Source organism: Anabrus simplex, chromosome 8, assembly GCF_040414725.1.
Source record: "Anabrus simplex isolate iqAnaSimp1 chromosome 8, ASM4041472v1, whole genome shotgun sequence".
In the NCBI taxonomy this organism is placed as follows: Eukaryota; Metazoa; Arthropoda; class Insecta; order Orthoptera; family Tettigoniidae; genus Anabrus; species Anabrus simplex.
This window is the reverse complement of record NC_090272.1, coordinates 87,774,209-87,835,156: the sequence shown is the minus strand read 5'-3', so window position 1 is coordinate 87,835,156 and position 60,948 is coordinate 87,774,209. Positions and strand designations below refer to the sequence as shown.

Below are 60,948 nucleotides of genomic sequence, written 5' to 3'. Positions count from 1 at the left end.
ATTTGCAAAGTTTGAGAAGTGTAGCTAGCTTATTTAAAAACATGCATTTGCATGGAAATCCAGGCTCTACATATAACATTAATGAATTGTGCGTGGTGGGACTAATGATTGAAGCTGTGGGACAATTCCAAGATCTGTTGTAGAATTTTTCAAATCCCTTGGAATCCAGTGGCAGATTTTCCGGAATCAATGCCACACACTATACACTTTGAAAGGGTCGATCCAGATACTGAGGAATCACCTGTACAACCTCAAGAATCAATATATAGTCTATAAGTCTCATGTAACTGTTCCAGCCGGGCTGAGTGACTCAGACGATTAAGGCACTGGCCTTCTGACCTCAACTTGGCAGGTTCGATCCTGGCTCAGTCCGGTGGTATTTGAAGGTGCTCAAATACGTCAGCCTCATGTCGGTAGATTTACTGGCATATAAAAGAACTCCTGCAGGACTAAATTCCCGCACCTCGGCGTCTCCAAAAACCGTAAAAGTAGTTAGTGGGACGTAAAGCCAATAACATTATTATTGTAACTGTTCCACTCTCGTTAAACTGTTGCTTCCAGTTTTCTCATCTTACTTAACTGCAGTTTCAGTGTTTAAATTCTAATGTATACAATATACTTTGTCCTAGTTGGTAACCCAAACTGTAAATAAAGTTGAGAGCCCCAGGGGTTACCCCTTTTAATAGAATCTCCTTATCTCTATTGCTTGATGATAATTATATGTCAACTATTATGAACATGCTCTCCTCCTTGTACAGGACAACTTTTATCTGAGAGGTTATCTGATAAGGGAGATATTGTGACAGATATAAAAGGAAGTGTGTGATCAAAAATCTACCTTAGGAATGGAAGAACCTGGTTGGGATTTGTCTTGTCTCTTTGAATCGCCATGGATTGTGGATTGCTCTGAAACACAATGGAATTCTGTACTGGTAAGCAGTATGCTGTTGTTATCATCACTTTAATCTATTTGTGTACCCAAACACTTAAGTTTGTTTTGCCTTTTGTAATCATATGACAGATCTAAAAGGAAGTGTATGCTCAAAAATCTACTTTAGGAATGGAAGAACTTTGTGGGAATTTATCTTGTCTCTTTGAATTGTCATGGATTGTGGATGATTTTTCTCTGAAGCACAATGGAATTTTGTACTTGTCCAAATAAGCAGGTATGCTGTTATCATCACTTTATCTATTTATATATCTGAACACTGAAAATTAGTTTGTTTTGCCCCTCAGAATCATGCTCAATCTATAATTTGATTACATTACCTTATTGCATGATTGATCCATGCTGCTTTACCTTCTTTAAAGTTGTTATCTGTTAAATTTGGGCATAAATTTTCTGACATGATTTTCATGATTTCATGTTAAAATTAATACTAGACATGTGTGTATTAAAAGGAAAAATAAGGTAGGCAAAATCAGTCATTTACTACTGTTGAATCAAAACAAAACCCCATGGCACAACAGCCCCAAAGGGCCTTGACCTACCAAGTGACCGTTGCTCAGCCCAAAGGCCTGCAGTTACGAGGTGTCATGTGGTCAGCACAATGAATCCTCTTGGCCATTATTCTTAGCTTTCTAGACTATGTTACTCCTATTGGCTTAGGAGAATTCCATACAATTATTATGAAGAATTTTAGACCCTAACCTTTCAGCTGACAGTTGTCTTCCTTGGGATAGAGCTATCCATTTCATGATCAGAGGGACCTATCCTGTTATTTTACATAGCTTTCCAAGACCAAATTTAACTTTTACACTGAGATATTGCAAGGGTCTTTTTTTTTTTCATTCATTGTGACATTCAGTTTAAGTCTGTCTAAAAGGAAAACTTTTCGTTGTCATGTAGTTCGCATTCACTCATGAAACAGTGAATGTATGTTCTTCAGCAGGGTTGAGTCATTATGTTGTGTACAGGTTGCCAATGTTTCAAATATGTTGCAACATTCATCAAGTACTGTATTACATTTTATCTAATTCTGATATGATTAGCTCACTTGTTAAGCATATTATGTGATTTAATAAATAATAATGTTATTGATTTTATGTCCCACTAACTACTTTTTGATGGTTTTCGGAGATGCTGAGGTGCCAGAATTTTGCCCTACAAGAGTTCTTTTACAACCGAGCTCGATAGCTGCACTCGCTTAAGTGCGGCCAGTATCCAGTATTACATAAAATCAGTTTCATGGTCCGTATCGCACTTCAATAGATTCACAATTAAGTATTTATTTATTTTCCACCTAGTCGATACAATGATTGCTTAAGGCAATTTTAAAGGTCAAAAGTGGTACATGTTTCGTATATTATCAACATCTTCAGCCACATAACACTGTTTAGATGAAAAATATATAAAATTGACAAAGTAATGCTTTAGAGGAAGTGTCCTTAAAATTAACATAAGATTGACAAGATTAAAACAAACAAATAACTCAAGAGAAAATATATAAATTATTTCTACAATAGAAAGCAGTCGTCAAGGAAACACTTGTACAATATTCCATAGAGAAATTGTCCTAATAAATATTCTTTTCTTAATAATTCATGAAAAAAGATCAATTTATAAATTAAAAATTATACAATTTATAAGTAATTATCGAAATGAAGAAATCCTGATATCACAGTGCGGCTCTTATTATTAATGTAGATGAAAATATAACTAATTCCTAGTTGTCAAATCTTATTAAGCCTGCTTTCCTTTGGAACAGTAACTCCTGTCATTCTTTCACAGTTTTGCGCCGGGTGTAATATTGATGATGCGTTCTTCCTTGCTCTTGCACCTGAGGAGGTGGAGGAGCGGGGGATAGAGGTGTGTCAAGAACTTCCTTGCTGTCACCTATAGCTTCAACTGAGGAGGAATAAGTTGTAGGGCTATCTGTAGGTGGAGAAATTCCAATTCTTCTTCCTTGATCCTTCTCAAGCATTTTCAAATATACTAGAATTTGATAATATAATGGATTCTTATATTCTACAGCCTCATTAAGGTTATCATTTTTCTTTACAAGTTGGTCTAGATGAATGTACAGGTCTTCATATGTGTTCATTAAGCTGCTCTTTTTTAACTTTTTTATGATGGTCAGGTCTTGTTCTATGTTGGTAAATTTATGACCTGTGGCAGTCATGTGTGATCCCATTGCTGAGAATCTTCTATGTTTTTCAGCATTCACATGTTCCAAATATCTAACTTTAAAATTGCGGCCAGATTGTCCTATGTATGTATTCTTACATTCAAAGCATGTGAGTTTATATATACCGGAATCAAAAAATTTATCTTTTTCCGAGAGATTTATTGTATCATGGTTGAAAATACTATGTTTCATGTTGTTATTGGTGGAAAATGCAATTTTGAAATTTTTTCTCTTAAATAAATTTGTTATTACATGAATGTTTGGATTATTATATGTGAACTTGATATATTTTTCAGTTTTACTAGGTTCGACTGCTAATTTAGATTGTTGCTTCTCTGAAAATTTATTAATTATTTTATCAATCATGTTATTGTTGAAACCATTCAAGAGGGCTTGTTGTCGGATAAACAACAGTTCTTTATTCCTTTCAGATTTGGATAAAGGAATACTAAACGCTCTGTTAACGTAACAAGCCCTCTTGAATGGTTTCAACAATAACATGATTGATAAAATAATTAATAAATTTTCAGAGAAGCAACAATCTAAATTAGCAGTCGAACCTAGTAAAACTGAAAAATATATCAAGTTCACATATAATAATCCAAACATTCATGTAATAACAAATTTATTTAAGAGAAAAAATTTCAAAATTGCATTTTCCACCAATAACAACATGAAACATAGTATTTTCAACCATGATACAATAAATCTCTCGGAAAAAGATAAATTTTTTGATTCCGGTATATATAAACTCACATGCTTTGAATGTAAGAATACATACATAGGACAATCTGGCCGCAATTTTAAAGTTAGATATTTGGAACATGTGAATGCTGAAAAACATAGAAGATTCTCAGCAATGGGATCACACATGACTGCCACAGGTCATAAATTTACCAACATAGAACAAGACCTGACCATCATAAAAAAGTTAAAAAAGAGCAGCTTAATGAACACATATGAAGACCTGTACATTCATCTAGACCAACTTGTAAAGAAAAATGATAACCTTAATGAGGCTGTAGAATATAAGAATCCATTATATTATCAAATTCTAGTATATTTGAAAATGCTTGAGAAGGATCAAGGAAGAAGAATTGGAATTTCTCCACCTACAGATAGCCCTACAACTTATTCCTCCTCAGTTGAAGCTATAGGTGACAGCAAGGAAGTTCTTGACACACCTCTATCCCCCGCTCCTCCACCTCCTCAGGTGCAAGAGCAAGGAAGAACGCATCATCAATATTACACCCGGCGCAAAACTGTGAAAGAATGACAGGAGTTACTGTTCCAAAGGAAAGCAGGCTTAATAAGATTTGACAACTAGGAATTAGTTATATTTTCATCTACATTAATAATAAGAGCCGCACTGTGATATCAGGATTTCTTCATTTCGATAATTACTTATAAATTGTATAATTTTTAATTTATAAATTGATCTTTTTTCATGAATTATTAAGAAAAGAATATTTATTAGGACAATTTCTCTATGGAATATTGTACAAGTGTTTCCTTGACGACTGCTTTCTATTGTAGAAATAATTTATATATTTTCTCTTGAGTTATTTGTTTGTTTTAATCTTGTCAATCTTATGTTAATTTTAAGGACACTTCCTCTAAAGCATTACTTTGTCAATTTTATATATTTTTCATCTAAACAGTGTTATGTGGCTGAAGATGTTGATAATAAACGAAACATGTACCACTTTTGACCTTTAAAATTGCCTTAAGCAATCATTGTATCGACTAGGTGGAAAATAAATAAATACTTAATTGTGAATCAGTATCCAGTATTCGGGAGATAGTAGGTTTGAACCCCACTGTCGGCAGCCCTGAAGATGGTTTTTCGTGGTTTCCCATTTTCACACCAGGCAAATGCTGGGGCTGTACCTTAATTAAGGCCACGGCCGCTTCCTTCCCACTCCTAGACCTTTCCTGTCCCATCGTCGCCATAAGACCTACCTGTGTCGGTGCGACGTAAAGCAACTAGCAAAAAAAGTTCTTTTACATGCCAGTAAATCTACTGACACAAGGCTGGTGTATTTGAGCACCTTCAAATACCACCGGACTGAGGCAGGTTCGAACCTGCCAAGTTGGGGTCAGAAGGCCAGCGCCTCAACCGCGTGAACCACTCAGCCCAGCATTATCTGATTTAAATGTCCACATGTTGTTATTTGTTATCACTTCATAAAATTTATAAGTACAATTACTTTTCTTACTGCATTTTGGCAGAAAAATTATCCAGTTCCTTTATATCAGAAGTCATGTATAGTTTGGGGATCAGAAGAATGCATATGCCCGGTGAGGCACAGGGCTAAGGGGTTTTTGCCAGCAGAACCAGTGACGTAATCATTATCACAGCAACCCCGCAACCGAGTTCAATGGCTGCAGTCGCTTAAGTGCGGCCAGTATCCAGTATTCGGGAGATAGTGGGTTCAGATCAAAAATTAGATGTATGGTTTTTCAGGCGTTTGCTCTATTAACCAGCATTTTGTCTTAGGTCTGACACTAGACTCTTCAGAGTGGGATGTGTCAGACCCTACCCACTGACCCTGGGGTGTATGCAGGTGAACTTACCAGAAGCCTATTTAACAGGCGCAGTCTGATAACTGCATACAGAAGATAAAACTCCACAGTGGAATTAATGCCCGCCTAGCAATTCCGAATAAAAATTCTAAGTTCCAATGAAGGGCATTAGATATTTTTCCACCAATAGAAGACGAAATGCTGGTTAATAGAGCAAACGCCTGAAAAACCATACATCTAATTTTTTATCTGAATTTTGATATGCTCTATTGGTGGAAAAATATCTAATTCCCTCCATGGGAACTTAGAATTTCTATTTAGATAGTGGGTTCGAAACCTACTGTCGGCAGCCCTGAAGATGGTTTTCTGTGCTTTCCCATTTTTACGCCAGGCAAATGCTGGGGCTGTACCTTAATTAAGAGCACAGCTGATTCCTTCCCACTCCTAGACCTTTTCTGTCCCATCATCGCTATAAGACCTATCTGTGTCGGTGCGACGTAATGCAATTTGTAGCAACCCCGCTATTACCCAGGCAACTTTATAGTTATCTTCTACTGGCAGCTCTTTGCTCTTGTCAGTTGTAATCCAGCTATTGTTATTGCATTGTTCTGCATTTGTTTGTGTTCCTTTCTCTACTGTTTGCCATTTATCCATTGTTATTGTTGTTGCTCTTCATTTCTGTTCTTATTTCTGTGTAACTGTTTTGTAAAGACAGTATAATGTCTAGATAAGAAATGTGTTTTTCCACCAATCAATACACAATTTATTTTAAATAGATTAAACTAGTACTGGTTTCAGCTCTTTAACGGCCATCATCAGCTAGTACATGATTTGTTTTCATCCATTAGACAATTCACAAGTTGTTATTGTATTAGACATCCGGATGTCTAATGGGGGATGGAAATGTATACAGTAGCATGTAATTAAAATATCAGTAGTCAAGGTAAAAAGTTACAATAAGTTAGAAGATGAGTATGTAGAACATATTAAAACATATGGGCCATAATATAAAACACTTAAAAAGTTTTAACACATTAAAATTTGGTATGTATAGGTAGACACTTGTTAAAAATTTTAGTTCATGTTAAATAGATTCCATTCTTCTATCTTCTGTGTAGTTCCTTTGCTTCTATGTTATGTTAATTTTAGCTGTGTGAGGTAATCTTGGAGAATGTTCTGAGGCTGGTATGCGTCATATTTTATGGACCTTTGTCATGAAGAAATTTTATTGTGTTATATATTCCAACTTGTGATGTACTCTGGTAAGTTTTAATATAGTAAAACAGCAGGTCTTGAATTTGAATTTAGAAGTTCATGAGTCATAAGAGTCATAAGAGACATCATAAACAACTTCTATGTAGTTCAGAGAATTGTTACCACAGCACCAAAGCTGCTGAAGGCAATTCTAGTGAAAATGAACTTTCTGTGGAAGGTGCACACTCTAAGAAAATTGTTACATGATATGGGGTTCAACTGGAAGAGATGCACCAGTAGCAGGAAAATATTGATTGAGCACCCAAATGTTGTTTATTGGCGAGTAACTATATAAGATGCATGAGAATTTACCATTCTCAGAACAGGGACATCATTTATATTGATGAATTTTGGGTAGACAATAACCTTACATTTAATAAATGTTGACTGAGTGACGGTGTTCAGGGCATAACAACCAACAGGAGCTCTTTAAATAGGCTTATACTTGTCCATGCTGGTTCTAAGAGAGGGTTTATTGATAGAGCAAAGTTGATTTTTAGAGCAGGAAAGGCCACAGGAGATTACCATGGCCAAGAGAATAGAATAAATTTTCATTAAGTGGGTGAGTGAAAAAAATCATTCCTAATCTTCCCTCTGAAAGTATTATAGTAATTGACAATGCGCCTGACCACAGCAGTGAAGCAAACAAAGTACCTTCTTGGTATGCTGTTAAAAGTGATATGGTGCAATGGTTAAAAGAGACCAGAGTGAAATTTTCAGAAAAAATTAACAAATTTTATATTTTTAAACTGATCTAGAAGTTTGATGCATTACTGAGATTGTATGGGCACACAGTTTTACGTTTGCCTCCTTACATGTGTGAACTCAGTACTATCGAGCTGGCCTGAGCCAAAATCAAAAGAACTGTACGAGAACAGAATATTTTGGGAGACATCTCGTTAACGAAGCTGCAGGAAGTGACAACGAATGCTATCGCATCAGTGACACCTGCTGACTAGGAGGAATTCGACCAACACGTCATCAACCTCAAAAACGAGTTCTGGGAGAAGGATGAGTTAATGGAAGATGCAGTAGACAGTTTTGTCTTACGCTTAGGTGATATAGAATCCAGTGATGGTGATGGGGAGAGTGGTGATTCAACATCTGATTCTGACCTAACTTAACAGTTAGCATTGAGCAATGATGTAAGTGATTAACCAGAATACTGTTACTCACTATCATTTTTAATTCTTTCATACCTGTTGGCCGTGCAGTCAAGGGCACACGGCTTTGAGCTTGCATCCAGGAGATAGTGGGTTCGAATCCCACTGTCAGCAGCCCTGAAGATGGTTTTCCATGGTTTCCCATTTTCACACCAGGCAAATGCTGGGGCTGTACCTTAATTAACGCCATGTCCGCTTCCTTCCTACTCCTAGGCCTTTCCTATCCCATCGTCATGAGTCCTGGCATTGCTTCCACTTACTTGTGCCAGGCTCCTCACTTTCATCTATCCTATCCGACCTCCCTTGGTCAACTGTTGTTCTTTTCCGACCCTGACGCTATTAGGTTTGCGAGGGCTAGGGAGTCTTTCATTTTCACGCCCTTCGTGGCCCTTGTCTTTCTTTGACCGATATCTTCATTTTTCGAAGTGTCGGATCCCTTCTTTTTTTTGTCTGATTAGTGTTATACTTGTTGTACTTCCTCTTAAAACAATAATCACCACCACCACCACCTATCCCATTGTCACCATAAGACCTATCTGTGTCGGCGCGATGTAAAGCAAGTAGCATTGCTGTTCAAAATTCTAAGATTACTGTGTCCCCATGTTCATTTGCCTGTAGCGTGTCCAGGATTCAGATCCATATAGTAAGCTGGGAGCTATAACTGAATTGTACACAAAGATCTTCATTGCAGCATTGACATCATGATTGTCAAATACTCAGGATCGTAGTTTGGCAAAGGATGCTCCTGCACGGTTGATTCTGAATTGAATTTCCGAATCTATATTTGTGCTTGATGAGAGGATGCTACCAAGGCAAGAGAAGGAGTTTACTACTTGAAGGCTCACTCCGTCGATGGAGACATTGATCCCTCTATGATTTTTTCCAGGGGCTGGTTGATAGAGAAACTGTGACTTACTGGTATTCAGTCTGAGACCAATCTTTCTGTATGCAGTTGAAAAGGCACTCAGGATTAACACTAGTTCTTTTCCAGACTGAGCTACAACTGCATTATCATCAGCATACTGTAACTCGACTAATGCTGTAGAAAGTGTACGAGTCTTCGCCCTTAGACAGCTCAAATTAAAGAGTTTCCCATCCAGTCTATAATATATCTGTATTCCTGGAGGAAGAATGTCCTTAACTAGCTGCTTAACAGTGGCTATATATAATGAGAAAAATATATATATAATGAGGGCCTGTGGTATCACCTCAAAGACTGACTTGTCTGCCCTACCTACAGTTTGTAGAAGACATACTCCCAGCACTACTGTAGGAATATTTATCTCAACACCGGATAGCACTTGTGGTTCCACATGATGGACCACCCCCGCACATTAACAATGCACTGTAACAATGTATCAGGTCTAGGCACCATCGGCTGCTCGACAGGAACCTCTGTCTAAATCCCTTAGATTTATTCTTATGGGGGCATTTGAAATCTAAGGTGTAATACAGAGACGTAGAAGTCCTGCAAGAGGAAATGGAATGTGTGTTTGCAGTTGCTCACATCATCAGTCAAAACCAGGAGGTATTGAGCTGAGTGCAAGAGAATTTTCTTCAAGGGTTCTGAACATGTGGACATTTCAAAAACCTCTTCCTTCATCCATTCCCTTTTCCAGATTCTCTCTGGGTAGGGTAGTGTACCAAAGCCCTCCACCTTACTCGATCTTTCCACCATTCCTCTTCTAGTACTTTATTGCTATTGACTCCTCTATTTGCAATACAGTCCACAACAGAGCTCCTCCATCTCATTCTAGGACGTCCCCTAGACCTCTTTCCAGTCTCTGTATCCATGAATGTTCTCCTTGATATTCTCTCTCCTGGCATTCTCATCAAGTGTCCAAACCATTTTAGCTTTGCTTTATCAATCTCTTCTTGAAGTTTATACACTCCCACGCTTCTCCTTATTTCCTCATTTCATATTCTATCTCATCTTGTCTTTCCCTGTATGCTCCTCAGGAACCTCATTTCAGCTGCTTGTATCTTACTTGGGTTCAGCTTAGTTAACGTCCAGGCTGCTGAAGCATAGGTCAGTATAGGTTTATAATGGGACGAGTATAAAATCTTCTTGCACTTCATTGGCACATCTTTGTTCCATACTATGTCTCTCACACACTGGTAGAAACTTGCAGACTGCTGTATTCTTAAATCAATTTCTCCATCCAAATTTCCATCTTGTGATATCACGCTGCCCAAATATTAAAAACTGATCACTACTTCAAGAGGTTCATTTCCTATTTTTATCACTCACCTGGATTTTCTGTTACCTCTTGTCGTGATCAAAGTCTTACTTTTCACAGTACTAATATTCATTCCAAAATTCCTTATCTCCTCATTCCATAAATTAACTTGTGTCGGTACTTCCTCTTCATTACCTCCCCAAACTACAATGTCATCAGCAAAAAGCATAGACTTTACTTGCTCACCCATCATTTTCTCCTTGATATTATGTAGAATTCTATCCATGATGATAATGAAGAGTAAGGGAGACAATACACTTCCCTGTCTTAAGCCTGTCCCAACTCTGAATCATTTAGTTTGACCCAATTTTGATGCAATGCTATTACCATCTTCATTGTTTCATTCCCAATCTGTGCCTCTGTCAATGTTTTCCATACCATTTCAAACACCTTTTTATCTCAGATAACTTTTCCCATGAATAATCTGTTCAAGTTTGTTACTCTCTAAAACATACCTAGGAATAATCCCACATATGTTCTCATTATGGTATTATTGTTTCGTGCTCATGCAACTATCAGCCCTGTTGTATCCCCCTTCGGTATTACCTGGAAGAGAGAAGCAAGTCAGACTGGCGAGTATCCAGCCAGCCTGAGGGCATGTGACGGCCTCTTGTTGTATTGTGCTTTTCGTCTGGAACCTCCATGGATTTTCTGGAAAGCAAACCTAGAATGTTCCTATTCTGGGCACTCCCTGAAGATACCAGATCTTCATCACCTGGCATATGAAAGCAGGCTCACTGCAAACATGTTGTTGTTGTTGTTGTTGTTGTTGTTGCTGTTGTTGTTGTTGTTGTTGTTGTTGTTGTTGTTGTTGTTGTTGTTGTTGTTGAGTAACAATCGAGTTGGTTCTGGGTTATTGTCTGGTTGAGTGATATGTGTTGAGTAGTTCAGTGAATGGAACACTCATGTGAAATGATTGTGCAAGTTACTGGCCTTGGTTGGAATGGAGCCAAGTGAACAGCAGTCATGCATTGTGATAAGCAACAGACCTGTGTGCACATGCAGTTCATTATACTGTGCCATCTTGTACTAAGTTACCTCCCATGTTGTATATGAATTTCAACTGAACATAATTAAGATAAATGATAATGAATAATGCTATAAATCAGTCAAATTAAATAATCTGAGATAAACTGTAATTTCCAGGAATCTCCTGCACCAGGATCTGCAGAAAGATCATCTTCATCAATGAATCGATCACTGAAGTAAGTTTGCCTTCAAATCTATTTTTAATTTGCCGTTCTTCTGCTTATTCTTCTTCTTCACTGATCTTGATACTCCCAAGAACGATAATTATAATCATTTTCTCTCATTCAGATGGAACCAGGCAAGGAAAGCAGAGTTCCTCTCCATTTTACTATCTCCATTACTTTCCACCCACCATCTTGTTCTATACCAGGTCTCCATTGCTTCATGCTATTCTTCATCATGTTCTCTCATCTTAATAAGGGTCCTCCAAGGTCCTTCATGTCTTTCATTTGGAATTTCTTAGTTTGTTTTGGCATACCATTTAATATTATTCCAAACATGTCAATCTATTTTTCTCTCAACATTTATAATTTTTTCTCTCGGTCATACATCTTCATTTATCAGTCTTTATTGTCTTCTCTAACATAGAGATTTCATTTTTTTCTTCTTGCATTGAATTTTCTCCTTTGAGAAGGGTCTCAACTGCATATCATGATAGATATGTAATACGTATTGTACACATGTTCTCATTATGGTATAATAATTGGAACCGGACAGGTTGCATTTAATAATGTTTTATTTCATTTTTCAATCAAATGGTTCATTGTACATTTATGTAGTGAAGACTGTGGTTCTACAGTATATGAATTTCAACTTAACATAATTAAATGATATAAACTGAATAAAAAATATAAATCAATTAAATTACATTATGAAGCGAATAACATGAAATAAGATGATGATGCTTTGTAAATGCAAAATGCAATGAAGAGCCAAGTGACTGTGGACTAAAACAATCTGCATTGGATCAGAATTACTGAAAGCAGTATATGGAAAAGTTTTCATGCCTAGGACAATACAAAATTCCACCGAAGCATAGGTTTTGTGCAGCATGACACTTCTGACAACCATCTTTGAAGGTTCATATGTCTGAGTGTCACCTGACAAAACTAAATTAACTCAGCCACAAGATCTGTCCAATAGAATTCTTAATTTTATTGCTAGATAATAGCACAATTGGAATGTTTATATATATCTTTAATAATAATGTTATTGTTTTACATCCCACTAATTACTCTTACGGTTTTCAGAGACGCCAAGGTGCCGGAATTTTGTCCTGCAAGAGTTATTTTATGTGCCCGTAAATCTACCAACATGAGGCTGACGTATTCGAGCACCTCCAAATACCACCGGACTAAGCCAGGATCAAACCTGCCAAGTTAGGCTCAGAAGGTCAGCGCTCTATCGTCCAAGCTACTCAGACTGGCAATGTTGAAATTGGTAGGCAGGTCAGCTAGGGTTGGCACTATTTCAGAAAGCCTGCAACTCGGTAGTTGAAGTCACATTTAAAAAGAATCTTCTTTGTTCCGTAGGAAATTTCATACTCCATGACAGAAAACATTTCCAAGTTGTATCATCCTGCTGATTTCCACTTCAAGTCTCCATAATTGAACAGCTGACAATATATCAATTACTTCTAACTTCTGCATTTCTGGGCTGAGTAGCTCAGATGGTACAGTGCTGCCCAACTCGGCAGGTTCGATCCTGGCTCAGTTTGGTGATATTTGAAGGTGCTCAAATATGCCAGCCTTGTGTCAGTAGATGTACTGGCACATAGAAGAACTCCTTTGGGACAAAATTCAGGCACCTTGGTGTCTCCAAAACCATTTTAAAAAAGTAGTTTGTTGACGTAAAACCAATAACTTAAAAAAATTATTGTTAACTTCTGCATGATTGTATCACAATTTATTTTAAATGTCAGATTCAAACATTCTTCACTTCTGGTATTTCCTAACTTCTGCAGAGCAATTTTAGAAGTGGTGTGTGTAGCTGTAGATTCATACTGCTTTTTAAGATCACAGTAACTGCTTAAATAATTCACCGTTTTAGTTGTCCACACATTAGGTTCGCTTGAGAGTAGGAGGCACAGCCTCCTTTACTCTTTTATAAAAAGAGAAGGAACACTGCACAGTTGTGTAAAAGCTTTATGTGTAGCGTATGGAGATAGTGCTATCGATGAATCAATGGTCTATACATGGTTTGAGAAATTTAAAGCTGGGAATTTCAGCTTAGAATAGACATATTGCTCTGGAAGACCCTCCTAAATTATCTCATAAAGGTATACATTGAGGCAAAGCAAAATTTAATTACTCTAGACTAAGAACAGACTCTGACATTTTCAAAAAGCACTGTTAAGGTTTGGGTTTCATACATTCTTCCATCTTTAATCTGCAGTGCATGGCAAAACTCTCCACAGTGAAGTAGATATGCTAGTACACTCCGTTGCATTGACAATGGATTCCACTAAACTTAGCGACATATACATTATTGAAAATGAAGATTTATTAAATTAAATTAAATTTTGCAAAATTACTGTTACAGGAGATACTGGTAATGTCATCATTGCTGTTGAAGACTGAGTTAGACTCTTTTGCACTTATTTTCAAACACTTTATTTAGAGTTTTCCATGTAATTGAGTTGACGTAATTGTTTTGTGGTTATTCTTAAATACCAAGGATTTTGAGGCACCCCAGAGGAAATAATAGGGGGCTGTAAGATCTGGGGACTAAGGTGATCATAACACTTATTATACAATATATACAATCAATACTGATCTGCATTTAGGGCAGTCGCCCAGGTGGCAGATTCCCTATCTGTTGCTTTCCTAGCCTTTTCCGAAATGATTTCAAAGAAATTGGAAATTTATTGAACATCTCCCTTGGTAAGTTATTCCAATCCCTAACTCCCCTTCCTATAAATGAATATTTGCCCCAGTTTGTCCTCTTGAATTCCAACTTTATCTTCATATTGTGATCTTTCCTACTTTTATAGACGCCATTCAAACCTATTCGTCTACTAATGTCATTCCACGCCATCTCTCCGCTGACAGCTCGGAATATACCACTTAGTCGAGCAGCTCTTCTTCTTTCTCTCAATTCTTCCCAACCCAAACATTGCAACATTTTTGTAACGCTACTCTTTTGTCGGAAATCACCCAGAACAAATCGAGCTGCTTTTCTTTGGATTTTTTCCAGTTCTTGAATCAAGTAATCCTGGTGAGGGTCCCATACACTGGAACCATACTCTAGTTGGGGTCTTACCAGAGACTTATATGCACTCTCCTTTACATCCTTACTACAACCCCTAAACACCCTCATAACCATGTGCAGAGATCGGTACCCTTTATTTACAATCCCATTTATGTGGTTTCCCCAGTGAAGATCTTTCCTTATATTAACACCTAGATACTTACAATGATCCCCAAAAAGAACCTTCACCCCATCAACGCAGTAATTAAAACTGAGAGGACTTTTCCTATTTGTGAAACTCACAACCTGACTTTTAGCCCCGTTTATCAACATACCATTGCCTGTTGTCCATCTCACAATATTTTCGAGGTCACGTTGCAGTTGCTCACAATCTTGTAACTTATTTATCACTCTATAGAGAATAACATCATCCGCAAAAAGCCTTACCTCCGATTCCACTCCTTTACTCATATCATTTATATATATAAGAAAACATAAAGGTCCGATAACACTGCCCTGAGGAACTCCCCTCTCAACTATCACAGGGTCAGACAAAGCTTCACCTACTCTAACTCTCTGAGATCTATTTTCTAGAAATATAGCAACCCACTCAGTCACTCTTTTGTCTAGTCCAATTGCACTCATTTTTGCCAGTAGTCTCCCATGATCCACCCTATCAAATGCTTTAGACATGTCAATCGCAATACAGTCCATTTGACCTCCAGAATCCAAGATATCTGCTATATCCTGCTGGAATCCTACAAGTTGAGCTTCAGTGGAATAACCTTTCCTAAAACCGAATTGCCTTCTATCGAACCAGTTATTAATTTCACAAACATGTCTAATATAATCAGAAAGAATGCCTTCCCAAAGCTTACATACAATGCATGTCAAACTTACTGGCCTGTAATTTTCAGCTTTATGTCTATCACCCTTTCCTTTATACACAGGGGCTACTATAGCAACTCTCCATTCATCTGGTATAGCTCCTTCGGCCAAACAATAATCAAATAAGTACTTCAGATATGGTACTATATCCCAACCCATTGTCTTTAGTATATCCCCAGAAATCTTATCAATTCCAGTCGCTTTTCTAGTTTTCAACTCTTGTATCTTATTATAAATGTCATTGTTATCATATGTAAATTTTATTACTTCTTTGGCCTTAGTCTCTTCCTCTATCTCGACATTATCCTTGTAACCAACAATCTTTACATACTGCTGACTGAATACTTCTGCCTTTTGAAGATCCTCACATACACACTCCCCTTGTTCATTAATTATTCCTGGGATGTCCTTCTTGGAACCTGTTTCTGCCTTAAAACACCTATACATACCCTTCCATTTTTCACTAAAATTTGTATGACTGCCAATTATGCTTGCCATCATGTTATCCTTAGCTGCCTTCTTTGCTAGATTCAATTTTCTAGTAAGTTCCTTCAATTTCTCCTTACTTCCACAGCCATTTCTAACTCTATTTCTTTCCAGTCTGCACCTCCTTCTTAGTCTCTTTATTTCTCTATTATAATAAGGTGGGTCTTTACCATTCCTTATCACCCTTAAAGGTACAAACCTGTTTTCGCATTCCTCAACAATTTCTTTAAACCCATCCCAGAGTCCGTTTACATTTTTATTTACCATTTTCCACCGATCATAGTTACTTTTTAGAAACTGCCTCATACCTGCTTTATCAGCCATATGGTACTGCCTAACAGTCCTACTTTTAAGACCTTCCTTTCTATCACATTTATTTTTAACTACCACAAAAACAGCTTCATGATCACTAATACCATCTATTACTTCAGTTTCCCTATAGAGCTCATCTGGTTTTATCAGCACCACATCCAAAATATTTTTCCCTCTGGTTGGTTCCATCACTTTCTGAATCAGCTGTCCTTCCCATATTAACTTATTTGCCATTTGTTGGTCATGCTTCCTGTCGTTCGCATTTCCTTCCCAATTTACATCTGGCAAATTTAGATCTCCCGCTACAATCACATTTCTTTCCATGTCGTTTCCCACATAGCTGACTATCCTATCAAATAATTCAGAATCCGCATCAGTGCTACCCTTTCCCGATCTGTACACTCCAAATATATCAAGTTGCCTATTATCTTTAGAAATGAGCCTTGCACCTAGAATTTCATGTGTCTCATCTTTAACTTTTTCGTAGCTACAAATTCTTCTTTCACCAGAATGAAAACTCCTCCTCCCACCTTTCCTATCCTATCTCGACGATACACACTCCAGTGCCGTGAGAAAATTTCTGCATCCATTATATCATTTCTCAGCCATGATTCAACTCCTATTACAATATCTGGTAAATATATATCTATTAAATTACTTAATTCTATTCCTTTCTTTACAATACTTCTACAGTTCAACACTAACAATTTTATGTCATCCCTACTTGATTTCCAGTTCCCTGTTCCCTTATCACCGCTCCCTAGGCCATCCCGTTTCCCTGAATGTACCTCCCTATTACCCTTCCAAACAAATTTCCTAACTTATACGTACCACTGCGGTTTAAATGAAGGCCATCCGAGCGCAGATCCCTATCTCCTACCCACCCATTAGGATCTAGAAATTTCACTCCCAGTTTCCCACAGACCCACTCCATAGTCTCATTTAAATCCCCAATCACCCTCCAGTCAGTATCCCTCCTACACAGTATTCCACTAATAACAATCTCCGCTTTCTTAAACTTCACCCGTGCTGCATTTACCAGATCCCACACATCTCCAACTATGTTGGTACTTATATCAGCTTGCCTTACGTTGTTGGTACCAACGTGAAACACTACCACATTCTCCTTCCCCTCCTCCCTCTCTTCTACTTTCCTCAACATCTGCCTCAACCTAATTCCTGGATAACATTCTACCCTGGTTCCCTTTCCTCCACACACTTTCCCCACGTGTCTAACGATGGAATCCCCCATTACCAGAGCCTCAACCCTACCCACCTCATTTGATCCCCTCCCCTCCTGGTCAGCCCTATCTTTCCTGATAGCTGCAGAAGCTAATTCCTCCTCCCTTTTCTCCTTCCCATGACCCTGTTCCACCTGTCTTTTCCTATCCTCTACTCTACATTTCCCTTTCCTACCTTTTCCCTTCCTCCTACTTCCACGCATCTCAGCAACAGTTCCCTGTCCCTCATCTTCCCTCTGTTGTTCTACCTGGAGTGACTCGTACCGATTTCGCACAGACACCTGTCCTGAATTCTGATCCTGAATAGAGCCCTTGGCCTGCAATCTCCTTCCCCTTAGAACATTAGACCACCTGTCTTCTACAACTCCTCCCTTTCCTTCCCCTCCCTCTTGTACACCTACTGTAACCTGTACATTGTTTGAGGGAGTCCTATCTTCCTTCCTGTCTTCTGTGAGAATCCTAATTATCTCCCTCAAACTTTCCAACTCCTCCCTCATACCCCTCAATGCCTCGACACACCCACAATAAGTACACTCGCGCTACTTAGCCATTCTTTACGGGGGGAAAATTTTAAATTAAAAAATAAAATAACTTATTTGCAAAAAAATAAATGAACGGAGGGATATATTGTCTGGGGTAGTACACAACAATAAGGTAATTAATATACGACTACACTACAATACTACTTAGTCGTGCTCTATTTTTTTTTTAATCCTACAACTCCTAACAGGATAAAAGCTGCTGTTAATTACTGAATATCGAAAGTAATACACAAGAACTACACAATTCCAAACTGCAATTAAGCCTATCCTAATTTCAACAATATTTTAGTAAGAGTTTCTACGGATACCTCTACTACACCAGTACCGGTACTACACAAATATTTTACAATAATAAAATAAGCACACTAAATTCTAATAGGATATTACTCGTATACTACTGTACAGTACACTACATTAATTTTTAAACTACTTTCAGACGTATCCTAATTACGATACCGGTACCGTACCGTATGTCACTACTAAGCACAACAGATATGAAATTTGCAAGAACTACTGTACTCAAAGATTACCAACGAAGCTAAATGCTTAGACAAATTATTATTAGTATTACGGTCTAATAGATATACACGAAAGATAACACACGAATATAGCAGGCAAGATACGGCACTATCTAAATGTAGGCTACTGTATCTATACTACAATGTATCTACACTACACTACACTGCGTTTGGTTAAATGCTTAAGTATCAAAAGGATTGCCGTACACAAAGAAAAACACGAATATAACTGGCAAGATACTATCTAATATATTATACCTCTTCTTCACTACAATTCTACTGAAATGTGGTTATGTGATTATTACAGCTGGTGGATTACTATTATTTTCCCTACTCCACGGGACGGAGAAAAAAAAAAGTGTCCTTAATTAGGCCTACTGAAAAATACGAGGTTGTCTATAATAATTTCTCAAATATTTCTATCAAAATTACTACTACTACTCCAGGGACTTGAACTGCAATTACTGGGATATATGAACTTTATTATTATTAGCTAACCGCTCATAAATACTGAAAGATCGAGGGAGCGAAATATAAATTACGGATACTAACTACCTACTCAGAAGTACAAATGAATGGAATACAAGGTCAGCTGATTTTTATTTATATTTACTTGACTACACTACACCCTTTGTTCACGACTGTAGCCAACAGTGCAATATTTGAATATGAGGAGCGACAATAATCAATAACAATACGACTGTTAACTATTACCGTGTAATCTCTTTAACTTCTTTTTAAATGGAAGTTTACAGGCGTGTCGTGTTTTTTAATGTAGTAAATTATTACCTTCGCGATAGTTTGAACGTATATCTATACGAAATACCGGAGAAGTTGCTGCAGAAGTTACGGTACTATTCCTTATGATAATCTGCCTTTGTAAGTACAAGCAACGAACCTACAGATATTTACAAATATTTTTAAAGTTAATATTGTTACCTAAAGTATTACCTAAACCTAAATTCGAAACAAGGTGCACCTAGCTAGCCTACTTAACCTAGAAAACGTAATTTACTGGAGACCAACTGAATTACTTGTTACAAAATTTAAATAATTATTACTACTCCCAATTTCTACCAACAAGCACTAAACACCACTATATAAACAGCACTAAATGAATCAGATATACACAAAATTAAGCTATTTCAATAGGTTTTCACTACTTTATCACTACAATAATGCAAGAGCTCTCTCAACAGCCAACCGTTCTCAAGCGCATTATCTGTTCCCCAACGACTTCATGTAATAGTCCCAATGATTGATTAAATATGTGGGAGGGTTTCATTGTCTTGCTGGAAGAAACATCTTTCAGTTTCATCTTCATTCAGAAAGGCAATGAATGGGTAAATATGTCTGAGCAGTAAACTTCTGAAGTAATGACTATGTTAAAAAAAAAAAAAAAGTTGCACTCTGGAAACAGCAGTTTTTGTGCATTTTGTGGCATTTCTTGTAGTTGACAACCAAATATGCATATTCTGGCTATTAATAAATCCAGAAAGGTTAAACCATGCTTCATCACTGAAGAAAATTCTGTCCAAGTCCTTGTCGATTGATAAACGATTGGAACTGCTGACAATATTGTACTCTCTTCTCATTGTCTGCTTCTTTAATGCATTGACAACTGTAAATTTGTAAGGATTTCATTTAAATTCTGAACGTGTGACTCTGTGCTGACCACACAGAAACATTTTGTCTCCTGTACTAATGTCTGCATTGATGTAGTGGAACTCCTCAGCATTACATCAGAATTTTAGTTCAGTTTTGCATCAGAACATCCATTTCACAAAATTTATTAGTTAAACCTCTCACTGTATCATGATTAGAAGAGACCAAATTTGCAAAAGCATTCTCAAAACGCAAGTTTTACATTTTCTGAAAACTTACCACCTTACCACCAAGAATGAGATAGCTGGAAAATTTATAATGTCCAATAACGGACCATTACATTGGTATTATAAATTTATTCATTCAGGACAAATATTTCATGTTTCCTGTGGGAATCAACATCTATATCAACTTACCACCTTTACAAAAGACTTAATCTTAATACGAACTCAGTTTCAATTGCTAACATCATCATGATGAATTCCTTCCAGTGAACCAGGTAGTATGTTTTAGAACGATGTGCCTCCATTTGTTACTGCCTTAGTATGCTTCTTCTCTCTCTTGGACATCTTATATTAGTTTTCTCAGATCTGGTCTCACCACCTTTCGTTAAGGTGTCCAATCGGTCTTCGTCCCAGAACAGTCTTCTCGAAATACTGTCTTGGAATTCAAGTCAGCTGCATCCGCTTAACGTGTCCTAGTCGCTTCAACCTTGCAGCACTCGGCCTTTCTTCTATGGTGAGGCTGACCTGCAGGTCTCTTCATATCTCATTCCTAATTCTGTCTTTCTTTGTTTTCTGTACAGCGGATCTAAGAAACTTCATTTCACAAGCTAGCAGTTGACTTTCTTGTCTTTTATGTATGACGCCACTCTCCAGACTACATGTCATGATAGACACAGATACGTTTCAAACATGGTCTGCTTAGCCCTCTAAGGAACTACCTTGTCCCAAACTATGTTCCATACTTGATGGTATTTAAAGGTATTCACACATTCAATCTTCTCTCCCTCAAGGGTGAGGTTATAAGATGTATTTGTCCTGCTAACGCTCATTCACCCCCTGAGAACAATGTGATCTTGCTGCGATGGGGAGGCTTGCATGTCCAAATGAAGCAGATAGCCCAGCCACAGATGCGACCATATCAGATGGCTATCTGTCAAGAGACCAGACTAACGAATGGTTCATTGAAAGAGGGGTAACAGCCTTTCAGAAGATACAAGGGCAGCAGTCTAGATGATTGACTGATATGGCCTTGTAATAATACTCAACATGGCTTAGCTGTGTTGATACTGCTACAGAGCTGAAAGTAATGGGAAACTACAACCGTAACTAAATCCCGAAGACATGCAACTCTCACTGTATGAATGATGTACTGATAATGGCTTCCTCCCGGGTAAAATATTTCGGAGGTAAAATAGTCCCCCATTCGGATCTCTGGGTAGGGACTTCACGAGAGGGGGCGATCATCAGGAATATGGATAATGACATTGTACAAGTCCGAGCGTGGAATGTTAGAAGTTTGAATCGTTGTGGTAGGTTAGAGAATCTGAAAAGGGAGATGGATAGAATAAAATTAGATGTAGTTGGTATAAGTGAAGTAAGTTGGCAGGAAGAACAGGAATTTGGTCAGGCGACCACAGAATTATCAACATAAAATTAAACAGGGTAATGCAGGAGTTGGTTTAATAATGAATAATGAAATAGGGCAGCGGGTAAGCTACTACGACCAGCATAGTGAAAGGATTATTGTTAACAAGATAGACACCAAACCAATGCCCACTACAATAGTGCAGGTCTATATGCCTACTAGTTCAGCGGATGGTGAGGAAATCGAAAGAATATATGAACAGATAGAAGAATAAATACAGTATGTAAAAGATGGTGAGAATCTAATTGTGATGGGAGACTGGAATGCAGTGGTAGGCCAAGGAAGAGAAGGTAGGTAATGCAGTAGGAGAATTTGGATTGGGACAAAGGAACGAAAGAGGAAGTCGGCTGGGTGAATATTGCATCAATCACAATCTAGTCCTTGCTAATACTTGGTTCAAAAACCACAAACGACAGCTGTACACATGGACGAGACCTGGAGTCACTGGAATGTATCAGACTTCATTATGATTAGGCAGAGATTCAGAAACCAGGTGTTGGATTGCAAAACTTTCCCAGGAGCAGACATGGACTCTGAACACAACTTGTTGGTCATTAAATGCCATCTGAAGTTGAAGAAATTGAAGAAGAGAAGGAATCCAGTGAGAAGGATTGTTTCAAGGAGCATCTTGCTCAAGGACTAAATGGAAAGACTGAAGGAAACACAGTAGAAGAAGAATGGACAGCCTTGAAGAATGTGGTCAGTAGGGGTGCTGAAGAGATGTTAGGAAGAAAGGAAAGATCAACTAAGAATCAGTGCATAACTCAAAAGATGAACAATGAAAATACAAGAATGCGAAAAGTGAAGAGGGCAGAAAAGAATATAGGCAATTAAAGAATGAAGTGGATAGGAAGTGCAGGGCAACTAAGGAAAAATGGCTGAAGGAAAAGTGCAAGGATGTTGAAAGTAGTATGGTCCTAGGAAAGGTAGATGCTGCATACAGGAAAATCAAGGAAACTTTTGGAGAAAGGAAAACTAGGAGTTTGAATATTAAAAGCTCAGATGGAAAACCACTTCTAGGAAAAGGAGACAAGGCAGAAAAATGATGCTTGTTGTTTTAATGGGCCTAACATCGAAGGTCATCGGCCCCATATGGTTCTGAAACAAGAAGAGGCTGATGATGCTGATGAAATGGGTGACCCAATTTTGAGGTCAGAATTTGACAGAGCTTTGAGAGACCTAAACAGGAACAAAGCACCTGGAATTGATGACATTCCCTCTGAATTACTGACTGCTTTAGGAGAAACCAGCATGACGAGGTTATTCCATTTAGTGTGCAAGACGTGTGAGACAGGAGAAGTGCCATCCAATTTTTGGCAGAATATTGCTATACCTATTCCCAAGAAAGCCGATGCTGACAAGCGTGAAAACTACTGCACCATTAGTTTAGTATCTCCGGCCTGCAAAATTCTAACATGTATTATTTACAGAAGAATGAAAGACAAGTTGAAACTGAGTTTGGAGAAGATCAATTTGGCTTCAGAAGAAATGTAGGAACACGTGAAGCAATCCTGATTTTACGTCTGATCTTAGAGGATCGATTTAAGAACGGCAAGCCCACATACATGGTGTTCATAGATCTAGAAAAGGCATTTGATAATGTTGATTGGACCAAGCTATTTGAGATTCTGAAGGTGATCATGATCAGATACCGAGAAAGGAGAATTATCTACAATTTATGTGAAAATCAATCTGCAGTGATAAGAATCAAGGGCTATGAAAAAGAAGCAGCAATCCAGAAAGGGGTGGGACAAAGCTGCAGTTTGTCCCTCCTCTTTTTCAATGTTTATATAGAATAGGCAGTGATGAAATCAAAGAAGAATTTGGAAAGAGAATCACAATCCAAGGAGAGGAAATCAAAACCCTGAGACATTTAATAACAATGATAAAAAGGAGAAAACATAAGTTTTTGGTCACATTCTCCGGCATAATGACTTCATAAAGAACTTGATCGAAGGCAAGGAGATGGGAAAGAAAGGCAGAGGGAAACAGCGGAAGAAGATCATTGAAGAGGTAGTTGAGATGATGGGATGCCAAGGTTATGGAGACATGAAAAGGATTGCTGAGAGAAGAGATCAATGGTTGCAGCAACAAGGCAAAGCCTTTAGATAATGTTGATGATGATTGTTATTTTATCTGAGACTACAGAAGATCTGGAGAACTTGCTGAATGGTATGAACAGAGTCTTGGGTGAGGAGTACAAGATGAAAATAAATAAGTCTAAAACAAAAGTAATGGAGTACTTGCTGAATGATATGGACAGAATCTTGGTTGAGGAGTACAAGATGAAAATAAATAAGTCCAAAATAAAAGTAATGGAGTGCAGTCATACGAAGTCAGGTGATGCAGGAAATATTAGATTGGGAAATGAAGTCTTAAAGGGAGTGGATGAATATTGTTATTTGGGTAGTAGAACATTAGAACATTTATTGAACATAACAGGTGACTTCACCCCTATACATGTTCACATACAGAGTAAAATAAATAATAGAGAATAATAAAGTGAAGCAATACAAATTTAGCTGTCTGCTGCTACCGTCCGACCGTGTCATCCCCCTGGTGAGAAGAAGGCTGCCTTCCCCATGATGACACGGCCGGCCCTAACTGTGGGGCTCTAAGGAGAACCCCAACCATCCTACCAGATGACAGTGTGTTTTCTTCTCACCCTTCCATTACGACGGTTCACATCTAACTGGATCCTCTCTCCTCCCCTATCCAACCTATCGTATTCTTCCCTTCTTTGACTTATTTGGAGTGGGCCTTACCCACCCCGTCTTTCTCACTTGCCCATCCTCCCTTACTCCCCCCTAATATGCATGAATGGTGAGAAAAAAGCACCTGCCCTAATATAATAATATTAATGGACAACTCATATTACAAAAAAAAGGGTAAGGAAAGAAATTGTCGTATCCCCTGGGCATGCCATGAGGTTCGTTGGATACTCCGTAAACGTAAAACCCCCAAATAGAGTCACCACAGTAGTCATTCTCAGAACCTCGTGCCATGCCCCTCATTCCGTTGAATTAAAACCCCAGAATCAAGAGAGAAATAATGATAAATATAATAATAATAATAAGAATAATATATATCTGATAGTATTATTCCTAGCAGTCATTAGCTGTAGCAGTCACTTACTCAATGTTCAAACATGCTCATCAAGTGTCCTTATTGCGCTCTGCACTTGCATCACATTATTGTTCCTGACCTACACCTAATCAATACTCCAAACAACAACACTCAGCATTTCAGCACTTGCATTCCAACCAACTCTAACACAAACAGAAAGATCTTGCCTTCATGCAATCCCATATCATTACCCAACTCCACATACTTAACTAAGTACTTGACTCCTATATTCTCTAACCCATTAGAATTTTATCATACTATCCCATTCCCTTATATATACACTCTTCCCATATACATACATAACTATTCCACCCTCCTACCCCCTTGTCCACCCTCTAACTCACCCTCCTTCATTTTACTCTTGCAGGCCTTTTTTGCCGCACATAAATACCTGTTCAATTCACCCCCTTTTTCCCACTGCTTGATAATCCATCTCAAGATTGCTTTCTCATCCCCTCTCCCCAATATTTTCCGATGCTCGGCACTCAATAATCTGTGTCTTATCTCCCTCGTTTCCTCACAATCTCTTAGCAAATGAAATTCACCATTCACAGCTCCACAAAGTATACACCTTGTCTTATCCCTCCCCTGCAGCCACCCTGTATTCCTTTGCAATCCTAACAGCCACCACATCATCCCATATCGTTTTGACCTATCAACGTATCTAATATTCAACCCTGCTATCTCCTCTATTTTCGTCAAAACATTCAGCGAGTTTCTCAGTCTGCTTTCCCCCAATAATTTCTGCCTATGGATATCTCTAATTCTCCTTTCAAGTATCTTCATCCCTCTCACTTCTGTCTTCGACCAGACCTCCACCCATAGGTGTCCTAATCCTATCCTCTCCAAATATATTTGGGTAGTAAAATAACTAATGATGGCAGAAGTAAGAAGGATATAAAATGCAGGCCAACACAGGGAAGGAAGGCCTTACTTAAGAAAAGAAATTTGCTCACTTCGAACATTGATATAGGAATTCGAAAAATGTTTTTGAAGTCTTTCATTTGAAATTTGGCATTGTATGGAATTGAAACATGGATGATAACTTGCTCAGAAAGAAAGAGAATAGAAGCTTTTGAAATGTGGTGTTATGGAAGAATGCTGAAAGTGAGATGGATAGATCGAATCACAAATTAAGAGATACTGAATCAAATTAGTGAGAGGAGATTGTTGTGGCTAAATTTGATAAGAAGAAGAGATAGAATAATAGGACACATCTTAAGACACCCAGGACTTGTGCAGTTGGTTTTTGAGGGAAGTGTAGGCGGTAAGAACGGTAGGGGTAGACCAAGGTATGAATATGTCAAGCAGATTAGAACAGATGTAGGATGCAGCAGTTATGTAGAAATGAAAAGGTTAGCACAGGATAGGGTGGAATGGACAGCTGCATCAAACTAGTCTGTGGACTGATGACTCAAACAACAACTCCATATCAGTAGCTTTAATGTCTTCCCTGTCTGTTTTTCTACTTTTTATGAACCTGTATAGCATTTTCTGATTGCCTTTACTCTCTTCCTCAATTTTTGGGGGGAACACTTCCAAGCTCTTCTCTTTTTCTTCTTTCACTCCTCCTTTTGCCTGGAGTTTCTTATTCCTGTTCTAGTCTTCCTATTTTTTTTGTCATCTTTTGATCAATCAGTCACTACTGATCTGCATTTAGGGCAGTTGCCCAGGTGGCAGATTCCCTATCTGTTGTTTACCTAGTCTTTTCTTAAATAATTGCAAGGAATTTTGAAATTTATTGAACATCTCCTTTGGTAAATTAATCCAATACCTAACTCCTCCTCCTATAAACAATTATTTGCCCCAGTTTGTCCTTATGAATTACTACTTTATCTTCATATTGTGATATTTCCTTTGATACAATTCCCTGAGCCTGATTATGTTTTTCAACATCTTTGTTTCTCTTTGCCATTGTTTGTATGCTTTACTCTAACATTCCACCAACTTGTTTCATTCTCCTCAACTCTATCTTTTGTTTTACCTTGTTGTTCTAAATATGTTCTTTTCTTCATCAACACTACCTGTCTCATTTCTCGGCAATTTTATTGCCATAAAATTTTGGAAATCCTTCTTGATTTTTCAGTTTCCATTCTTTAATCTTTGGCAATCTTTTTACTGCTGTTGTAGCTTTTAAGTATACAATTTAGATCCACCAATAGAAGTCTGTGGTCACTATCCAAGCTTTCACTTGGGAAAACTTTCCTATCCCTCACTTTTTCTCCAATTAATTTACCAGTTATTTCATAAGCAATAACTGTCTTTGATTTTCCATCATTAACATATTGACTTCAAAACCACTACCACTTGGTAAAAGCACAACTTTCACACTAAGCTGGAATGCTATTTGGTTGAAGGATAGGTACCTGCTCGAAGTACAAAGTCAATGCTACGTTACTTCATTGTTGCCAATTTAAGCATACCTGCCATGCGTCTGAGTTCACTGTAGAAATAGTTTTGCAATGCAGAGTATATCGCAGTAAAACTGAACCATTTGTCAAAATAAATGGTGACAGGCAATAAAAAATTTAAAAAAGGATTGTCCGACTCCTTGGCTGAATGGTCAGCATTAAGGCCTTCAGTTCGGAGGGGACCGGCTTCTATTCCTGGCCGGGTTGGAGATTTTAATTGCGGGTGATTAATTCTTATTGCTCGGAGGATGGTTGTTTAGGTTTGTTCCAACAATCTTCTCTTCGTACTCAGGCAACACACCACACTACCAACCACCACAGAAACACGCAATAGTGATTACATCCCTCCGCATAGGGTTGGCATCAGGAAAGGCATCCGGCCGTAAAAAATGTTCAACACAGTTCGCACCTGCGACCCTACAAGGTGTGGGAAAAGCAGTAGAAGAAGAATGAAAAAGGATAGTTTATGAGAAAAAAGATTGTGACAATAATGTATGAAAATGATCCATTGGTTAGATTTCCAAACCATGAAAATAAACAGAGGAGCAGAATATTCATGTAAAAAACCAAACCAAACCCCATGGCTCTACAGCCCTTGAAGGACCTTGGCCTACCAAGCGACCGCTGCTCAGCCCGTAGGCCTGCAGATTACGAGGTGTCGTGTGGTCAGCACGACGAATCCTCTCGGCCGTTATTCTTGGCTTTCTAAACCGAGGAATATTCATGTAAAAAGTGTTAATCTTTGTGATTCTTGAAATTCACTGTCATTTATTAATATAAACCAAAATCATACAATCCAATGGTGCAGCCAGTTGGAGAAGTTATGCCAAATGAGATTTGACCGAGCAAGCAGATTAGCTGATTATGTTCCCCTAAGACAAGGTGAGGGCTCAAGTGTCAATGGACACCTGCTCTTCCCCTTGCTTCAGTCTCTACAGAATTCTCTGAATTGAAAAGCATCAGGTAATTTCAGTACTGTCAAAATACAATTAGATTTATTTTTTTTACCTCCAGGTCAGTCCAGTTCTATGTTAATAACTTTGCAGAGAACCCAACCCAATATTAACACTTGAACCGCGGCTGGTCATTTGTGATCCAGCTGTTATTTCTTTCTTCCCTATCTTCTACAAAAAAAAATTGTAGCATGTGTACAACCACGAAATAGTATGTGTTCTCAACGTGTGTGCCGTGTGAAGTGCCATTCCTACAAATCTATATATATATAATAACTTTTCCTGACTGACTGACTGATTCATCATCGCCGAGCCAAAACTACTGGACGTAAAGAAATGAAATTTTGGGGATATATTCAAATTAAGATGTAAGTGCTCGCTAAGAGAGGATTTTTGGATATTCCGTCACTAAGGGTTTACAGGTGTAAAAATTGGTATTTTGAATCTTCTTTAAAAATAAGAAAACACATATTTTTTTGTTTTCAGAAAATCCCAATAGGAGGGGTGAAAAAGGGGGTGAATGCCTTTAATCAGGATACCGGTACTTATATCTCAGAAACTGAAGATATTACAGACCTGAACATTGGTACTTTAGATCTCTTTTAAAAATAAAGAAATACGTACTTTTGTTTTTTGAAAATCCAAGTAATGGGAGGGTGAAAAGGGGAGTGAATTTTTAAAATGAGTGCATCTATATCTCAAAACTTTGAAAGTTTACAGATGTAAAAATTGGTATTTAGAATCTTCATTAAAAATAAAGAAACACGTATCTTTTTGTTTTCGGAAAATCTCAATAAGAGGTGTGAAAAGGGGTGAAAAAGTGGTTGAATGCCTTTAATGAGGATACTTATATCTCAGAAACTGAAGACATTACAGGCGTGAAAATTAGTGTTTGGGATCTTCTTTAAAAATAAAGAAACACTTTTTTTTTTTTCTTTTTTGGAAAATCCAGTTAATGGGAGAAGGTGAAAAGGGGGTGAATATTTTAAATGAGTGTATCTATATCTCAAAACTTTTAAAGTTTATAGAAGTAAAAATTGGTATTTAGAATCTCCTTTAATAATAAAGAAACACATACTTTTTTGTTTTCGGGAAATCCCAATAGGAGGGGTGGAAAAGGGTGAAAAAGGGGTTGAATGCCTTTAATGAGACTACTTATATTTCAGAACCTGAAGATATTACAGACCTAAAAATTGGTATTTGGGATCTACTTTAAAAATAAGGAAACAGGTATTTTTTCGTTTTTGAAAAATCCAAATAATGGGGGTGAAAAGGGGGGGATGAATTTTTAAAATGAATGTGTCTACATCTTAAAACTTTAAAAGTTTACAGATATAAAAATTGGCATTTAGAATCTCCTTTAAAAATAAAGGAACATGTATTTTTTTGTTTTCTGTAAATCTCAATAGGAGGGGTGTAAAAGGATGAATAATGGGTTGAATGCCTTTCATGAGCATACATATATCTCAGAAACTGATGATATTACAGAAATGAAAATTTGTATATGGGATCTCCTTTAAAAATAAAGAAACACGTATTTTTTTGTTTTTGAAAAATCCAATTAATGGCGGTTAAAGAGGAGTGACAAATTGGGGTGAATTTTTTGAAAGACTATATCTACAGAATATCTGAGAAACGTAAAATGTTACAGACGTAAAAAGTGGGTATTTGGAATCTCCTGTAAATGTAAAGAAACATAGGTGATTTGTTTTTGGAAACTCCACTTAAGGAGAACTAAAAAGGGGTGAAATTTTAAAATGAGAATTTCTACAGCATATCTCAAAAAACTTAACATGTAGAAGTGAAAAATGGTAGGACACATAAATCAAAAACTGAAGAAGTTAGAGTCGTGATAATTGGCATTTAGAAGATCCTTTACTATTAAAGAAACAAGTATTTTTGCCGGAAAATTCACTTGTGAGCGGGGGGGGGGGGAGGAATGTGAAAGGAAGTGAAAAGAAAGTGAATTATTTTTATGGGGATACTTATATCTCAAAACTGAAGGTAATAGACATGAACATTGGTGTTTGGAATCTCCTTTAAACATAAAGAAACACACCTTCTTGTAATTCTTTTTTCTTTGGGGGTGTGTGTGTAAATAAACTTAACGGCGGTGGGATGTAAAAGGAGGTGAGACCAATTGATTGTACTGTTCATAATGTACTTACAAGGAGCCTCCGTTGCTCAGGCGGCAGCGCGCCGGCCTCTCACAGCTTGGTTCCACGTTTCAAATCCCGGTCACTCCATGTGACATTCGTGCTGGACAAAACGGAGGCGGGACAGGTTTTTCTCCGGATACTCCAGTTTTCCCTGTCATCATTCATTCCAGCAACACTGTCCAATATTTCATTTCATTTGTCAATCATCGATCATTGCCCAGAGGAGTGCTTCGGCAGCCGGCACAATTCCTATTTTGTTGCCGCTAGATGGGGCTTTATTCATTCCATTCCTGACCCTGTTGAATGACTGGAAACAGGCTTTAGATTTTTGATGTACTTATTCTGATCATAAACCGATCATTTTTAATCTTTCCTGGGTTCGTTTTTCAACAGCCATCTTTTTCTTCGGAGAACGTTCTTAGGTTACAGTAGATTCCCCTGGCATATAAATAAAAAATTTAAACACATTTGAAATAAATTATAGGAATGAGATTGACCGTCAAATTCTTCACCTCTATAATAAGGTCAATAATGCACGGAAGTATGTTATTCGTATCGCCACAAATCCCACACACTTGTCTACGTGCGACAATGGTGCTGGTCACATTGTCAACAATGGCAATGGCAGCAGATGTAATTTACCGCCAAGTAGCGGTCTTGCATCTTGCTGTGGGGTCCAGAACATCTATAATAATAATAATAATAATAATAATAATAATAATAATAATAATAATGTTCTGGACCATCGTCAGATGTGCGGACCGTGCTGGAAATGGGTACTGGATGGGTAATGACTAAGAATGCAGTCCGGCCGCGGGTTCAGTACCACCAAGGTACCCAAGACGACACCACGCCTGATCTCCTGAAGGAATGCATCCATATTAAAAATGCTTATAGGAAAAGATAGCAAAGATTTAGGGACCCAACTGACCAGGTGGAATACCTGGACCTAGCCCGGGAAGTATGAAATCGATTGCTGGAAAGAAAGATTGAAAAATGGGGAGAAACTTGCCGTAATCTATTAGAAAACGAGTCAGATCGTGAATTTTGGTGGATTCTAGCAGAAAACGAGTCAGATCGCAAATTTTGGCAGATTATATATCTAAAACAATAAGCATTCAATTATAAATTTCAGTATAATACCGTAGCGAAGCACGGGTATCTTGCTAGTAAGCTATATGCAGCATAATGTACATCTGTGTACTGATGTCAGATGATTGGTCTCTAAAAATGGACGAGATGGAAGCCTTTCTTGCTGTACTGTACATTTGTGGTGTCATAGGAGCAAGGGCTTAGAACTGGACTCATTGAGGGTCAGCAAAGTAGGACAATCCTATTATCCACATATTCATTATTTGTGTGGTTAATATTCTACATCAAAATACACTACTTGCATTAAATTTCAAAAAAGATATCCAGCACAGGTACTGGTATATTCATTGACTCTATACTTGCTACAAATAGTTCTTTTTCAAAGTATAGAGAAGAAAGAACCAACAGCTGGGTCACAAATGACCAGCTGCGGTTCTAGTGTTAAAAGGAATGTTCTTCACAAATGTATAACTTTTAGTTCTTTATATTGTTACAGTGTTTACCAGAAGAGGCCTGGATTTGCAGATGCAGCAGGTGTGCAGTATGAGCGTCTACTGTCTGCCCTGTTATTCCTACGAGCACTCAACAGAACAGACAATTTTGAGTTGGCTCAGAATATGCATGACATTGGGAGCTTTGATGATAATGTGCTTTTCTGTCATCAAGATGACTGCATTACAGGATATTTCATCCAGCAGAAGCATTTCCAGAAGGAGGAACGTTCAGATTGTGATATCACCCACAATCTTCTTACATATTTCATCTCATTTGAGCTTATTCTTGAGAAATATAATGTTGATGAATTGGAGGTTGTGTTTTACACAAACTCTCAGCTGTCTAAACTCAGGCTAGGTGAAGACTGTAGTGACCACATATTGAGTACGGGAGGTTACCGGTTCCAGTACACCCTTGAAGATGATAACATCCAATTATTCTTGTCTGAGCTGAAGAAATATAAAGACATTCTATGTCAACTCTGTGAATGTTCCAGTGAAATCATTAAAACTGATGTTGGTAAAATAAAGGCACAGTTTAAGTGTAAGGATTTTAAGAGTAAACTAAGTAGACTCGAAATGCAAGCTTCTTCTGAGATGGTGATGAAAATGATTGATGAAATCAAAGGACTAGATAATGAAACCAAGTTTGAAAGTTTTCTGAAGCACTTAAATGTTTTCCATTGTCAGACTGGAGAGAAATCGAAGATTATGAAATTAATAGAAACTGAGTTTCACACAGCATGTGGAACTAATGATGAGATGGTTGTGGATGATGCTATTAAGCTTTTCATGAACAATATTGATACTTGGTCCAACAAAAAAGGTGAATCCATTGCCCTAACGGCAGATGCACCTTTGTGGAAGAAAGTGCTTGAAACATTGATTAACAACTTAAACTCAGTTAAACTTAAGGAGTTGGAATCTCTGAGAGTGCAGTTTAATGAAATAGAACTGAAAACTTTCAGTGAAAAAGTACAAGGTTTAGATTCCTTGAAAATTTCAGTGAATAGTCATGACACGTCTCTAAGCTTACTTAAGGTATATCAGGTCCTGGAAGGCAGTGAACCCCATCTTGTTCTTTCTGCAAATGCTGTCGAGAGTCACTTACCTGCAATATTACAGCTATGTCAGAATAAGTGGTGTAGTGCTCTGCTTGTAGATGGCATGGTCAAGCCTCAGATAGAGCGTGAACTTAAACAGAAAGTTAAGAAATTGTTCATAATAGTTTCTACAAAAGGTTACAGCGAGAAAGTTTCTCTCTTTCATGACACATGTAATATACTACAGTTAGATGAAGCATCTCAAGAATCTTTGAAAATGAAACAGTTTACATTTCAAGGTTATAATGTATGTCTTAAAAATTTCCTTGAAAAAGATCCCAAGTTAATTGATGTAATCAGTGGAGACGTTCTAGCTTTACTTATATCTAGCAAGAATCCAATAGAAGTTGGAAGAAAATTACAACCAGTTGTAAACTACTACATCCCTCAAACTCTTGTGCAGAAACGAAATGTCAAGAAAGAGATACTTCGCTGCAGAGACCCTAATACTTTATTTGCAATCAAAGTGGATAAAAAAGTGTTCAGCGGATTAATTCATTGCTATACGAAATACGCAAAAAAAAAGTACAGACAGAGTAAGAAGTTGCTGAATGAGACACAGATTATTCATCTCAAGAATAAAAGTGAAGAGGAACAATTCAAAGAGCAAATGGTTGCTGAAGGACAAAATGTTCACTTACTTAAGAAAGATAAGAATGGATTATATTGGAAATGGTCAAAGGGAGTCGTGGATGTAATCAGACACTTCATTGATCCCATATATACAAAGACATATCCATTATCACTTGCTCCAAAAATTCCTGGTGAGTTAAGACTGATAATTGCTGAACCCGGTATGGGGAAGACTACACTGTTGAACCAACTGGCTCATCAAACTAAGCAAGCAGACCCATCAACATGTGTTATAACAATTAACCTTTTTGACCAATCGAAAATGCTTGAAAACGATTCACTGGATAAAGGTGAACAAGAAAATTTCTTGAAACAAATAGTTAGCTCTGGAAGAGAGAGTGACATTCTTGAAGATGCACTTTTAAATTACATTATCTGTAATTTACTTAATGTAGTAATCCTCATTGATGGCTTTGATGAAATAAGTCCATATTATGCTGAGGGAGGCATCAAACTATTAAAAAACCTTCAAAAGAAGAATGTTGGAAAGCTGTGGATCACTTCACGCCCTGTGTTGAATGAAAAACTGCAAAATGAGTTGTCCACACTGCCACTTTCCTTGGAACCATTTAGCACTAGTGATCAGAAAAACTTCTTAATGAAGTATTGGAAAAGTGAAAAGGTTAAACCAAATGAGGTGGAGAAATTTGTTGGTGCTGTTCTGAAAGTGATGGAAAGATCTTTAGGAAAACATGATATTGAATTGGCAGCAATACCTCTCCAGACTATGCTAATAGCTGAAGCATTTAAACCTGCTTATGAAATTTTTGTGAAAACTGGAGATACTCAGTTACCCAAACAACTAGATCTCATTAAACTTTATGAACTTTTCATTGAAAAGAAGTATGCAATTTATCTTGAGAGCCGAGAGGGTATTTCACAGACTAACCCTGTTTACAAGAAACATTTTTCTCGTTGTGAGAAAGAAAACTATGAAAAGCACAGCATATTAGCTCTGACATTGCTACTCTCAGAAGATGATCTCAAGTTCTTGAATTACTCCTACATTATGCAGCAGCATAACATGCTACTAAAGGATTCTGAAGAGATTGCAAGAGTGGGCATTGTTTCTGATATCCATGATGGAAAAGCTCATTTTGTGCACAGAACCTTTGCTGAATATTTTCTTGCTCTTTGGCTCATAAATAATTTCCATAAGTTGAGACAATTTCTTCTGAAAAAACTATTTGATCCCAGTTTTAGATTTATTCTCAACTGGTTTGACCAAATGTTGGCAAAAGGACGTGAAATTCATGAAGCTGTGCTAAGTGATGATGAATCCAAAATTAGAGCAATACTGAATACAAATGCAGACATAGAGGAGAGGGATGATGGAGGCAGAACACCAGTTCATTTGGCTATTATGTATGGGAGAAGTTCCATTCTCAAACTTCTGCTGTCATGGGGTGCCAGTGTCGATGTTATTGATCAAGTGTTGGCATGGAAACCTATTCAGTATGCTGACCATTCTGAAGCATGGGAGTCTGTTGATATACTTTTACAAAGTGGAGCTAATACAAGTGATCTACACAATCTTAGTGATATTATCAACAATGATGTGAAGCTCAATAAGGTTCTATCACTATCATTTGAAAGAGGATACACTAATGTAGTAGCATTCATACTGTCCAAGAATGTTAAAGTTGACAAGGTCGTTGACTGTGAAGGATCTACCCTGTTGCATACGGCTGCCAGATTTGGTCATACTCAAATGCTTGCATACCTAATGTGTTATAAGGCTGGAATGAGGAAATATGGAAAATATGGGAAAAGTATTTGTCCTTTTCCGAATAATGAACCAGTGTGCTATTCAGACCTCCTCTTGAAGTTGAAGAAATTAAATGTGAATATTGCAAATCATTCTGGATACACACCTCTTCATCTAGCTGTTATTGGAGGCCATAAAGAAACTGTGCAGTTCTTATTGAAAGTTGGAGGCAACATAAATCACAGAGATGGTATGGGGTACACACAACTCCATTGGGCTGTTCGGACAGGTTGCCTTTCCCAAGTAAAGAGAATCCTCAGCTATGATGCTAATGTCAATAAACTCAGCACTGCTAATGAAACCCCTCTTCACCTAGCAGTACAGCAGGTACACTATGAAAAATGTAACACAACAACCAACTTGGCTGTAATTCAGTCTCTTCTTGCTGCAGGTGCTAGTATGCATTTTGAGGACTCTAGTGGCTTAACACCTGTTCACTGGGCTTCAGCTAATACTAATTCGAGTGTGCTTCGAGAACTAATCCGGTCTGGAGCTGACGTGAGAGAGACTGACCATCTCAGGAGTAGTGCTCTTCACTGGGCAGCGTGGCGAGGAAATAGCCAGAATGTGCACTTACTGCTGCAGGCTGGAGCCCAGTGTAATGCGGTTAATGCACAAGGCAATACGCCATTGCATTGGGCTGCAGCACAAGGACACATTGCGGTAATGACACAACTATTATGTCATCAAGCTGATGTGAATGTTTTTAATAACAGTGGCTGTACTCCACTGTGTATAGCACGTAAAAACATGAAGGATAATGCTGCACTTCAACTGATCGTAGCAGGAGGTCAAACATGTGGTACATGCTATAATTACATCACTGCTTCTCAGTAATCACATTTTCTTAAGCAGTGGTACCGAAAGATCATGAAAAATTTTCTCTTCTAAAATTCGTCTTGGAATCTTTCACCAGGGTAAGTAGAACGGCATATTTATATAGCTGGCATTCTATTTGCTAATATCTATTTGCTAATATACATTGAATTGACATTCAATTTTATTAACATTTTATATTCTGGTTCAGAATAGATGGTCTAAGTTCAGATGAATTATAATGCAGACATATTTTAATGATTTCCATTCTGGAACACAGAACATAAACTGTGGTCAATATTTACACTTGCCCTGATGATTGGGGTGTGGAACCCAAGGCCTGTTCATTTATTACATATCACAGTAATATCATTGGGATAAGTGGAAATAATTCAGTTTGACATACAATACCAATAGAAATGTAATTTCTCCTTAATTTTCATACATTTCATACATTTAACATACATTATAAGAATCAAATTTGAATTTGCCTCGTTTCTCAAATGGTGGAGGTGGTAGATATTGAAAAATATTCTTCAAGTTGAAATATACTCTTGTGCTCAATGTTGGGCCAATGAAATATTGTTGTTGAGTGAATTCTTCGAACAAATTTCACTTCCATATGGCTCCTTTTCCATCAGCTGACCAAGATATATTTTGATTTTTTTCTTATGACAAAATTTTGCAAGAATCCGTGGAATCCTGCGCTGTTGATAAATATGTATGCATTACATTTGTGAAATTATGTTCTTCATCCATTTCTTTGATCTCAACTTCCAGTTCAAAATCATTTGTGCATTCTTCAGGATTATCTCCATCACTACTTTCCTCATGATTCACTGCTGTCTTTTTAGGTTTTTTCACTTGATTTTCAGATTTTGTCCTTTCATTTTCATTCAGCTTTAGAAATGCCTCCTCTGAGGTGATAACTTTTGCCCCTCCACAGATTCTTTTTTCTTCCATGAGTGACTCTTGCTGCTTGATTTAATTGCTCTAGAAGCAACTCTTCAAATGAGACCCCTTGTGTGCTTGATGTTGTTTCTGGGGAAGCAATATCATTTGAATCAGATGTTGATGGCCAAGCTGAGAGAGTTTCTTCATTACATACTGATAATGGAAGAGCTCAGGTAATTTCTTCACATGACACTTTTGATGCCAGAGATGGCAGAGCTCCTACAAGCCTAATTGTTGATGATTGATGAGTTACATTGCTTTGACCTTGTTGCAAACATAACTTTCATAACTTTCTACCAGGATTACTGCACTCTAATATGGAAATATCCCAGCCTTTTCAAATCCACTCCGTCGAATAGTAGGATCTAGTTCTGGCCATATTCTTGATATGATGGATGCAAACGTTGATTTTGGTAACTTATAACCAAAAATTTTTTTTGCCATTTTATGAGTTCTTTGTTCCATTACAAGATATACATTCTCTTATTTAGGTCTTTGAACAAGCAAGATACTAAGATGTGAACTATGGCCATACATCAAGATATAAAGCAGCACACTACAACTAGGCTGAAATCAAGAAAACCAGCGTGGAAGACAGCTTTGGACCTGTCGTCCTTGGTTCAATCCCAGGAATGCCTGGAGAGAAGAGTGGAGGAGGTCTCCCTGACCCCAGCATGAAACTGGCTGGCTTCAGTTTGCCCCGTGCTGTTTGGTCAACCCTGAACAGGATCCAATGTTGTGTTGGTAGGTCTGGCACAGCCTTGCATCTATGGGGAGGGGTAGATTCTCCCTGCTATGACTGTGGTGCTCAAGTGCAGTCTATCAAGCACATAGTTCTAGAGTGACCCCTACGTGCATTTCTTGGTTCTGCGGAGGAATTCTTTGAAGTAACACCGGAAGTGATTACATGGATAAAATATTGGACATTAAATAAAAGTGAAGTCCTAATGCTGTCACCAACTTGTATATTTTGTATTATGTTTCTATATTTTGATTGTCATGTACACATCATACTCTAATAAAAATAATCAAACTTGTCTTTCAGAGGGAATATTCTGTAAGAAATTGTTCTCAAAGAAGTTCTTGAATGTTCCATTCATCCATTTTTTGTGACTGCATAAGTCATGCCAGGATACTCTTCTCCTTTTGCAATCCATGAATCCCATACATTCTTCCCCTTGAATGAAATTAGTGGTGGCAATTCCCCTCCAGCAGCATTTCCTTTCCTCCCATTAACACTGTGATATTTTCTTGCCTGGGACTACTGGTTAATGCATGGGCAGCAACTCCCTTTTTACCGACGACCTTGATTCTATTTGGGTCCAAACAAAAACTGGTTTCATGATTGTTATAAATCTGTGATGGAGCAACACCATTGGTGACTTCTTTCAGGAGTTAAAAATAAGTTGAAATGACAAAAGGGTCCATACTTCTTTTTCTGGCTACTTCTACACTTTGAGGTTTCTTCTAGCTCAAATTAAATGTTTTCTTGAACCTGCTGAGATAATCATCACTTGGTATTCCATTCTTGAAGGGAGTCACAATGTTATTTTCACTTACATAGCATCCTATGGTATCTAAAATTTCTCTTTTTGAGAGATCAAAACCCCACTTCTTCATTGTTTTTATACCATCAACAATTATCTTCTCTACTTCATAAGGGATAGCAGTAGGTCTACCCATAGTCATACTTTTAACACTTCTTTGTCCTTTGACATGTTTAAATAATGTTTGTTTAGGTATTTTGTATGTTTTTGTAGCCCTATATAATGTCAATTGTCCACTTTTAACAAGTTCACAGCAATCTTCAAATCGTCCTTGGAGTATGATGGAGGTTGAGTTTTACGAACATATGTACGTACCAATTCTGGAACAAATGGTTTGATTACTAACTTGATGGGGGAAGTGGAACCTAATGGGTTGCACTTATCCAGTGATAATTTAATCTGGAGCAAGAGGAACCTATATTCATTTCACTCATAGTAACAAAATTGCATCTACCACACTACTACGGCATGTTAAGATATTATTTAACTCATACTTACTGATTTAACCTTAATGTCATCATCATCATCTTCCTTCCAAGTATTGGGCCATGTGACCCGTTAAGGTCTTGCATTTTTCTTTTTGTAAGACTTGAAAGCAATCAAATGTCCTTCCGACAGGTTGCTAGCCTGAAGGAAGTTAACTTTAATGTAATCTCTACATTTCTTGGTGTAACACTCATAAAATGATATGTCACATTAGGTCACACTAGGAGCAGATGTGACGCACATCCAAAGAGTAGTGTATCACAACTTTACTGCTGAGAATTTCGGGTATGTAGCAATTCTCGCGTGTTTTCAAAAGTAGCAAGATGAAATTCTCGCAGGTAGCGCCACTTCATATGTATTATTCATGCGACGATAGCCATGGGTTCCACTTTCCTGGTGTACCTTATACTTCTTTCAATGATTCCTATCTTTTCCATATTTTTTGCTTTTTCAGACCATCCTTCTTTTATATAAAAAATTAAGTACCCAGAAGTGAACCATAATATCATCATCATCATTCCATGTCTGGTCAGCATTTCCAAAATGTAGCAACTCCAATGGCCTTGTTGTTCACCTCGATCAGGTCCTGTGTAGTGCAGGGTTGTTCTAGTAGAGGACAGATGAGCAGGTGGTTCGGATCTTGTGTTACACGACACTCGCAGGATGCGTCTCCATCAGCTGGAAGTACGTCCCATTTTGGCATGTTGGTCTTGCAAAGAGGGACGCCCACCCTAAGATGATTAAGTGATCTCCAAATAGGGTAGGGCAGGTAATTTCCTGGAGCTAGCTCTTCCTTTGCAGGGGTATCAGACTGCAGCATGCTCTTCCACCTGGTGATGTGGTTAGACTCCGATGTTCCTACTAGAGGTTGAGTCCTGGTGATGAAGCTCTTTCTCGACTTTAGTCGACAGACTACAGCCTGGTGATCATGTAGTGGATGGCGAGAATCATTAATCTGCTTCATCCTATCTGCATCAGCAGCAACAGCCCTTCTGATAGTGGGGGGAGCTATTCCAACAATCGGTGAGAGTTTGTCAACTGGAGTTGGCTTCAGACATCCCGAAAAGATTTGTACGGTGTCGTTGATTGCAATGTCAACCTGCTTGGTGTGAGTGGATGCACTCCACACAGGTGAAGCGTACTCTGCAGCAGACACACACAAAGCAAGAGCAGAGGTTCTCAGGACGCGAGGGCTTACTCCCCAGGTGGTGGCTGTGAGCTTTCTCAAAATATTGTTCCGTGAACTAACTTTCAGCCTGGTGTTGTGGCAATGTTTCTTGAAGGACAGTGTTCGGTCAAGAGTAACGCCTAGATACACAGGTGTTGGACAATGTTAAAGTCGTTTGCCTTGCCATGTAACGTCCAGTTCCCGCCGAGCTTCTCTATTCCTTAAGTGAAATGTGCACATCTGAGTCTTGTTGGAATTTGGCTTTAGATGATTGCCTTCATAGTAAGAGCCAAGAGTATCCAGTACAGAAATCAACTTTCCCTCCACCTCTTCAAATATCTTTCCTTGGGCAGCCACTGCAGTATCATCAGCATAGATGAAAAGCCTGGTATGTTCCATTATAGGCTGATCATTAGGGTAAATATTAAAGAGTACAGGGGCTAGCACACTACTTTGAGGTAAAGTGTTCTTTTGTATGCGTTATCTGCTCTTCTTACCATGGAGAGAGACTTGGAATCTTCTATTCTGCAGGAGAGTGCCAATAAGAGATGTTAGTTGATAATCATTAGTGAGCTGGTAAATTTTCCTCAGCAACTTTATGTGGTCGATGGTGTCGTAGGCAGCTCTTAAGTCAACAAAGGCAATTCCTGTTACCTTACGCTGTTCAAAACCATCCTCAATGTGTTGAGTAAGGTTCAATATCTGACTGCAGCATGACTTTCCAGGTCAAAAACCAGCTTGTTGAGGAATGAACTTTCCTTCGAGGATGCCACTAATTCGGTGAAGGACCAAAATATAATTTCACTGATTATTAACATTAAAGTATGAAAGCTCTTTAAGCTTTCCGATCATAAAGGTGCATTTCACCTCAGTGTGGCAGTGGAGTTGTCACTGCACTGTCGTACAAAGGAGGCTTAGGCATAGATATCAAGGATAATTTAATAAAAAACCACCTATTCAATACTTTCCACTTCTCATTATTGTTCCGTATTGAAGATGACGTAATTATCCTTGATATCTATGCCTAACGTCATCTTCAATACGGAACAATAATGAGAAGTTGTTACTTGTAACAAAGGAGGCTTGCCGTAGTATCTCAGTAGTGCACTAGCCACCAGCATCTAGGAATCAACTGATGAGCCCACACCACACTGGGATGAAATGCTCATAATTCCATGAATGAAAAGGCCTAAAGAACTACTTCATCATTCTTCTTTTTTTCACTGAAGTTCCACACCTATTTTAAATTAGCTATTAACTCTGTTATCTATCTTCATTTTTGCTCTGGTCAACATAAAACAAGAATTTAATAGAACTTATCATGTCTAATAATATGTGCCATGAAAGCATAAATATAAAGAATTTAATAGTATTTTAGTATTTGGTATATATATATATATATACACAAAATACTCCTTACGTGTTTTTCTATTCCACACTCCATGTCGTACGATGTTGGCATGTACAAGATCTCTGGTGACACATTTGGTGTTTACCCGACAAAATTAATTAAATCTCAGCCATAGACGCCCAAGAGAGTTTCGGTTTACTCGGTCTGCCATCTAGTGGGCCTAGAGTAAAACGGAACATCGAAATTGACAAGCAGACAGCCAGATGGTGTCAAATTGAAATGTCTGCACACGGTAGCTGAGGCCATACGATTATTATTATTTATTTTATTATTATATGTTTTTCTTGTCTAATTAATAGGAGTTTCTTTGTGATCACATTGACATTTGTTCTGCAAATAAAAATAATAAGGAACAGCAGTAATGTGTAGTTTTCTCCAAGGCAATTTACTTGAAAGGTGCCTACATCCAACAGAACCTCTTCTATCCAAAAAATTACATCAACAAGCGTCTTGCATATAAAATGAGTAGATTGAAGACTGAACATAAAATACTCTAAAAGTGAAATAATACTTCTTTAAATGCAAAAAAAATCTCTAAAAGCCATATCAGTTATTTATGTTATGTATAGGGCTTAAAATGTCAAAGACATTATTTTTACATTTACAGATTGTCTTGATTTTGCTATCTTCAAGATCTGCAATACTTAATCCATTGTCAATTTTTTTAAATGTATTTATTTATTTTATTTTGTAGCAGTCCGGCTCCATAGTTAAATGGTTAGCGTGCTGGCCTTTGGTCACAGGGGTCCCGGGTTCGATTCCCGGCAGGGTCCGGAATTTTAACCTTAATTGGTTAATTTCACTGGCACGGGGGCTGGGTGTATGTGTTGTTTTCATCATCATTTCATCCTCATCACGACGCGCAGCTCACCTACGGGTGTCAAATCAAAAGACCTGCATCTGGCGAGCCGAACATGTCCTCGGACACTCCCGGCACTAAAAGCCATACACCATTTCATTTCATTTTGTAGCAATCAAATACAGGTACAAAATACTTCATTTTAGACTGACTCAGTAACAATATTAAAATACTAACAGTAAGAAAAAGAAAAGAAGGGCCTTAATATTAACAAATTCTTGAGAAGTTAAATAACAGATAAAATAAATTTGAGAAAGTCACCGAACAGCTGGACTCCCAATTAGGTGAATACCAGGCTGGTTTCCATGTCAGTAGGTCCTACACAGAGCAGATACAAAACCTCAAGATCATCCTCACATATAGGAGCTGAGGGGGGCATCCCTGGGTAGCCATTATGGTGGATTTCCAAAAAGCATACGACTCAATAGACAGAACCTCTTCTCTAGGCCTAGATGAAAAGCCCACCACCTCCAAAGTCAAGTTCAGGGATGAGCTCTCTGAGAGCTTTCCCATCCAGACAGGACTCAGACAGGGAGATGGCCTCTCTTGCATCCTCTTCAACTATGTGCTAGAGAAGATCATCAAGGAATGGACTGCCATATTGTCATCAGAAGCAGGTCTGAAGCTTGGGTAAGAGAAAGACAACCTCAGTGTACACTCTTTAGCCTTTGCTGATGATCTCACCCTACTGGCCAACAGCATGGAGGAGGCTACTGACCAACTTCAGAACCTCTACAGTATTGCAGCAAAAACTGGTTTGAGGGTCAACCTATAGAAGATGGAGTTTATCACTAATATAAAGCAAGCTCCATCTACAATCCCACTAGGAAAAACCATAAGTAAAGTTCCTGCAGTCAAGTACTTAGGAGAATGGATCTCAGCAAGCGAGAGCGAAACTTTGCACCAAGTTAGATGGCCTATCATTCCTGTAAAAGCATCTAATCCTTCAAGTACCTCTCCAAGAACCTAAAGCTGAAGCACTACAACTCAGTAGTAAGATCCTCTGTGCTGTAGGTCTCCGAGTACCTCTTGATTAATCGAAAGGGCCCACTCAGGAAAATAGAACTTAGAGAGAAGGAGATCTTGAGGAGGATATTACGACCCGAAAGAAAGAAGGATGGCACCTACAGGATCAGGCACAACAACAAGCTCTACAAACATCAGGAAGACATAGTCACGTGTATGAGGAAAAAGCGACTGACCTTCTACGGGCACATGACCCACCTGAAACTCTGTAGGCTCACCAACAGAATCCTCCCAGTGACAAATAGGGGAAAGGCTTCCAAGACCAAGAGCATCACCTCAAGAAGCATTTTCAAAAGTGTATAGTGTGTAAGTAATGCATGTTTGTGCTAATAATAAAAATAATAACAACAATAATAATAATAATGTCTCAGTTACCATGCGCAGGCATTTTAATTTGCCACCATCTACCTGTGTGCTTGTCACTTTTGATATTCCGTTTTACTCTAGGCCTAATAGATGATAAGAGTAAATAGAATCTCTCTTGGGCGTCTATGGCTGAGTTTGTGAACACCAAATGTGTCATCAGAGATCTTTTATATGCTACGAGATGGGAGTGTTGAATAGCCTTTCTTCCGTCCTTTAAAAATCTGACTACCTCTGTTGGGTTTGTACCCACTATTTTGGAATCCAGAGGCCAATACTCTATGACTGATCCACAGAAGGAGCTGCGTTTGTGGTGGTGGTGGCGGCGGCGGTAGCGGTGTTGGTTACACGTCTATGAAGATGAGGCCCTACCTATGATGAATTCAAATTATGAAGACGTGGATGAACAGGACAAACTGGAGGAGGCTCGTACACAACCACACCCAGCTTGCTGGAGCAAAGAAATTATGAAGATGATGATGGTTTTACATCGCACCGACACAGATAGGTTTTATGACAATGAAGGGATAGGAAAGGCCATGGAGTGGGAAGGAAGCGGCCATGGCCTTAATTAAGGTACAACCCTAGCATTTACCTGGTGTAAAAATGGGGAAACCACGGAAAACCATCTTCAGGGCTGCCAACAGTGGGGTTTGAACCCACTATCTCCCGGATGTGAACTCACAGTCGCGTTCCCCTAACCGCATTGCCAACTCGCCTGGTATTATTATTATTATTATTATTATTATTATTGTACCGGGCGGTACACCTCCACGCCGCTAATTTAAAATTTGTGCCAGTTGAAACTCCTCTGCTGGAGGAAGTCCGAACTTTATCTTATGTGTTAATTTTCAAGTTACCCTGAAGATGCCACTACTTGGAAATTTTGAAGTTTCTGAACTGTGTTGTTTTCGATGTATTTTTGTTTTGCTTGTAGTAAGAAGTGTGAACATTCTCTTCTAGAGGACACTACTGAAGAACTACAACGGTGCACCCTAGTGCGAAGTGAAAGAACTGTTTTTTTGGAGAAAATTTCATTTCAAAAGTTAGTTCTTTGCTAAATTTCTTTCAGTCATTGTTTAAGTTGGCAATATTAACCCTTTCTTTCCCCTTGTTTTGAATTTAGCCAATCCCAAATTTCTCGAATTAATTTTCCACCAATAATATGTTTCTTCTTCGTATTGTGTAGGGGGTTTCTTGGTGAACCAATAAAATAACGACAATCAATACTGATCTGCATTTAGGGCAGTCGCCCAGGTGGCAGATTCCCTATCTGTTGCTTTCCTAGCCTTTTCCTAAATGATTTCAAAGAAATTGGAAATTTATTGAACATCTCCCTTGGTAAGTTATTCCAATCCCTAACTCCCCTTCCTATAACTGAATATTTGCCCCAGTTTGTCCTCTTGAATTCCAACTTTATCTTCATATTGTGATCTTTCCTACTTTTATAGATGCCATTCAAACCTATTCGTCTACTAATGTCATTCCACGCCATCTCTCCGCTGACAGCTCGGAACATACCACTTAGTCGAGCAGCTCTTCTTCTTTCTCTCAATTCTTCCCAACCCAAACATTGCAACATTTTTGTAACGCTACTCTTTTGTCGGAAATCACCCAGAACAAATCGAGCTGCTTTTCTTTGGATTTTTTCCAGTTCTTGAACCAGGTAATCCTGGTGAGGGTCCCATACACTGGAACCATACTCTAGTTGGGGTCTTACCAGAGACTTATATGCACTCTCCTTTACATCCTTACTACAACCCCTAAACACCCTCATAACCATGTGCAGAGATCGGTACCCTTTATTTACAATCCCATTTATGTGATTACCCCAGTGAAGATCTTTCCTTATATTAACACCTAGATACTTACAATGATCCCCAAAAGAAACTTTCACCCCATCAACGCAGTAATTAAAACTGAGAGGACTTTTCCTATTTGTAAAACTCACAACCTGACTTTTAGCCCCATTTATCAACATACCATTGCCTGCTGTCCATCTCACAATATTTTCGAGGTCACGTTGCAGTTGCTCACAATCTTGTAACTTATTTATCACTCTATAGAGAATAACATCATCCGCAAAAAGCCTTACCTCCGATTCCACTCCTTTACTCATATCATTTATATATATAAGAAAACATAAAGGTCCGATAACACTGCCCTGAGGAACTCCCCTCTCAACTATTACAGGGTCAGACAAAGCTTCACCTACTCTAACTCTCTGAGATCTATTTTCGAGAAATATAGCAACCCATTCAGTCACTCTTTTGTCTAGTCAAATTGCACTCATTTTTGCCAGTAGTCTCCCATGATCCACCCTATCAAATGCTTTAGACATGTCAATCGCGATACAGTCCATTTGACCTCCAGAATCCAAGATATCTGCTATATCTTGCTGGAATCCTACAAGTTGAGCTTCAGTGGAATAACCTTTCCTAAAACCGAATTGCCTTCTATCGAACCAGTTATTAATTTCACAAACATGTCTAATATAATCAGAAAGAATGCCTTCCCAAAGCTTACATACAATGCATGTCAAACTTACTGGCCTGTAATTTTCAGCTTTATGTCTATCACCCTTTCCTTTATACACAGGGGCTACTATAGCAACTCTCCATTCATCTGGTATAGCTCCTTCGGCCAAACAATAATCAAATAAGTACTTCAGATATGGTACTATATCCCAACCCATTGTCTTTAGTATATCCCCAGAAATCTGATCAATTCCAGCCGCTTTTCTAGTTTTCAACTTTTGTATCTTATTGTAAATGTCATTGTTATCATACGTAAATTTTATTACTTCTTTGGCCTTAGTCTCTTCCTCTATCTCGACATTATCCTTGTAACCAACAATCTTTACATACTGCTGACTGAATACTTCTGCCTTTTGAAGATCCTCACATACACACTCCCCTTGTTCATTAATTATTCCTGGAATGTCCTTCTTGGAACCTGTTTCTGCCTTAAAATACCTGTACATACCCTTCCATTTTTCACTAAAATTTGTATGACTGCCAATTATGCTTGCCATCATGTTATCCTTAGCTGCCTTCTTTGCTAGATTCAATTTTCTAGTAAGTTCCTTCAATTTCTCCTTACTTCCACAGCCATTTCTAACTCTATTTCTTTCCAGTCTGCACCTCCTTCTTAGTCTCTTTATTTCTCTATTATAATAAGGTGGGTCTTTACCATTCCTTACCACCCTTAAAGGTACAAACCTGTTTTCGCATTCCTCAACAATTTCTTTAAACCCATCCCAGAGTCTGTTTACATTTTTATTTACCGTTTTCCACCGATCAAAAATACTTTTTAGAAACTGCCTCATACCTGCTTTATCAGCCATATGGTACTGCCTAACAGTCCTACTTTTAAGACCTTCCTTTCTATCACATTTATTTTTAACTACCACAAAAACAGCTTCATGATCACTAATACCATCTATTACTTCAGTTTCCCTATAGAGCTCATCTGGTTTCATCAGCACCACATCCAAAATATTTTTCCCTCTGGTTGGTTCCATCACTTTCTGAATCAGCTGTCCTTCCCATATTAACTTATTTGCCATTTGTTGGTCATGCTTCCTGTCGTTCGCATTTCCTTCCCAATTGACATCTGGCAAATTCAGATCTCCCGCTACAATCACATTTTTTTCCATGTCGTTTCCCACATAGCTGACTATCCTATCAAATAATTCCGAATCCGCATCAGTGCTACCCTTTCCCGATCTGTACACTCCAAATATATCAAGTTGCCTATTATCTTTAGAAATGAGCCTTACACCTAGAATTTCATGTGTCTCATCTTTAACTTTTTCGTAGCTTACAAATTCTTCTTTCACCAGAATGAAAACTCCCCCTCCCACCTTTCCTATCCTATCTCTACGATACACACTCCAGTGCCGTGAGAAAATTTCTGCATCCATTATATCATTTCTCAGCCATGATTCAACTCCTATTACAATATCTGGTAAATATATATCTATTAAATTACTTAATTCTAAATTACTTAATCCTTGTGGGAGGGTGTTCTCATTCCAAAAACGCCTCGAACTTTCCGCGAGAGTATATAAACTGCTGATTTTCGGGTCTCGGTGCCACTTCAGTACCATCTTTCAGTGTGTATAGTACATAGCAGGGGGCGGGAAGCGCCTCTTTCTTCGGGGAGCAGTTCAACACCAAGGTAATGGCCTTTTAATAACTTCTTTTCTTGCTAGCTCACCAGTTTAACTCTCGGGGCGGGTCCGAAGCGTTTCTACCATGTAACTTTCCCTAAAATGTAAAGACTCTTTGCATCTATTCTCTCTTAAAGCTACATATTGGGATAGAGAGTGCTTAACCCTCTCGAGCTCCCACTCATATTGTTTTGAGGTGAACTTATTTCTCACAACCGATCCTTCCTTAATGTAATGTAAATTGTTATTTTCTAAAGTCACCTCTGTAGTATGGGATTAGCCCTTGCATTAGCGGCCTAGAGCCAGATTAGGTTTTAAACAAAATGTATTAGGAGTGCAGATCGCCTCCTCTCAAATTGTTATTTTAGAGGTCAGGTAATTAACCTTTTTCTCGCTTAATAGGCCTCAGTAGGTTGAGTATTTTACCCCTGTGTCTAAGTCCTTAGAGGACAACTTGAAGGTGGAGTTTGGTGTGGCCTTTGATAGGCTTAAAGTTGAGAGCGAGTGGCTCTTTTTCGAAAATTGAGTGTTGTATGCCTCGAGGAGGCTTTACTGTGTAATTTGGAGCAAGTGCTCCTGGGCATGAATGGGGTTTTCGGCCCCTCTGTTGAAACTTGTTTTGGGGTAAAGTTGGGCTAATTGCCCAAGAATTGTGAGTTAGGGGCTCGAAGCCCAAATCTTGTTAATACTGTACTTGTAATTTGTTACCTTGCTACTCTGTACCTGCAATTCGTGTTTTTTCTGAATTTTGGAAAGAAAATATAACCTTGTTAAATTTTAAATTAACTTCAATTTCGTAGCTTGAGACCTGTTCACCCCCGCACCTTCTTTCACCTCTACCTACCATGGAAAACTCCGTAACAAGTGGTAGCAGAGCGTGGTTGAATGGGCCTCAATTTAGCCCCTTTTGACGGCTAAACATTGCTTTGATCCGAACTCTAACAATTTTCTCAGTTGCTGGAATTTTTTATTTGTCCTGTTTCAAATTGTTCTGTCATGCCCGGCCCTCGCGATGTTCTCCATCTTAACTATTTGCGCAAGGAGGAGTAGATCTATGAGTTAACTATCAGAAATGTGCAATCTGGAGGCACGGTTGCAGTAGACACAAACAAGCTTAGAGAGTCCCTTGATTTGCCTATTTCCATCCCCACTTTGGGAGAGAAAGAAATTGACGACTCTCTTTCCACAATCACCGAGAATACTACTGGGCTAGCATCTGTAGTTAGTTTTTTTGACGAAAATGATCCTTCTCCTAATCAAATTAAGCGTGTGCAAGCCAGGCTATTTCATTTTTCTAATAGAGTTAACGATCTGTTGTCTCTGAAGTTGAATGACGTTCAGAGGAAGGAAGCTAGTACGTTGCTTGAAAGTATTTCTGAATTATCCAGTAAGGTTACCCAATTGTTAACTGGGGAAGTTCCTCCCAAAATCGATCAACCCACCACGGTGAATGTAGGTAGCGAGGAAGAGCCTCCTAAGGGAGAAGTCATTAGGATAACAGTTGGAGCTCAAACGATCTCTGCCCCATTGGACAACGAGTCTGAACGCCGTGCATCGTTGAATAATGTACGTTCTGAATTAACTTCTTTGCCACTGAAACCTTTACCTACTATGTCACCTGGGTTCAGCAGCTTGCCTCATCCATTGGCAATGTTGGTCAGAGGTATCTCGAAGTTTTCGGTTAACACTACCAGTGAAGTTATTTCTTTCTTAAGGTTTTTAGTTGAATTTCAGGATCATGCCCTTGTTTTTTCTCTTTCTCCATGTCAGATTTTGCAAATCATCTATCCCTATGCAATAGGTATTCTCTCGGACAAAATAGTAAGAGCCATAGCTGAACAGTCATCCATTGAAGATTTTCACGCACACTTGCTTGCAAATTTTATTCCTGCTCGCGCGAGGTCATCTCTGATTCAGAAGTACTATTATCGAGTACAGAGATTGGATGAAAATCTGGCTGATTTCATACAAGACATTAAGTTTTATACTAGGGTTTTTGCTCTTCATTTTCCTGAAGATCAGATTGTACAGGCTATTGTAGAAGGAATTTCACCATCCTATAGGTCATATTTGTGTTTCGCGGCGTGCCCGCAAACCTTCTCTGAACTTGAAGCATTGGCCGTCTCAGCGGAAGGAGTTAGATACGCCGATTCCTTGCGTGTCGCGAAAGAACCCCCTCCTTCGTTTAGTAATACTCGGCCTCCACCTCGCCGATCAGTCACACCTCGTAAATGTTATGCTTGGGGGTCGCCTGACCATCTTCGGAACAAGTGTCCATTGATCAAATCTAGTAGGGCAAATAATGGAGCTGGCTCATCACAAGGCTGTTTTAAATGTGGGGCTTTCTCACATATCGCCAAGAATTGCCCAAATTCAAATAGCACCCCCTCCTGCTCAACTTCTGGTGCAACTTCCACCAAGGTCACTAATAATAAGTGACTAGCGGCTTCGGCTGAGTCGACTAATTCTGCTTCCCAAGGCTCAGCCCCTGGCAAACTGGTCGTAAATTCAGGGAACGTTCAGTCTTCAAATTCATCTTTTGAATGCCCCAAAGAGTGTCTTAGGATTGCGGCGGATACCCCCGCACCTGTTCCTTTTCTTAAAATTGAGTTAAATAATGAGCCTATAACAGCTCTATTAGATTCAGGCAGTGTTTGTTCAATTATTTCGGATCTATGGTATTCAAAATTGAAATCGGTTTGTAAATTACCGGACTATGGCTCATCTCCTGTTCAATATGTTTCGGCTAATTCATCTCCATTAGAAATTCTCGGTTCTGTAAACGCCAAAATTCGTATTTTTAAATTTACATGGATAATCAAATTGTTTGTGGCTAAGCACTTGTCTTGCCCCATCATATTGGGAGCCGACTTTATTTCTCACACGGGTCTTGTGCTCGATCTTCAGAGTAAGTCGTGCACATTCAAATTTGCTTCCAATTGTAAAATCCCCTTGTTAAAATGTAATTCTGCGTCATGTTCATCTATTTCGCCTACCCAGGATGAGATGTTGTTAGACCTTAGAAATCTACCTGAGGAGCAGGCTGATAGTATTCGTAAGTTGTGTCAGTCGTTTCCAGAGGTGTTCTCTGATACTCTTGGTGTTACTGACCTTATTGAATACAAAATTGAGGTCACGGAGTCGATTCCTGTCCGTTTTCCGCCATATAGGCTATCTCCACCTAAAATGAAGGCTCTGAAAGAAATCATCGATCAGATGCTGAAGGATGGTATTATTAGGACCTCTAAGTCGGCGTATTCTTCACCTATTTTTCTAGTCCCGAAACCCCAAGGTGGCTTCAGGCCTGTCATTGATTATAGGGCTCTCAATCGGAAGGTGGTGTTGCAATCTGTGCCCCTTCCTGACCTTCATTCTTGTTTTTCATGGTTTCGTAAGGCCAAGTTCTTTACTATCTTGGACTTGAATCAGGCCTATAATCAAATTCCCCTTGCCGAAGAGTCTAAACATCTTACAGCGTTTGCCACGGATTGGAATTTGTATGAATACAACCGCGTGCCTTTCGGGCTCCCCACGGGAACAGCTGTACTCACTAGGCTGCTAGATAGGGTCTTCTCCGACATCAAATTTGAGTACTTGTATCACTACTTGGATGATGTCGTCGTATTTTCGGAGACCTTTGAAGAACATCTAGATCATCTGCGAGAAGTTCTCAATCGCCTTCGCAAGGCGGGGTTAACTGTCAAGTTGTCCAAGGTTGCCTTTGCTAAGTCCTCTATGTCATTCCTAGGGCATATTGTGTCACCCGATGGTGTTGCAGTCGATCATTCTAGAACACAGGCCATCCGTGATTTTAAACCTCCCAAGGACATTAAAGGTATCGCCAGGTTCATTGGTATGGTGAATTTCTTCAGGAAGTTTATTCCTAACTTCGCTAATAGAGCGGCGCCCTTAAACCTTCTTCGTAGGAAAGGCATCAAATTCGAGTGGGGACCTTCTCAACAAGCCGCTTTTGAAGATCTTAAATTAGCTCTATGTAATGCCCCTGTCCTTGCTATGCCTGATTTCTCAAAGAAATTCATCGTCCAAACTGACGCGTCGTCGTCAGCAGTAGCTGCAGTCCTTCTTCAAGAGACAGAACTAGGGAGGCGACCCATCGCCTATGCATTTAGGACTCTATCGGCTCAAGAAGCCAAGTATTCCATCTATGAGCTCGAAGGTTTGGCAGTCTTATTTGCCTTAGAAAAGTTCCGTCTCTATCTGGAACATGTCAAATTCGACCTGGAGACAGATAATCAAGCCTTAAGCTGGGTCTTAGGTAGGCCGCGTCGTACTGGTCGTATAGCCCGTTGGGCCATCCGTATTTCTGCCTTCCAATTCGATGTCAGGCATATCCGAGGTACCAAAAATGTTGTTGCTGATGGACTCAGCCGTATGTTTTCCAACGACGTCGAGACCCATGATCCAGTCGATAGTTCTTCACCTCCCGAGTCCATGCTATCTGATGTTAATGCCATCTTAACAGATGCTCCCCTGCTCTTTAGGGATATCGAGAAATACCAACGTGAAGATCCGACGCTGGCTCCGATAATGGAAACCCTTTCTTCTGGGGAACATGTCATCCCTTATGTTCTGAGGAATGGTGTTTTATGTTGCCCATCGAGGCATGATAAGATGATGAAGGTTGTCGTTCCAGCTGTTCTTGTACCTATGATCTTCAAGTACTATCATGAGACCCCATTAGGGGGGCATCTTGGAATCTTTAAAACTCGTGAAAAGATTCGTGAAAGGTTCATCTGGAAGGGTATGGACGGTGAAATCCGTGAACTAGTTAAGGCTTGTAAATCCTGTTTGCTTAGTAAACCAACCATGTCCACTAAGGTAGGCCTTTTGTCTTCGCATCAGGCTTCGCGCCCCATGGAACGCCTGTATATTGATTATGTAGGACCCTTCCCCCAGTCAAAGGGAAATGCCAACAAGTTCATCTTTGTATGCGTAGATGGTTTTACAAGATTTTCCTGGTTATTTCCGACTAAGCTGGCTACCGCTCAGTCCACCATTACTTGCCTAAATTCTATTTTTGCTTCTTTTGGTCCGTGCCAATATATTGTGTCTGATAATGCTAAGGCGTTTACATCAAATCTTTTTCGTAAATTCTGTTTTGACTTGTCCATCTATCATGTGACGACTTCTGCTTATTACCCTCAACCATCTCTGGCTGAACGGGTTGGCGACCACGGGGCACTTAGCTGAGTCCTGGCATTGCTTCCACTTACTTGTGCCAGGCTCCTCACTTTCATCTATCCTGTCCGACCTCCCTTGGTCAATTCTTGTTCTTTTCTGACCCCGATGCTATTAGGTTTGCGAGGGCTAGGGAGTCTTTCATTTTCACGCCCTTCGTGGCCCTTGTCTTCCTTTAACCTATATCTTCATTTTTCGAAGTGTCGGTTCTTTTTCTTTTTTCTTTTTTCTTCGAATTAGTATTATATTAAGGATTGTTGCCCAATTGTATTTCCTCTAATAACAATAACCACCACCACCACCATCACCACCCTCTAATTAACGTCCCCCCCTTTCTCTATTTATCATTTCTTTATCAATTACTACGGCAAGTTGTTTCGAGTTGAACCTCGTATTTCTTTCATTATTTCTTCCTATTTTTTAAATATATTTTTTATTTGGCTTTATTCTTTTTTAACGTTTTAAATTATTTTATAAAACCTATATATCCACTTTGAAATTTGACGAAATTAAATCCTACACTGTTTTCCTAGGTCTTCATTCACGTCACCTTTTGCTCTTCGGCCGGAGAAACAAATGCCTACAAGACCTGCCTAGCAACGACTTTACATAAGCGAATATTTGACCTGCTTATGAACTTCAGCTATATTTGTTTTCGGCGCAAGATAGTGATGTTCTGTTTACTCTCTTGACTGTGATTATTGTGTTTTGAACATTTACTGAATTGCTACGTTATGATACAATGTTAATTAATTTTTTGCCTGTATTCAATGTGCTAGTTGTTTTAAGATCTTCGCAAATTGGCTGATGATGACACTTAAAATGTGTTGAAACCGGTCCCATTAAACAGGTTGTAACTACTTTTTACCATCTTATTACGGAGTATTGAAAGGTGGATCCTAACCTATAATATTGTACATCTTATTGCCTATCATCATGAAGATCATTCTAGGTGGGACACGTCCCTGCATTGGTTAGCTTTTGCTTTGAATTCGGCGGTCCATGAATCTCACAAGTTTACTCCAGTGTCTTTGATGTTCAAGTTTGTTCCCAACACGCCGCTCTCTAACCTCTGGTCTCTGAGTGACATTCTACCGGAGACAATAGACCCAGACAACATTAAAGATCTTTGGAAGAAGGCTAAAGCCAATCTTAAAGTCTCTCATGAAAAGGTTAGGGAAAGATATGATCGTGGACAGAGACCCACCAATTTGAAGGTAGGCGACCAGGTGATGGTCAAGAATTTTGTTCCCGCGGGCAAGCTTGCCCCCAGATTTCATGGGCCGTGTGTCATTCTCGATTTCCTTACGCCGGTCACATTATTATTAAGCAATCCAGCCACCGAGAGGATATTTAGGGTTCACCTGTCGCAGGTGAAACCGGTATAATTTCTGTACTAATTTGTTTCATATGATTTTGAAAGAAATATGAAGGTTATATTTTTTTTGAGGTTTTCACCTTTAAGGCCTTCTGCCCCTGCTATAATATTTTGTTTTATATGTAAGCATTTTTTGTAAAACCTTCCCCGAACCATTAAACTGCCATCCTGTCGTTGCCACGGCCATTACCACGCTCCCGTCTCCTGCTCCACTACACACAGTGGCTTGCTTATGAAAAGTATTTCTCCACGCCGCTGGCCCCTCAACCTCACCACAATGAATGTACCCTACTATCATTCTGGTTCAACAAAATTCTGCCGTCGAGCTTTAATGTTTCAGTGCCCCCGCAGCCGCGCGGCGCTGTGCCGCGACTGGGATAGAGGAAGGGCCCCCTCTACTCCAGCGAGGTCGACATGTGCACGGCGAGCCGGAGCCCTCCTCCCGGCCAAGGCTGATGTGCGGCACACAACCTGCTACTTGCCCGCAGCCTGTATATGTTCACCGCGGGCGCGGCATGCTTCAACACCACTGCTCCTCCCATAGTGCGGGCGAGCGGTATCTCAGGGTACTTGAGGGGTCCGGGCGGCCTCCTCTGAACTCAAGCAGTGGCGGCTGGTCTGGCCGAACCTCCCATAGTGCGGGCGAGCGGTATCTCAGGGTACTTGAGGGGTCCGGGCGGCCTCCTCTGAACTCAAGCAGTGGCGGCTGGTCTGGCCGTTAAAATTATCAACGTTTGAAGTACATATCCAGCTATATGGACATTCCAGTTCAACATTACTACCTTTTCTTGGATTTTACTGCAATACCTGGTGGACTTAGAAAATTTTTCCTCAACCTTAAAAACTAAAGTTTTCCTTCTGAATTCAACTTCTACAAACATAAAGACATTACTTCAGCAGTTACTACGAGAATTTTTGAAACTGGATCATATCAAATTTCAACAATTTTGATAAATGCTTCTGCAATTAATCTCCATAGCAACATCATAACTTGGACCTTGTTTTCAAACAAAAGTTATGTTATTCTGTGTTACCCCCTGGAGGAACTTTTGGGGGGGGAGGTCTGTACCGGGCGGTACACCTCCACGCCGCTAATTTAAAATTTGCGCCAGTTGAAACTCCTCTGCTGGAGGAAGTCCGAACTTTATCTTATGTGTTAATTTTCAAGTTACCCTGAAGATGCCACTACTTGGAAATTTTGAAGTTTCTGAACTGTGTTGTTTTCGATGTATTTTTGTTTTGCTTGTAGTAAGAAGTGTGAACATTCTCTTCTAGAGGACACTACTGAAGAACTACAACAGTGCACCCTAGTGCGAAGTGAAAGAACTGTTTTTTTGGAGAAAATTTCATTTCAAAAGTTTGTTCTTTGCTAAATTTCTTTCAGTCATTGTTTAAGTTGGCAATATTAACCCTTTCTTTCCCCTTGTTTTGAATTTAGCCAATCCCGAATTTCTCGAATTAATTTTCCACCAATAATATGTTTCTTCTTCGTATTGTGTAGGGGGTTTCTTGGTGAACCAATAAAATCCTTGTGGGAGGGTGTTCTCATTCCAAAAACGCCTCGAACTTTCCGCGAGAGTATATAAACTGCTGATTTTCGGGTCTCGGTGCCACTTCAGTACCATCTTTCAGTGTGTATAGTACATAGCAGGGGGCGGGAAGCGCCTCTTTCTTCGGGGAGCAGTTCAACACCAAGGTAATGGCCTTTTAATAACTTCTTTTCTTGCTAGCTCACCAGTTTAACTCTCGGGGCGGGTCCGAAGCGTTTCTACCATGTAACTTTCCCTAAAATGTAAAGACTCTTTGCATCTATTCTCTCTTAAAGCTACATATTGGGATAGAGAGTGCTTAACCCTCTCGAGCTCCCACTCATATTGTTTTGAGGTGAACTTATTTCTCACAACCGATCCTTCCTTAATGTAATGTAAATTGTTATTTTCTAAAGTCACCTCTGTAGTATGGGATTAGCCCTTGCATTAGCGGCCTAGAGCCAGATTAGGTTTTAAACAAAATGTATTAGGAGTGCAGATCGCCTCCTCTCAAATTGTTATTTTAGAGGTCAGGTAATTAACCTTTTTCTCGCTTAATAGGCCTCAGTAGGTTGGGTATTTTACCCCTGTGTCTATGTCCTTAGAGGACAACTTGAAGGTGGAGTTTGGTGTGGCCTTTGATAGGCTTAAAGATGAGAGTGAGTGGCTCTTTTTCGAAAATTGAGTGTTGTATGCCTCGAGGAGGCTTTACTGTGTAATTTGGAGCAAGTGCTCCTGGGCATGAATGGGGTTTTCAGCCCCTCTGTTGAAACTTGTTTTGGGGTAAAGTTGGGCTAATTGCGCAAGAATTGTGAGTTAGGGGCTCGAAGCCCAAATCTTGTTAATACTGTACTTGTAATTTGTTACCTTGCTACTCTGTACCTGCAATTCGTGTTTTTTCTGAATTTTGGAAAGAAAATATAACCTTGTTAAATTTTAAATTAACTTTAATTTCGTAGCTTGAGACCTGTTCACCCCCGCACCTTCTTTCACCTCTACCTACCACGGAAAACTCCGTAACAATTATTATTATTATTATTATTATTATTATTATTATTATTATTATATATGCGTTAGGCCCTCTAAGGAGCACGTAGAACCATTAGTTAGCATTCTTCTTCTTGTTTCTCTTATCCTCCCAAAACTTCTTCATCCTCGCACTGTAAGTCTGTCGTCTTTCTTGAGTCCATGCCTCCTGGAGTTTCAAGTTTCTTGTACATTGTCTGGCTGCAAAGCTGTGCAAGTTAATTTTGTGTCTAAATGTAGCCCATGTAGTTGTCAGTGGGGCAACGCCGACTTCTGCAAGATCTTTTTGGGTGTCAGCAAGCCACCGTACTTTATTTTGTCAGGTTCCGCTGATAATGAGGAAGATTTTCTTGGTCAGTCGCGAGTCGTCCATTCGTGCTAGATGTCCGTAGAATTGCATATGTCTTTTCCGGGCGATTGAAGTGAATCTTTCGGTCAGCGAGTAGAGTTCTTCCGAGCTTTTTCGCATCCATATTCCATCTTGGAACTTTGGTCCAAATATTTTCCTAAGTATTTGCCATTCCATTTTCTCGATGCCATTGATATTGATGATCATTGTTGATGTTTCAATCACGTAGAGTGCTTCAGGAAGAACTACTGTATGGTAGTGACGCAGCTTGGCTTGGATGGAAAGGGATTTCTTATTGTAGATATTCCAGGTGACTGTGTAGGCTTTACGTAATTTTTCGGCACGGGTTTTGTTGGCTATCCTGTCGTTACCAGTGCTTCCGATAATTCCACCTAAGTACTTGAAATGTTTAACTCGTGTGATATTGCCATATTTGGTCCCAAGTGATTCCACACTGGTGTTCTTGGAGTCCATGTATTGTGTTTTCTCATATGATATTTGGAGGCCAGTCTTAATAGCAATCTCATGCAGATTCTCAAGAGCAGTTCTGGCTTCCTCAGGAATGCGGGTGATTATTGCTAGGTCGTCAGCAAAGGCAAGACACTTAATATTGATTCACTTATCTCTCGTTCCCATATTTATCCTGTGTACTTCTTTCTCCCATGTTCTAACGATCTTATCTAGTACAAGATTGAACAGCAGTGGAGATAATCCATCACCCTGCCTTACGTCTGTTCTTATCTCAAATGACATGTAATTAATCTCATAATGGAACCGTATTGAGGATAATATATTAAAGTTATAAAATTCTTTTATTAACAACCACCTACTCAATACAGTATAATACACTCATTGAATTATAAAATAATCATGAGGTGTCTTAAAAAATGGCTTAAATAACGTAACATGTTTCGTTCGGCATTGCGAACATCATCAGCCGTTAGTACAAAGACTAAGGTCAGGGCCCTGAACTTAAGTGATTAAAATTGTTAAAAGAATAACAATGTCGTAATAAAAAGTAATATGATGACATTAGACTTAATTAGTAACAGTATGTACAGATCAACAAGAATTTATGGTGAAATATATTGAACGATGGTAGTCTGTGGAGTTAAAAACAATCATGGGGTTGTTAAAGTAAAAAACAAAAATAGATATTGTAGACAATTAAAATAAAATTAAAATTAAGACACCTCATGATTATTTTATAATTCAATGAGTGTATTATATTGTATTGAGTAGGTGGTTGTTAATAAAAGAATTTTATAATTTTAATATATTATCCTCAATACGGTTCCATTATGAGATTAATTACATGTAACTTAGCAGCCTACCAGGCTAAAAAAAAAGGAACAGATATCTTAATCTCAAAGTCAAGGTCAGCAAAATATCTAGAGATATCCAGTTTTTAAAAGAATGTATGAAGCATGGACTAATTCCCAAATTTCTAAAACACCTTCAAAGAAAAAACTTTTCGACTCCTGATGCATGTAGAACTCAAAAGAAAGTTAATGAATTTTGGTTAAAAAACGAAATCAAGGCGCATTACAAAAAGAAATCGTTCCTAAACCTACAGCTTTATAAGACGCATCTTGAAATATCCTCTAGTATGTCCCCATTAGAAAGGAGTTCATACTCTAGGTTTGTCAATGAAAAGGTATATAACATAGTGAACAAGAAACAGACAACATTAGACAATAAACTGATACAATTGCATAACACTAAGAACAAACTGAGAAATGTTAACAGTAAAACTAACCCCCACTCCACTGAATTAAATCATTTTCCTACAACAGTGAACTTATCTAATACTGACTTTTCAGATAATGAATTATCCCTCCTTGATAAAGGGCTGAAATTTAATTGGCCTAATCCGAAAAAGACAGACTATCTGATTACTACAATCGCGGAAATCGAATCTAACATTCAAAAACTCCCCGTAGAAGTGCATAAAGACATTAAATATGAGATAAAGAAGAAGCTCCCTTTTCTGGCAAAGGAAATGAAAACTACCTTGAACCTGACTCTTGGCAAACAAATACATGATGTAAGAAATAAAATTAATAATAATAATATCATCGTCACTAAAGCTGATAAAGGCCCCACCATAGTATTACTACATAAAGATGATTACATTTTTAAAAAATGAAGATTTCTTTGCTAATAGCAGTTATACTATTATTAATAAAGATCCCACCCCCAAAATCCAACGAAGTTTGAAGAACCTATTGAAAAATCTACCGTTCTTATTACAAGAACATGAATATCAGAAACTTACAATAATGAACCCAAAACTCCCAACTGCAAAAGCCTTGCCAAAAATCCATAAAAAAGACATACCTATACGCCCTATTATTAACTGCATGAACAGCCCTTCTTACAAAGTTTCAAAATTTCTGCACAATTTTCTCAGTAAACATTTTAAATTCAATAATACAGCTTATATAAGAAATTCCGTTGAGTTTTGTGAAAAATTATCGAAATTCAATCTTGAGCATAATCACATAATTGTATCCTATGATATTACTAATATGTATTCCAATATTCCGGTAAGCAAAACGGTCAAGATTATTAAAACAAACCTTTTAAACCACAGTAACCTTAGCAAATGCGAAATAGATAATTTCATCAGTTTGTTAGAATTTGTACTTAATAATAACTATTTCACCTTCAATAATAGAATATATCATCAAAAGGGCCTAGCAATGGGTAACCCGATCTCGGGCATTCTAGCTAATATCTTTATGGATGATTTGGAAAATAACAAAATAATCAATAATATCAACGGTCTTCAATTATGGTTAAGGTATGTAGATGACACTTTTGCCATTATAGATACACAGAAAAATGATAGCCACAGCGTGCTGACATCCCTTAATGAGCTTGACAATGATGTCAAATTCACTAAGGAAGACGAGATCAACGATTCTCTAAACTTTTTGGATTTAAACGTTTCAAGAGAGAATAATAAATTCATTTTTCAAATATTTAGAAAGCCTTCTTGTGCCCCCATCACTATAAGAAACAATTCCTTACATCTGCAATCTCATAAAGAGGCTGCATTTTTTAGTCTTGTCTATAGAGCATTAAAAATCCCGCTTACAACTGAAAATCGCAAAAGAGAACTAACCTTTATCAAGGATTTGGCCAGAA

General features: G+C 38.6%; 1 protein-coding gene across 3 annotated transcripts; it reads left to right on the top strand.

Moving 5' to 3' along the window:
• Positions 1-826: 826 nt before the first annotated feature.
• On the top strand, positions 827-38,325 carry LOC136879149 (uncharacterized). Of its 3 annotated transcripts, none has more exons than XM_067152902.2 (4): positions 827-932; positions 11,458-11,516; positions 32,009-36,427; positions 37,772-38,325. In XM_067152902.2, exons 1-3 carry the CDS (start codon positions 846-848, stop codon positions 36,345-36,347), a joined length of 4,485 nt encoding a protein of 1,494 aa, XP_067009003.2. In that variant the 5' UTR covers positions 827-845; the 3' UTR covers positions 36,348-36,427; positions 37,772-38,325. The 3 variants fall into 3 exon arrangements, with proteins under 3 accessions (XP_067009003.2, XP_067009004.2, XP_068085053.1); XM_067152903.2 differs by lacking the exon at positions 827-932 and adding an exon at positions 1,036-1,166; XM_068228952.1 differs by lacking the exon at positions 827-932 and adding an exon at positions 11,222-11,356.
• Positions 38,326-60,948: the final 22,623 nt, after the last annotated feature.

Bases quoted from the DNA above. Each gene is read 5' to 3' on its own strand.
- LOC136879149 (XM_067152902.2), top strand. From the start codon at position 846: ATGGAAGAACCTGGTTGGGATTTGTCTTGTCTCTTTGAATCGCCATGG. The intron at 933-11,457 runs GTAAGCAGTATG...TGTAATTTCCAG, and splicing joins CACAATGGAATTCTGTACTG to GAATCTCCTGCACCAGGATC. The intron at 11,517-32,008 runs GTAAGTTTGCCT...ATATTGTTACAG, and splicing joins TCAATGAATCGATCACTGAA to TGTTTACCAGAAGAGGCCTG.